Below are 72089 nucleotides of genomic sequence, written 5' to 3'. Positions count from 1 at the left end.
CGTGCTAATTCTACTGGGCTGCATGGGCATCCTTAAAACTACCGTTTGTCAGAGACTGAGCCATTTTAACTTTTCACAGGGTGACACAAAATTATTTGTTTACTAGTTCCAAACTCCCTCCAGTGTAGTTTTACCCACCAAGTCTAGAATTTTCCCGCCGTTTTTATGTAGTCTCCCCGTTTTCTCGTTCCTGTTCAGGTAGACCAGTGTTTCCCAACCCAGTCCTCGGGGACCCCTAACAGTCCACGTTTTTGCTCCCTCCCAGGTCCCAGCCAATCAGGAATATCGAATACCTGCTAGGAGCTGAGAGGAAGCAAAAACGCGGACTGTCTGGGGTCCCCGAGGACTGGGTTGGGAAACACTGAGGTAGAGGCTTTACGGTAATGACGGGATTGATAACATTCCTGTATCAAACGTACTGTAGCACTCTGTATTTAGTATAGAAAATCCCAGTTCACCCTCATCTTTCCGCAGCACCATTTCTCACACTCCTCTAGCAGCATTCAGAAGCTCTTCTGTGAACTTTGTACCAGTTGTGACGATTGAGTTGGACAGGGGGTGAAGCTGTGATTTAATTGGACAGTTGGTGCTTTGGACAGGTAGCAGGGGAGGTGCCACTGGGAGTGACCAGAGGACTGTTCAGAGGTGAGGAGTTCTGGCCTGTTCTCTCTCTGTTTACTTTCCCCAGCAGTCTAACATTCTGTCATTCAGGTTCCTTCCATATACAGTAGTTTTCCTATTTTGCATTATTGCAGACTTTTACATGCACCGATTAATTCTTGTGTGGCCTTATTTGCTGCAATGATTTTTTGTGTACATGAGATAGATGCTGCCTGGGGACAGTTTAGCAAAACAGAAACTTTGATATCTTTATATATTACATCTAGTTCTTGTACATTTTCTAATTTTAATTCTTTGGATATATATGTGTCTGATTTAGAAAGTACTCTTTATCAAATGGATATTTTTTCATTGTATTACTGTCACACCTGTCCCTGATTAGTAATTAGGTAATTGAACATGCTATTAGAGCCCAACCGTATCTAAGCAGAGCACTGGGCAGTTTTCATAACTTGGTTATTATCATTGCTCTTTGAGCAAAGGGCTCAGAGATTAGAGGTCAGAGGTTAGTTTTAGGAATGAGTTTGGGATTCCTGGTTCGGGATTTCCAGTCCTCTCCACTTGAGTCTGCCTTCTGGTTCACTTCATCCTGGAGCCGTCCATCCATCCAGTCAGTGCTCCAACTCCTCTTGGTTCCTAGTTTTCAGTAGCATTTGAACAGTTGGCTTAAGGGGGTAGGGGATAGAAAAGCTGCCATGATGGATGGATGGATGGATGGATGGATGGATGGCCCAGGTTGGGTGTTTTGTCACAGATCTCGCTCATGGAAGGCTAATAAATATCTTTTTAAATTATAATCTCTCAGTCAGAGTCATGACAAATGCCTCCTCATTGGCTCTAGTGAAGTAATCAAGCAAATGTCAACAGGTGTCGCTGGTCTCCCCTTTTCTAGTGTTTGAGTGCTTTGTGATTATGACCCTCACCTTGATTGTACTTGGCCCACAGCTGTCTCTCATCTTACCCTCGTTAGCTGTATTTCTGCCTGCCCTCGTTCCTCAGTTGGTCATTGTGTTTGTAGCTGTTGCTGCTGTTCTACTATGTTTTTTTCCTGTGTTGCCATTGCTTTACTTTGCTCTAGTCTTCATCTACGTTGTTTTTGACCCCTGGCGGTTCTTTTCGTTTCTTGTGTGGGGTGTTTTTTTCTCTCAGTTTAATAGAGTCATGTCCCAGTGCAGCAGAACATGGATCGCCTGTCCGTAACGCTAAACTTCACAGGTTTCAATAGTTCAGTTCAGCATGATGGCATACTGGGTGGCTCTGTTTTCTCACACTTCCAGACTCTCAGCTCTGTGTATAGAACTTACATAATCTCTCCTTACAGCACCGGTTTCCTTCCACTGACTGGCATGCCATCCAGGCTACACCTCTGCTTGACTCCCTGTGCTGGGTGGCATACCTGTCTCTGACCCCATATGCCTGACCAAGGTTAGTGACTGGAAGATGAATGAGTTTAATTAATACTTCATTGTGTTTGCTGAATCCTTCATCTGAGGATATTTGTTTGGGGCACATGAATAAGTAACCTTCAAGACTGAACTAACAACTGCACAAGTCTGGGTCCTTAAGTCATCAGACTCCTTTATTTTATTTCTTTGGGGATGAAGAACCATAGACTGAACTTAAGCGTTTCAAGGTCTTGTTGAATGCCGGGTATTTTTTTTGCACTGACTTTTTAAATTGTTCTATTCAAAGTGAGTAAATTGTCATTAGAATGCAATACAATGTGCTGTCTTCAGAAACCCTGACAGCAGAATGGGTGATTGCACACAGGAGGTCAGTGACTTGCAACAACGTGACACCATCATAAGATGCCATCTTTCCAAAAAAGTCAGTTCACCGAATTTCTGCCCTGCCAAAGCTGCTTAGGTGTGATGCAAACAAAATGAGTGGGAGGTGTAGATGGATGGGAGTAAGTTCATTTGAGAAAAGGCAGGTCGCAAACTCACAGAAAGGCAAATAAACACCCAGCTTCAATACCCTCCCAATCCAGTCCTCGGGCACCCACAGACAGTCCACATTTTGCTCCCTCCCAGATCCTCGTAGAAGCGAAAATGTAGACTGTCTGGCGGGGAGCTGGGATGGAGAAAAAAATGTAGATTATCTGTTGGTCCTGGAGAACTGCATCTCCTAAAATGATAGAGATCTACTGCCCCCAGGCACTTCCCACCCACTCAATAACACCAATGACTTGAAAACCAAGTCCCTACATTAAAAACCAATTAAAAACAAAGGCTTTTCTGCATTGTCACCTTTGATGGTCAGACCAGTTGTTCGGTTCTGTGAAGACATTTAAACCTTGGTCTATTGAAGTCCTACAACGTGACTCATAACTTGCCTGGGAAACCTTGAAATTGACCTGGAAGGCTCCGCACAAGAACTTCTAAAAGTTCTGCTCTGTGTATGTTGCAATACACAAAAACAAATTAACCAGCAACAATACATCTCTTTGTTGCTGATGAAACTTCGAGAAACTGGAGACTTGCAACTCCATATAAGATTCTCCTCTTATGTCTCTATGTCTGTTATCAAAATGAATTGATCGTTTTGTCACCAAGGCTTCAAATGAGCAATCTTGTGTGGAGCTTATCTGTGTTTCTGAAATGAAGGTGGCCAGCTGCAGCGGCAAAATTTTCCTCCATTATCTGTCTGTACAATATTCATGCAATTATGTCCCGGAATAAACTTCAAACACCATTATATTGACACTGGCAAGTCTGCATTCAAATAAAATGTTTTGCTTTTTAAAGAAAGCAATGATTTGAATCGCTCCACACATTAATCCTGCAAATGTCACAAAGTGCCAATAAGGCTAGGGTGTCATTTACAGGGTGGCCCTTCTGGTTCGGGGGCTATGGAGGGTTAGGTGTCCAGTGGAAAGCCTGTTTGAACTGTTTACTCGGGGAAGTGCAGCTCTGTTACACTCAAATTAGCAGGCGCAGTGTAACATCATGTACCACCTCATATCACTCATTTCATTTACCTAAGTAATAACTTGGTCAGTCATCCAATCCACTAAAATGCATGTATGTGTGTGGCTATATATATGTGTGTGTGTGTGTGTGTGTGTGTGTGTGTGTATATATATATATATATATATATATATATATAAATAACTCCGCTTTCCCCCACAGCCCAAAAACATGCTGAGGCTAATTGGAGTTGCTAAATTGCCCGTAGGTGTGCATGCCTGAGTGACTGGTGTGGGAGTGTGCCCTGCGATGGGCTGGCCCCCCATTCTGGGTTCTTCCCTGCCTTGTGCCCATTGCTTCCGGGATAGGCTCTGGACCCCCCACGACCCAGTAGGATAAGCGGTTTGGAAAATAGATGGATGGATATATATATATATATATACATATAAAAAATTTTTTAAAGTGGGGCGGCATGGTGGTGCAGTGGTTAGCACTGTTGCCTCACACCTCTGGGACCCGGGTTCGAGTCTCTGCCTGGGTCACATGTGTGCGGAGTTTGCATGTTCTCCCCATGTCGTCGTGGGGTTTCCTCCGGGTACTCTGGTTTCCCCCCACAGTCAAAAAACTAATTGGAGTTACTACATTGCCTGTGAGTGTGCCCTGCGATGGGCTGGCCCACCATCCTGGGTTGCTCACTGCCTCGTGCCCATTGCTTCCGGGATAGGCTCCAGACCCCTTGCAACCCAGTAGGATATGTGGTTTGGAAAATGGATGGATGGGTGATTGGATTATATATAAGACAAATCACAAGCCCTTTTTATATGGAGCTGATAATAAGTAAAGTAAGTTAATCATACGTAGAATACAAATGTATTTTTATCTGTTCACTTCAGCTTCAGTCTGTATGTACTTTTTGTGTGCTGAATAATTTGAGGCCAGTTTCAGCCCTAATTTATCACTGCTGACGTTTCATTTTGACATTTGATTTTGGGACTCAGAGCATTATGTAAAACTCTGCAACACTGCTGAGGAGGTGGTAAGACCAAGTAGACACTGGCCACTTGTGGGTTTACTGCCTCCAGAACTCTGCACAGCTCTTTTCTATTCTTAATTCATGCCTTTACCACAGTGAACACTCACATGTACATAAGACACCCTGAATGAAAATGGAAGTCATACTGAAATAGAATTGTATTAGAAACACACAGGGGCGGCATGGTGGTGCAGTGGTTAGCACTGTCGCCTCACACCTCTGGGACCCGGGTTCGAGTCTCCGCCTGGGTCACATGTGTGCGGAGTTTGCATGTTCTCCCCGTGTCGTCGTGGGGTTTCCTCCGGGTACTCCGGTTTCCCCCCACAGTCCAAAAACATGCTGAGGCTAATTGGAGTTGCTAAATTGCCCATAGGTGTGCATGTGTGAGTGAATGGTGTGTGAGTGTGCCCTGCGATGGGCTGGCCCCCCCATCCTGGGTTGTTCCCTGCCTCGTGCCCATTGATTCCGGGATAGGCTCCGGACCCCCCGCGACCCAATTGGATAAGCGGTTTGGGAAATGGATGGATGGATAGAAACACACAATCATTTTTTTCAATCATTCTTTCAAAAAAGAGTTGACTTGACTAAAAAGCTAAAGAGCTTGGTGAATTTAAGCGTGATACTGTCATAGGATGCCACCTTTGCCAAAAGTTAGTTTGAGAAATTTCTTCCCTGTTAGATGTTCCACGGTCAACTCTAAGTGGTATTATTGTAAAGTGGAAGAGTTTACAAACAACAGACACTCAGCCACGAAGTGGTGGACCACCTAAAGTAACAGAGCGGGGTCGCCGAGTGCAAAGGTGCATAGTGCATATAAGTCGCCAACACTCTGTTGACTCAATAACTGCAGAGTTCCAAACTTCCTCTGCCAAGAACTTGACTAGCCAGCACAGAACCCTGACCTCAACCACATCAAACACCTTTAAGAAGAACTAAAACTTTCATAGCCAACATCACTGCCTGAACTCAGAAATGCTCATCGGGATGAATGGGCAAAAATTCCCACAGACACAATCCAAAATATTGTGGAAAGCCTCCCCAGAAGAGTGCTGTTATAGCTGCAAAGGGGGGACCAACTGCATATTGATGCCAATGTATTTAGAATGAGATGTCGTAAAGGTTCCTGTAGGTGTAATGGCATGGTGTCCCAATACTTTTGTCCCTATAGTGTAACTCTGTTTAATTTAAGTGCTCTCAAATCTTGCAAAGTCAAAATTGTAGCCTCTGTGGATGACTGTATAATGGATTGACTTGGTCCTTCAAAATGCATGCAAGATGTGCTTTCTTATTGATCTGAGAGAATACTAATGTAGTTTGTGAGATGAACAAGTCACTGGTGAAGTACAAAGTGAACCTGGTATAATTTCTAAGGCATGATTTTTAATTCCAGAACTTTGAGAATTCATATTTATCATGAACTCAAGGTTGTATTATTTATTTTTCAAGAAAAAACCCAGATTATAGATCTCTGTAAAGTTTCTCATACTTTATCTTCAAACTGTAACTGTATAAATTGTTCAATTCATAAGATTTTCAATTGTATTATATGATCAGTGAATGAGAAGATACATTTTATTATTAAACACATGTTGGTTCTTCAGTGAGACAGCCCCATCGTTAGACGCTTGTGGCTTAGGGCTAAAGATTAAGGCATGGTCACATGGGCTGGGGTGGGGATGAATTAACTTAATCTGGAGCTTAATAAAAACTAGGTCAACTAAGCCAAAAAATAGAAAAACCTTTTTTATGTAGCATTGTGGAAGTAGATGTAGCTCTAAGGGTAGACAGACACCTGGTTTAATCACAGTGGCGTGGCAGATGTTCTCAACAGCAAGAGAGCTAACGAGGAGCCCTGTCTTCCTACTGTAGCTGATGACAGGCTGTAAAAGGTATAATGCTCTGATCATACAGTATCTTCAGTCCAACCTGAATATTGGCCTGAATACCTTTGGAAGTTGTTTTCCAGTTGTTTAGACTTTTCTGTCATTCTGTCAAAGAGTTTAGCAAGACTGACACTTCATAGCCCAAAGTTAGTCAGAATTCAAACCAGTATTCAATAACTAACCTCAGTTAATCTCATATTTAAAATGTTCATAGTTATATTTCATATATCAAAACTATATTTTACAGCAGAAATTGTAAAAAGAAATTACCTTTGGCCTTTTTTCCTACCAAAATGTCTGAATGTACTGCAACTGCTCAGAAAATCCAAGCAAATTCAATGTGAAATGTACGCAGCAATGCTGAAAGTGAAGAGAGGGCAAATCCTTTTTACTTTATAGTAGCCTTTGTTCATGATATCCTGAGACAGCTGGCATGAAGATGAACTGACACTTTCTCAACATGTTGCAGATGTGTATTTTTGGAACTAAGTCAGCCTTCTGAAAGATTCCCAAAGATTATTTCTTTAGAGTCAAAGCTGTAAGTGCTATCTTTGTGTTGGCAGGATCTCATTTTTTTACCTTGCAGAAGTAAAACAGAAAATTGCTGTAGCGATTATTCTCTTCAACCACAGCAGATTTGTTTACATTTAACGTCTTCATATCGGCTGGGTATAGTCAACATTATATATAGAAATCCATATTAATGAACTTCTTTGTCAATAATAAGCCTGTGTGTTTAATAAGAATAATTTGTAACACTTGATATACAAGTAAAGAACGAACGACTTCTAAACATCTATCAGCCTAATTTCTTCTTACAGACTAGAGGGAAATATGTAATTTGTGGTTTTACGTCTCTACAGCCCATGAACAAGAACTTCATGGTTAATGAAACAAGTGAAATTGGCGTGTGAGGGTGTTTATGTCCCGTTTCATGAGAAGAAGGATTGTGAGGATGACTGTTTATGAATAATGTGTTACTGAACAGTAACAAAGTACTTTAGTTGGAATTTCTTAAATGATTTAAAAATGTTTAAAAACATGATCTAATACATGAATTATCATTTGATAACATTTATAAATATTTTAATGTACCTGAACTAACAATCTTTTAAATGTTATGTAATATTTGTTAATGACTTATTAAGGAAAGTTATTATAAAGTGTTACTTAATAATTGTAATATCCTTTTCTGTTGCTGGGAGCTCTTAACAGCAGTGCAAACTCAACAGGCTGTATATATATATATATATATATATATATATATATATATATATATTAACCGTAGTGTAGCCTCTAGTAGACTGTGTTGGCAGAAAGTAATATAGGTATGTGACAATCACCAGACATGGTAAAGTCGTCTCCTACAGCTAGTTAATATAGCTGGCAATATATTGTCTGACAAAAGATTAATAAATGTGGGAGAGTAAAGTATTAAAAGTACCTCCTTAGATTGTATTATGACTGAAGGGACAGGGACACCTGTCAAGATAACAAGAATGCCTTTCTTTTCAGGGCCTTCCTTGCGACTTGCTGATTGGCAGTGCTGGGCAGAACCGAATGACATTAATAGCACCCAAACCTCTAGATAAGCCAGGAAGTTTTACCGTAGCGAACACAGGTCAAGCCACTTTACACGTTGCCAGAGTTTGAAGGCAGACCTGGTCAAAAGAAAGGAAGACTTGGGTCTGCAGGGTTCTCTGGTAGAGTTGTGTTAATTATGGATCGCTGTTCTGTCACTCTCTGCTCTTCAGAGTAGCTTCAGTGACATACAACAGGACAAGGCATGAATGAGACGATGAGTCTAGCTGTAGAACATAAGAGGTAATTAACATGGAACAGAATTACACTTATATTCTATCATGATTGTTGCTCACATTGAAGAATCTACATCAAATAGTAATAAGATCAAATGTAATACAGAGAGTGCACATGAGTGCATGAGCTCGAATTGGGCCTGGAATATGTTGAGGCAGTAGTGAAACCATCTGTGAAGGGCCACAGTCTATGAAAAGGCTAAATCTGGATGCTCCTAACAAGTTTAGAAGCATAAAGGCAACCAGCCACAAAGGAGAGATGGATGCCAGCAGTTCAAGGTCAAAAATGTATTGTCATATGCACAGTAAAAACGCAACATTCAGACGACGCAATGAAATTCTTACTTTGCCGTCTCCTTGTACACAACCATGATAAGTCAAAGTAAAAGTGCTCTGTGCATTGCTACAAATGTGGTACCAATCAATGAACATTTTGAGTAAGGGGGGTGCGGTGTTGGATGCATTGTTTATGAGTCTGATTGCCTGTGGGTACAAGATATTTGTGAATTTTGTTGCCCTTGATTTCACACTCCTGTGTCGTCTCCCTGACGGCAGAAGCGTGAGGAGCCTTGTTGAGGGTCTGTGCTGTCCTTAATACTGCTGTGGGCCTTCCCGATGACCCTGGTGGTGTTAATGTCCTGGAGGGATGGCAAAGATGTTCCAGAGATGAACCGGCTTTTATCACACGCTGGAGAGCCTTCCTGTCCTGTCCCGAGCAGAGTAGTTTTCATGCCACACTGTGATGGATCTGGTGATGACATTTTCAACTGTGCATCTGTAAAAGTTGCTGAGGATTTTGGTTGACATACCAAATTTCCTCAGCCTTCTCAAGAGGAATAGCCTCTGCTGTGATTTCTTCAGGAGTTGGCGGGTGTGATGAGACCAGGTGAGATCCTCACTGATTTATGTCCCCATTAATTTAAATGTTTTCACCCTTGCCACCTCCTTCTCACTGATGTATATTGGGGTGTGCTGCTCCTTCCTCCTCCTCCTAAGATCAATAATCATCACTTTGGTCTTGTCTGTATTTAAGGAGAGATACTTTTCCTGACACCAGGCCACGAGTCTACTATGCTACTGTTAGTGAATACCTGGGTTTATGTTGCTCTTTAAGACCTGATTATATTAATCCCTTGATGACCTGAGGGTAAAGTTGTAGGATATTCTAGACCTGGCCAGCATGGTCTAGACCTAGTGTTGCATCCCTGCTATGCAGACAAATTTATATAAATATACTGTATGGTGGCATACCTGTGTCAGGCAGGCAGGTTGGGTAAATTGGGCTGTTCAGGTGTAATTAGCTACAATGATGAAAGGGGAGGCAGAACAGAATGAAGGAAGAAAAGCAGGAATTTGAGAGAGTTAGAGAGAGTATGTGAAGCTCTGGAGCTGGGAGTGAGAGAGGTTATCAAAGGGCTATTGCCTCAATGACTCTTAGGGAAGCACTTTGTCGTGAGTGTGAATATTCTAGTGTAGCGCGAGGAGGGATATTTGCATATATGAGCACTTACCCTGGGGGTGAAGTATTGAAGTTGGGGGTAGCCCAGGTTTGGAAGGGAAGGAGGAGCAGAATTAATCAAAGCATGCCCGTTGTTCTATCTGTATGTTTTATGAAATAGCTGAATAAAACCTGCTTATACCTGTCCTGTGTGTCGGCAAGTTGAGGGGGCTTGTTGCAGTTCATGATACCTGGAGCTGTGTGCAGAATAAGGTCTCACCTTTCTGCTACTTAGTCAAGGTCTCGTCTATAATAGTGTATAGTCTGAAAACCTGTTCATGCTCCTGGTATTCTATTATAGATTGACTAGACCCGCTATGGCAGAGAACGCATGAAATCTTTCAGTGCCGATAAGCCCAGCACATGGGTCAAGCTGTGTTGGCATGGAAACTGCACACAGCTGCCTCATATCCAAAGGGGATAATGCCACAGATATAGAAGATTGTTCCTTTGATTCACGGAATCTGTTCAAAAAAAGGAAAAGGTGACTGTCTGGACCTAATCAGTAGCTACAACTGTCTGGAAGGTTTCGTAATGATTGTTAGAATGCTCCTGAATTTCCGCAGCTCTTAGACATTTCTTGTATTAGTAGACTATTGTCAGTAATGTTTGCAACTTGGGGGGGCGCGGTGGTGCAGTGGTTAGTGCTGCTGGTCCTGGGTTAGGTCCTGGGTCCTTTCTGTGTGAAGTTTGCACGCTCTCCCCCGATTCATGTGGTTTTTTGCCGGGGGCTCCGGTTTCCTCCCACGGTCCAAAGGCATGCAGGATAGGTTGATTGATGAGTCTAAATTGGCCCTGCAGTTGTGTGTGTGTTTGTGTGTGTGGGTGTGTGCACCCTGTGGGGTGTTGCTGACTGCCCAGAGTTGGTTCCTGCCTGTGCCCATTGTTCCCAGGATAGGCTCCAGTCCTCCCCGCAACCCCACTTGGAACTAAGTGGTTTCAGAAAATGTATGAATGGGTGTTTATAACTATCTGCTTACGTCACTAGTCCCCTCTCAGATTTTTCTTAAACTAAAGTTCCTGAACAGGTAATGTGGAAGGAGACAATCAGCTTGTATTTGAAATTATGAAAAAACTAAAAATGCAAAAACTCTTGTATTTTGCTTGGTTACTTATGGTTACGGTTAGGGCAGGGTGGGGGTTAAGGTTGTCATAGTTACCGTTAGCATTTTTCCAATAGCAGTGTATTAGTAGACCCCATAAGGATAGGTATACCCTACATGTGTGTGTGTGTGTGTGTGTGTGTGTGTGTGTGTGTGTGTGTGTGTGTGTGTGTGTGTGTGTGTGTGTGTGTGCATGTGAGACTGTATGTGCTGTTATGTACTTTGCAATAGACTAGCATCCTGCTGAGGTAATACTCAAGCCTTGTGACCTCTGCTGCTTTGGATATGCCCTAGGTAACCCTGACCATGATAAGTGTTTAGAAGATGGATAGATGGATGGATGAATGAATGAATGAATGAATGGATGGATGGATGGATGAATGGATGGATGGATGGATGGATGGATATTTTAATGTTCTCATGCTGAATCATTTTGTAATTCTTTTTCCAGCATCTGGAATTAAGACTGAACTTAATTTACTTTTGAAATGCTGGATTTAAAAGTTAATGTTTTATTGGAAGATCATGTCTTGTGTAAGGCTTTTAATAATCCAGTCTTTCAATGGCCATTTGCAAGCTTAATTTGAATATGTCAATTGCAGATACGTATTATCATTAAACATACTAATAGACTTTCTCTTAAGGCTAAAACAGTCAGGATTATAGACCTGTGAAGTGTAAAAGTAATCTTGGGGAATGAGGCATTTATTCGTGTTTTTTGCATTCTTCATTTTTGTAGCAAAATGCTGTATTGATTAGAAGTGTATTTTAGTTTAACTGCATCTGTGGTTTCAGATGAAGTGCTTTGTTTGTCACATGTGTTTTTGTTTGTGCTGGATTGGCTGCAGCATCAATACTTGTGAATGATTTGTTGCATCCTGTGCCTAATAATCTAAATCATAAATTAACCCTGGTTTAACCTTGCCTGCTGTCATCCCTGAGTGGATGGACTCTGGGGCTGATCCTGTGAAATGAGAAAGATGTAACCAGTAGAATGCTTCCTAAATTCAAGCTGAGGAACCGCTAGTGCATTGTGACACTGTAATGCTTTCAAACCCTGGTTTAAAAGGACATATTCACAAAGGATGAGTTTGGGGTGGCCTGTGTTAGGTCACTAGGTCAGAGATGGACAGAGAAAGGAAGTGTGATACTGCTGGATGGATTGACTTGGAATATTGTAGGATTGTAGGATTTTGGATTCATTTCGTTGCACATTATGAATCTGTGTATCGTGTTGTTTTGTTTATAGTTTCCATTCAGTGACATCACAGTTATTTAAACTAATGTTAATATACTGTCCGGCCAAAAAAAAAAAAGACACTATTTGAATTTAAATCAGAAAATACTTAAGAGCCAATGACTGGATCATTCTTACAGCTGAGCAACATTATACAGCAATAAAGTGAAGTCAGCTGAGTACCTGAATCTCCTGAATGGCCAGGTTACACCTCCATCCATCATCAGTGGATTATTCTCTTCCCTGTTGGCATGGGCATATTCCAGGATAATGATGTCTAGGTTCATCTTGTTTAAACTGTGAAAGAGTGGTTCAGGAGCATGAGGAATCATTTTCACACATGATTTGGTCTTAACCTTAACCCCATTGAAAATATTTGGGATGTTCTGAAGAAGACTTTACGGAGTGATCCAACTATCATCAGTACAAGATCTTGGTGGGAAAGGAATGCAAATCTGGATGAAAACAAATGTTTAGATGTTGCATAAGCTTGTGGAGACAGTGCCATGGTAAATGTGTCACGCCCAGCTCGTACGATCCTCGTGTGTGCCACGCCCAGCTCGTACGATCCTCGTGTGTGCCACGCCCAGCTCGTACGATCCTCGTGTGTGCCACGCCCCCCTGATTATCCACGTGTGCTTCCCTGATTGTACCCAGCTGTACCCTGTTGTTTGGTCTATTTCAGTCCGTGTCTTACCTCAGTTCCTTGTCTGTCATTGAAGTTAGTTGGCGTTCGATGTTCCCTGTGTCTGATCCCTCTAATAAACCCCTAGTTTGCCCCGCATTCTGCCTGCTTCTTGTCCGCTCGCCTGCCCAGCGATCACCCGCTTCAACGTCGATCGTGACAGAATGTATGCCATAATAAAGCTAAAGGTGGTCCAACTAAAAATTCAAATGGTGATGTTTGGCCAGGCAGTGTATTGCACTACTTTTCTAATAATGCTAAACCTTTATCAGCCATTGCACAAGTACAGGTACATAGGGATCTGCCTATTCTATCTTGTTCTTCAGGCTTGGAGGCCACAGCAGGGTCGGCTAACATGTGGGTCCCTGGAGCTGGGGGTCATGGGCCTTGCTCAGGAGCCCACAGACATGTGACTGTTCTCTTGAGGCTGGGGCTTGACCCGGTGACCTGATAACAGGCACTGCCTGAGCCACTCAGCCCTCCTTTCGTTATGAAACAGGAGCGAGCTAGCTAGTTAGCAACCAGATACTCAGTGCTATTTCAATGTTTTTAAAATAAATAAACAGACATAATTTGATTTCTGCTGCTCTGGGGGTGGGGGAGGGGGGTTCAGCAGATTGTGTAAGATTGTAAATTAGAAATATGGGATTTCACATGCAGCTGGTTCTGCACACGTTTCGGTTTAGTGGTCGGGTTGTCAGCATACCGATGAGAAAATGTCCACGATGGGCACACCTTTTACTACAGAAGCAGCTTTGAACTGTAAACTATGGTCAGATCTGAGTGAAGCGTAAGTGTGACAGGGTGCAGAAATGTTTCGCTCCACTTAAGCCGGAGCTTTGCGCAATGTTGTAGGTGAATAGCACAGGATATTCTCATTCATACTGAGAGCATTTGACAGAAAAGCTTTAGAGGTAGAAGGGGGGGGGATGCAATCTCTGCTTGGAGATAAGATAACCCATTACCCAAACTCTGATAACATCTGGACTTTGTTAGGTGGGCTTTTTATATCTAGACTTCTCCGTTATCCGTCTCAGCTTCTGGTCTGAATGTCAACAGTCAAGGCTTATTTCACATACTCACAAACAAACTGTCAAACTGCTCGCCTTCAGAATTCTCCAAGGGAGCAGAATTCTGTCAGTCAGAGGAATAACATTGTAGCTCCTATGTTGAGACGTGTTTGTAAGTATTAGCCGGTGCTATTAAAAGAGAGGTGAACGTACTATATTTTCGAATCCCTAGTTAGTGAAAGGTGAAATGGTGAGACCTTCTTACAGAAATATGAAAGTGTTCAAGTGCCCGGGCTATTGTGGGAGCGCTCATTTATATGTGTAGCATCTTAAAGCCACTTGCTGTAAGTCATAATACTCATTAACTAAAGCACCACTTCAACGGATCTCAACAGACGTGCACTTGCAATTCTGCAGAAGCTATAAAGTCAGATCCAAATACTCCAGTCCACAAAACACATTACTTGTTTGGTCAATGGTATATTTACAACGTCTTTCGCATTCGATTTTTGTACGTGATAAATGTTTAAGAACAACGTGAGAAAATGCTGTGATAACGCTTTATTTGTGAGGGCACAAGTAATTTAGTAACTCGGTTACTGCTCAAGTACAAGTCATGAACAAATATACTGACTGCATGAGCTAACACTTTATTTGGAGGGCCACAAATGAGTATTATATCATTACTTATGTATTAATTAACCACAAACTAAGTCTGGGTTACATACTGATCTCATGTTTGTTCATTAATGAATTGTGACATATTGTCTCTAGCAACGACTATATTTGTTACAATATCTATTAATTCTGTAAACATTTGTGAACTACTGAAGGAACTATTGAAGGAAGAAGTAATCAATATCACAAGTAAAATAATGATCTAATTGAATGATCTAATTTGTACTTCAGTAGTAACTGGGTTACCACTAAGTAAAGTATTACCGAATTATTTTCCAGAAGTAATCTAGGTGTCATCACACTCCATAATATATTTGTGTCTGTACAGCACTGAAGAAAGTACTGTGAAATATTGTGAAAAAGTCAATAATGTTTAAATAACCTTCATGTAAAACTCTCAACACCACTCCTATAGTCACCAAAGTCTCCAGTGTCTTCAGGAACCATTCAGTATACCTGCGTATTTCTTGACTTGACTGCCAGCATGCATTGTTTGGCTAATCGATGTCCTTTTAAGTTATTTAACAGATTGAATTCATAAATTAAATGGTGTAATTTAACGAATATGTGGAATGGCTGAGGTGCCTCTGAAGAAAGGTTTGGGAACTGAAGCGGTGTTCATTTAGCCATCCAACAAAATAATGTTAAATTGTGGTGCTTTTTTTTGTTTCGCTGAGCAAATATATACTTACTGCAGACAAATAACTTCAAGCACAGCGTTGTGTATGTATATAGAACTTGTGGTAGCTGCCCTGACACCATGGGTCAGTAATAAGAAGACAGACGTGTAACTGGGTTTATGGGTCATGAGAACATTGTTTTAGCAGCCAGGTAGCAGAACATTACAATGAGCTGTTTATGAAATCACGAACACGTTTCTCTGCGCGATTCATAAAAGGTTTTACTAATCTTTGCTTTGTGAAAGATGAAAAGACTTTTTAGATATATGTTTAATGTAAGAGTCAACTTCTAGGTCAACTGCAACACCAAGTCACCCACATTAACAAAGAGCCAGTCCTGATCCATTGTAACGCCTGAGGGTGGGTGAAGAGCTAAAGAGCTTCTGCCATCACGTCTGATATATCAGTGTGAAGTAGGAGGTGGTGTCCTTCATGCAGGATTCACACTTAGAGTATAAATGTTTCATGGACTTTGACAGATACATGTATTTGTATTCCATAAGCATAGCGATTGTAATTGACACAATGTTTGCGAATAATGGCTTCAATGCTAAGCAAGTGCTGGGATAAAATCAGAGGGCCCATCTAAGCTCTCTGAAGCCCAGATACTGTATCTGGATGAATAACCACTTGCTCAAATGAAACGGTAAGTATGGTGTACAGTATAAGACCAAGACCAACATTTTACCTACCAAAAATAGCCATGTCCAGGACTATATGGTGATAAAAACAGTCAGAGGGGTTAGCTGCAGTTTTACACAACCATATACAAACTGCAGTTTCTCGAACCGTTTAGTGTGTTCGGTTAACGGTAACAGAGCATGTAGGTCAAAAAGGTGAACATTTGGACAAGCCAGAACCGGGCGTCACGGCGGTAAGCGTGCCGCGCAGACTGCGGTTTCGAGCCGACCTTGGGGCGAAACCACCGGCACCACAATCGAACCGCTACTCCACAGCCGCCGTCAGCTCAGTAGTGTAACGACAGCCAGACCCAAGCATCATGACGGCAAGCATAGACAACGCTGCTTTGTTTATGCAAAAGCACTATTTTCTGGTGGTCCTTAAAATCACCGCCAACACATAGACCCCTATAACAGGGAGCCACAGGGAAGTCTCACGCTGGATGGTAAGGCACACACGCATGGCGGATATTTACAAAGTGGCTAGAGACACAAGAGGGTCGAACAGGGTTCACATACAGTACGACATTAGCAGGGGAAAGCACTACAATCAGGAGTCTTTATAACAAAAAGACAGACAGGGGCTATTTACAGTTTTCTGGCAGGGAATAACAGGAGATGTTTATGAGTTTCCCTGTACGGGAGCCAGCTCACTGACACTACAATACCTTAGATCTTGAATAAGATATGAAACAAATTCATACAGCTATGAGTCTACTAGATATTCATTCTGTCATTATATAGTAAAATAATGTAGCGCTGACGGCTATTGTAAATAGCCCTTGTTGTACTGTTGGTGTTCATTGTTGCATTTCCCTATTGTCGCGCATGTGTTTGCCTGCATCTTGTGTGTACCCTGTCCGATCCCACCCTGTGTGCACCTTACAGTTCGGCATCTGATAGCCCTGTGTTCCGGCTGTGTGTGTTTGCTTTGTGCTCGTTGGGTGCCTGTTATAGAGCTGTTAAGGACTGCTATTAAAGAGCGTGTTTTCCCCGGCAAGCAAGTGTCCATGTCCGTCTCCGTTCTCGCGATGCCTCTCTCTGCCAGGTGCTACAATTATGTCTCTTGTGCATTGCCTAAAGGTTACCCATCGATTGTGTATGTGAATGCGTGTGTTTGCCGAGTCATGAACTGCAATGTGCCTGATGCTACCGGAGATGGGCACCAGCCCCCGTGTGCGCAAACCTTTAGAAGGTTACCACAGAATGGGTATCGATATTTTCAATTATCTGCAAATGTTACTAACCATAGACGATCTAGATGAAAGAAAATCAGATTTGTCTAAACCGCCTGATGAATGCAATCCTGGCCGAGAGGCAGAGTTCTGTATGTGTTCCTTTATGATCACCAGTGTACCTGCAATATTACTTTTATATTTCTGATACATAAAGTCAGCAGTAGTAATGGCGCGAATGCAACAATAAATTTTGCACCGAAGGAGAGCAAAGGGTGGAACGGAATACATTTTAAAGCCAATTTTGATCAAATTATTGGGTAATTTTCGCTGTAAATCTGTATTATCTTTCACTCGCATGGCTCTAGTGAGTATCAGCAGAAATAAAATGCTGAGCTAAGTCTTAACTCCGAAACTGTAACTTGCTCACTAGAATTTGCTATTAGATATATGGGTTGAATTGAAAACAGCCATGATTGTGTTAAAACTGTATATTACGCCAAATCGGTCCAGTTAGATATGCAGCTAAATTAATACGTAACTATTGTAAGCTGCTTTGGATAATCAGTTTGAATAAATATTACTGTAAATGGGGTTTCAGTTATGAAACTACTCCCAGAGTCAGTTGAGAAAATTCTAGTATAAAGGAAGAGTAAATCTCAAGCATGGTGTGGTGACCATCAACTGGAAGACAGTTTGATGTTGTTTTGGTTCCCTTCCTGACCTTGTATCATGAAAATGATTTTCAGGTCTCGCTGAGATTTTCAGTGGTTTCCCCAGCTGAGAGTATATGAGACTATATGCTGTCATATGAGCTCATATAACTGCCCCGTTCCACTGTTTGCTTCTTTCATGTAATCTCTGAGGCTTAGCAATAAGCTGCATGATTTGTTTTCCCACCTAAGATTTACACTCCCGTTTAAAGATGGCCGTACGATGTTGATGGCCGCTTCTCTGTGAGTGAGGGCTGAGGGATGGAGTGCTTTACACTGCATGTATTCTACAGGTGGGCTTTAAATCCTGCTATTATGCTTAATGTCTGATTTGTTATAAAAGTTAAAAATTTCAGAAAGCAGTTACAGCTATAAAAATGTGATAAAGGTCTGGTTGATATAATTCTTTGTAGTTGTGGTCTAAACTGACATTTTAATATTCCATCCATCCATTTTCCAAACCACCTACCCTACTGGGTCGCAGGGGCTCCGGAGCCTATCCCGGAAGCAATGGGCACGAGGCAGGGAACAACTGAGGATGAGGGGCCAGCCCATCGCAAGGCACACTCACACAGCATACACTCACAGGCAATTTAGCAATTCCAATTAGCCTCAGCATGTCTTTGGACTGTTGGGGGAAACCGGAGTACCTGGAGGAAACCCCACGACGACATGGGGAGAATATGCAAACTCCACACACATGTGACCCAGGCAGAGACTCGAACCTGGGTCCCAGAGGTGTGAGGCAACAGTGCTAACCACTGCACCACCATGCCACCCCACATTTTAATATTGACAAACCGAAAGTTCAGAGTAGGTTTTGAACTCTAAAAAATTCTACACAATCTTCCTTAACGTATGGAAATGCCTGCAAAGTACAAAAATATCATCGTAAAGGCATTTTGCAGTGGGTTTCAATTTAAAAAGCAGCTGCCTGTTTTTCCGCAGATTTGAAATATATACTGCAGTCAGGAAGAGGACTACGCACTGCTCACGTTTTCCTGAAACACCAAAAACGGAACTTGTGACAAAATTACTACAGCACTTCTGAATTCCAACAAGTTGTTTGAAAATGTGACACTACTGGACAAAAGTCTTAGGCAGCTCAAGAAAATGTTTAAAGCTTTGTACCTATGTAGTAAATGTACATGCACTCAGAGCAAAAAGCATATCTCAGCATTAGAATTTATGCAAATTATCAGTAACAATATAAACTAACAAGAATTCTGTTCTCTAAAAAGTGGCTGATATCTTGTTGGACAGCTTGAAGAACGCCACTTTGGTTCCCCGAACTCTCCTCAAGGGCGCCTTAGCATTTCCATGCACTCATTTCACAAGCAGCTCGCTTAATTAGTTAATTAAATTAGCTTAAAAAGTCAATGAGGTATTGATTAGCTGTTTGAGGTGGGGTAGTGGTCGAGTCAAGAAAAACACAGGTGTACTGCATGGTTACTGCAAATACCGGACTGACTTTAGGAGAGGTTTTGGTAACACTGTACTTGTAAAGTAACTTAGTTACTACTCAAGTACAAATCATGAACAAATGAGCAAACATGAGTACAAACATGGGAACACTTAGTCTCTGGTTAATTAATACATTAAGTAATAGTGCATTTGTTTCCAGCCCTGGAAGAGGAGGTCACGGTGCCCGCAGTGCCCGCAGTGCCCGCAGTGCTGTCGTCGCACTTGGCGTCTAGCCCATTTGTCGTTGCTATATTCCAGAACCCGGACGGAACGTTTCTGGGAGAATGTCCTTTGGACTGATGAGACAAAACTGGAGCTCTTTGGCCAGTCACACCAGCTCTATGTTTACAGAAGGAAAAATGAAGCTTTAACAGGAAAGAATATCATACCTACTGTGAAACATGGAGGAGGTTCGGTTGTGTTTTGGGGCTGCTTTGCTGCATCTGGCTCGGGGAACATTGAATCTGTGCAGGACGCAATGAAGTCGCAAGACTACCAAGGCCCAGTGTCAGAAAGCTCAGCCTCAGTCTCAGGTCATGGGTCCTCAAGCAGGAGAATGACCCAAAAAATACAGTGAAAGGAATCAATAATGGCTGAAACAAAAATCATTGGGCTATTCTTAAGTGGCCCTCCATGAGCCCATATCTTAATCCTATTGAACATCTATGGAAGGATCTGAAAATTGCAGTGTGGGGATGCTTCCCTTCAAACCTGCTTCAGCAGTTTGCTCGGGTAAAGCAGGTCAGATTACCTGTTGGCAATTGCAGACGTCTCATTGTGGAGTACAGAGATCGCTTGTTGGCAGTGATTGTTGTGGTTTTTCCTTCCCTGCCAATCAGGAGTCAGGAGCTGCTTGTGTAGATCGTTATATTCAGTCTATATTGCAACAATGAAGTCACAACCAAGGCCGGACACTTAAAGTGTGTCCAATACTGTTTTACACCAATCTTTATACATTTTCTTATTGTGTAACAATATCCCGTCACTTCAGCATTATCATTCCCTCAACCATCGTTGTTTTCTCCCTTGATCCACACCCCTAGATGATAAGTTTGACAATTATCTCTTTTACTGTTTGGTGCCTCGGCTGAACATAATGTTAGTGTGACCACTTCTACTCGGTTTTTTTTCAATACCCAGCTATGAACTTTTGGTGAACTCAGGCGAATCCCTTCCTTAGAAACCTTAGCAGCGTCTGCTTGTTGCACATTGTCTGCCTAGAGGGTTAATAATATATTTGTCCTTCAACATAGTGGTAAGCTGCAGCACTAATAATGTACATATTCATACATCAAAAGCTAACAAAATAGCTAACAGATACAGAAACTTCTAAGCCGACACAAGGTGCTAATTCATACTTGTTTTTCGTCACATTGTGCACAGCAGTAATTGGTCTCCATTCTCTAAAGGTTACAAGGTCACTCTACATGGTTTACATCAGCTTCTTAATAGATTCCTAATGATTACATTCTCTTATGAAATGCTAAATAATATCCCATATGATCGCTGCAAGCGTGGTGCCACAAAATAAAATCTTTTTTGTCCGTGTCATATTCATGTTTTTAATTATATAAAATATTTAACTAAATCAAAAGCAAAGTCTGATTTCTGTTAAATATGGAATAAATGGTAAGGGCTGCCATTAAACTTTTGTCAGTTTCAAGTTATTTCAGAGAGAGTTTTTTTTTGTTTTTTTATGTATATCTTAGCACTTCTAGTTTTATTTTTTTAATAAACTGTTAATAAACATTATTCATGAATAATGAATGGGTGCATGATTGAATACAGGCCAAAGCTGCTTATTTAAATTTTGTTTTCTTTTACACACATCATAGCATAGGTATGTCTGAGTATGCTTGAGGTACAGAAGTCCCTTACATCATCCTATGAACACTCCAAAGAGACATTTATATTGCAACACACAATTCTGAGCCATTTTTAATGTCACATTTACTTTAAGATTTTACATTTAAATGGGCTATTGTTAAGGAATTGTTAAGGAATCTCCACAATACATTCCACACTTTCCAGTTCATATTTTATACATTACTTTATGGAACATGGCGTTAGGTTCCTTGATGAAAAGGCTTTTGTAGTCTTTGAACATGAGCTAACAGAGAATGGTTTCTCCCTCATTAATAAGCTAACTAGGAACTAGCGTACAGTCCACCCTTCAAGGGAATTTTTCTTGTTATTATAAATGTCTGACTGTGTCTGTGACCTTGCGTCTAATTCTATATAACACTTTCATATTGTTTCACCTTTGACACTGATCAATCAACTTCATGCTTTAAAAGTTATGGTAAAAAAAGTAATAAAATACCTCATTTATTAAAGTGAGCGATTTGATCAATGTTAACATTCATGGCGTAGCGAAGTGTCTTTTTCCGCTGGTTCATTCCAGTGTCAAAAAGGAAATAATAAAAAAAAACCCTATTAATACATGTTACAGATCTTATAAAGATAAAGGTATTACTAAAACAATTCAAGAATAAATAACTTTTTTTCATATATTCTACACCAGAGGTCACTAACAGGAGGACCGCGGTCCGGGCCCAGATCCAGAAGCTGTCCCACACGGACCAGGACCAATAACCAAAACCAGAAAGTTATTATTTAAAACGTGACCGGGTGCTTCTATTTTAACCAGCATAGTGTTTATAGTCTTTTCGGTAGTGGTTTAGTAGTAGAACTGCCGTTTTCCGCACCAATGAAAGTCAAACACCTTTAACCGCCAAGCAAGACGTAGGTCAGCATATAAAGCCCTTTGTTTGCGCTAATGTGCCATTAGTGTTAATAGCAGCAGCGAAGCTCACACCCGCAACCTAAACTGTCCTGATATCATACAGCAGAAAAGCTTTCAAACACAGTAGGTATTATATAACATGTTGGATAAATTGATGTGGTTTTTTGATGATTTTATGTTCGTTGAAGTTTCTGCTTTTTACCGACTGTATGAAGTAATGTTTTTGTTATATAAATCAACTCAGATTACAAAAAATGCACGTTTTCAGGGTTGCCAAATCTCAAGCATCTGGCATGACACTCACGCTTTCAGACTCACGTAGGAAATCCTATTGCTAATCTGTATTATTCCATTATAAACACTAAAATTAGCTACGTCAAAGGTGTATTTACACGGTTAAATACAAAAGCAGACTATTTACAGGGTAAGAACTGTTACATATGTGTGCAGACATCTCGAATTGAAAATCTCACTCCAGCCAGCTGGCCGACATTCTATGTCATGTGACAGTAAATACTGTCAAAAAGGTTTCGAATTGTACTGAATTAATTTGATTTGACACTCAGGTATTGATTACATGCAATGTTGATACAAGTAATAGCCTACTTATATATATATATATATATATATATATATATATATATATATATATATATATATATATATATATATATACGTATACATATCACACTAAATAGTTAGAGATTGTGATCTTCCGGACCTTTGCCTCAAGAAATTTTCTCTAACTGGACCTCTTTCAATTTTAGTTGAATACCCCTGTTCTACATCTATATGTTACGGCAGAGCATCTCAAAGGAGAGGCGATCTATGAAGTGGCTCTCAGCGAACGGGTTTATTTAACATGACTAAACAATAAGGGAGAACCAGAGAAAAACAAATCAGTAAAACAAGAACTAAGTAAACTAACCACAAAGAAAAGGAAGACTATGACTAAGACAGGAGGACAGAGGAAGGAGCATAACACTGAATGATGTGGTAACTAACACATAGTAACAACCACAAAGTAACAACTAAACACAATCAGCAACAATACCAATCGGAAACAATAACAACAAGGCAAGTTGGGACGAAAGCTACTTCTTTAGCCCATTAAGCAGTTAAGCTACCAGGTGGCCAGGGGAACAGAGAAACACTAGGTGCTAACAAACCCTGGAATTAACAGGAGACAGGATGACCAGTGACACCCACTGGCCAAACGGGGAAATTACACATGGACCTGTGCAGGACAGGAACCGATCCTGACCCTTATTAGCCATTTTACCCGAGTTGTTAGTTTGTGCAACTGCTACATTAGTTATGTAGAGGTATTACTTACTCACAGAGGTATACAATTAAATTAATCCGTGCTTTTTGGAGCATAGCTAATTTTCTGCTTCATCATTTTGTTCTCTAGCTCTTAAAATCCAAATATGTTTATCACTGAATGACATTGTCAAATTCTAATCTTTCAAATACAAAATGTTCTAATCATTAAAGAAATGCAAATACAAAACACATTCCACCAGGAAAATTTTCCATTTTTTAAGATAAATAAAGTCAAATTAACGTCTATATTTCACATCAAAAACCAGCTACTGCATTGATATTTCTTTTCTTAGCAGGTGGTCCAATCAAAGTTCTGCTTTTGAACTCGGTATCAACAATCATTAAAAGCTTCATATGAGACACTCAGATCTTTTCCCTAATAGAAAAATAATGACTTTAACCTCCTTGTATTTTCTTCTTAATGTGGTTTGACATTTGTTCGTGCATGAAAACCTGTGGCAGTCTGATGAAGTAGCACTGATTGCTGCTTTTGTCCACGATCTGGGTGCAATAACTCATTATTCCCGTCATTTCAGAATTCTGTAGCGTATTTATATAATTTGCATTGAGACTGGCAGGGTCCTCTGTGGAAGTATCTCTGTTCTCAGGGTTGTCACTCTTAATTTGTGGTCGGAGAGTCCTTTAAGAACCTCTGGCTTCCTTCCAGAAAATGAAGAGGAAAATCATCTATTGACACCATGCTGTCAGTCAATTAAAATCTGATTCCAATATTTTCAAATCAAACAGAGGAAATGACAAAATTCATTGCCTTCACAATATCATGCTTAACTCAGTATTCCTCGCCAGAGGCATGCGAGAATTCCTTCGTTCACACATTAGCGTCTCCCATCACATCCCATAAACATCATTTTAAGGAATAATTGGAATAATGACCGCGGGGATCTTCATTTACATTATCAGGTTGACTCGAAATAATGGTGTTGCAAAGCACTTGCAAAGTCCTATAAATATCAAACAAAAAGTTTCATGCAAAGCATTTGATAAATGCGGAAACATTTTTAAAAGTATGTTTTAAAAGTATTTGCCCTCTCCGTTTCTATCCTTTGATTGCTGGGTTAGGTTTGCCCCCCATGTCTCTCCCCCAATATCCTGAATCAGATAAGTGGGTGGAAGATGGATAGAAACATATGAAAAAATGAATGTAGATTAAGCATTGGCTTTATATGTCATTTTACAGTTTCTGTCCCAATGCACAGAGAAGTCATTCTGCAGTGGTGTGGAATTAATCTCTGCAGTATGCATATTTATTTATTTTCAATGCGGCAGAATATATCTACTGACCTAGCTGTCTTTTGGAGATGCGCGCCTTCATGCATCCCCTGCCAAGAGGAGCTGCAGTGATGCTGATGGTGTTCGCCCTCTTTGTAGTTGTTTTTTTATATTTTAGTTTAACGCTTGAAAAGGTGACTCCTTTCTGCTTGTTTATTCCATTTGTCTTTGGCTCGCATGACGCACATGTAACTGATGTCAGAACTTGCAATGGAGATGTTTTTAAACAGCAGTGGAATCGTCACGAATTCCTAAAGGATCTGAAATTATTGAGTTACAATACAAGAGTCAAATCTGACTCATCAACTTGTTTCTCCTTGAGGACACAAGTTATGCCATCGCTCGTCAAAATGTAGCCCAAGTGTGATCATCGGCAGTTCAGCTTGCAAATAAGAGCTGCAGGATAATGTTTTCTGTATGAAATAATTACTGAGGGGTTCGATTCACACCATGTTCATCAGCATGACAGAATAATACTATGTAAGCGGCACCTTCAGTAGATTTGCTACAAATTAACAATAAATGAAGTCAATAAATCAAATAAATAAATCAAAGCACTGTGAAGCTTATTGAATTCCAATGACCAATGAACATAAATATGTTACCCTAGCAGACTAACCAATGAAAATATCTACATATTACAGTATGTCACATCATCATGAGATAAGCATGAAATGCTTGATTTAGGTAAATATATGGATGTAACACTCAAAAATGCTCTCTAACTCAAAAAGAATGCAAGCTTCTCCATTTGATCGCAAATGCAATTTTTTATGTGGAATTTCCTACTTGAGCATATTTAGCTGATAAGCCGTTTACAGAGTTACAATAATTTTGTGATAGTTATCAAAGTAGATGAATCATAAGTCACTTTTTAAGATGTACAACTAACGGCTATTTGTTACCAGTTGAGCTACAATAAGCTCACATAAATTATGGCGCATTTATTCTAAATGTTCTTTGCTAATAGAGCAAAATATATTTTTCAGTAATTTATCATAATCATATTTGTTTTTTTTAACTAATATACAGAAGTTGGGGTTAAAAATTGTCATATATTTTACTTTAAGGGATTTGGGGCAGATTATTAGTAAACAGATAAAACTACAGTGCTTGTATACAAGCTGGAATTGCAATGAAAAATTCAAATATATTTCTTCTAGTCGTGTACAAACAGGATCACCCCATGATAAAGCGAATGTGCCAATTTACATATATTTTCTCTCTGTTATCATTTCATTGCATTGATATGACAAAGAGTTTAATCAACTAACAGCTGCAAAGTAATTATCTCGAATTCTACGTCAAGGGCTTTCTGACTGCAGATTGTTTTTGAGAAAGTGACATGCATTAGAAATTAAATAAATGGGACATTCTTTTGGAGGGCAGGAAAGAGGTTTTTATTTTATTCTGAAATGATGTTCAGGCAAATGTATGTACTTCCGTAATTAACTACCATATATATTATTTATACAAATACATTTAAGTCATTATGACAACCTGCGTCTCCTCATTCCCCTGAATCTCAAGAACCTTGATATCACCCTTGATAACAACCTCAATCTTTCTCAACGTAAGCCACAGTACTGTGCAAAAGTCTTAGGCAGTCACCGAAACTGATACGGAAATGATCTTCTTGTTTGTGTAGAACTATAATATTATGTCTGTCAAAGTGTGTCAGCTTAGCTATTTTAAAACCTCTCCTAAAATCACCGCAGTGTTTGCAGCAATCATTTAATACGCGCGTGGACTCGATCGCTACCCCACCTTGTTTGGCTAATCAATGCCCCATTGAGTTATTTAACAAATCAAGTTAATTATTTAATTGAGCTGGCCGGAGAAATTTAACAAATACATATCTAGCTAGCAAACAAAATATTAGTATCGTTTTGGAGAACAGTTGAAATTCTTTCTTTCTTATTTTTGTGTTACTGTTAATGGTAATTTATGCTTGTTTTCTGAGCAAATATGCAATTACTACTATGATAAATAGCCTTAAACATTTACTTTGACTACCTAAGTCTCACACAGTACTGTATGAGGTTATATCATGTACCATCAGGATGTACCCATATTTCCGTACACTGTCTCAGCTTGTCTTTTGATGTTCGGTTCTGGCTGAGCTGTCTACCCCCATGAAATGTCACTCCACTGGCTACCTGTTTAGGTCTGTATCAAATTCCAAGCCTTGGTACTGGAAAACAGAGCTGCTGAGTCAATGGCATCATCTTGCCAGAAGAGTTTAATCAAGTCCTGCACCTTGTTACAATCACATGATCTGTAATATTCAGGAAATCAGGGTGCCGTCTGTTGGTGGCCAGAAATCTCTCCTCTGTTTCTTCCCACCCTGACCTCTCAATGGGGAACAGAGCTAACCTCTTACTCTGATGGAAGGATTGCTTTCACTCTTCAAAATAAGACTTAAAATCAACATATTTGATTGGCAGTCTGTTTCAGAAGAGCTGACAGTATCTGCGTTGTGTTTTGATATCTTACCTAATTTACCATCAATGGGTATAAATATTGCTAAACCAATACGTGCTAATCATTTTAGATTTTATTGAAAAGCATCTCAAAAGGCATTCTAATAATGCCCTTTACTCATAATAGCTATATTTAATGTGATCTGTTGCTTGCCCGCATAACTTCTATAGTAATCTATAAAACTGTATAATTAAATCTCACATACCACTCATGTCATTTTCTTATTTTAATAGCATCAGAGTATTATTTCTTTTTTATGTGAATTATTGTTTTTCACAAAAAAACAACAGTTTGCAGTTATTGCATTCAGTTATGTCTGGAATGCATTTGGCTCTGACACACCTGGATTCCAAAGATTAGTTCAGTTTCTGGACTCTAGATCAACATTTAATAGCATCAGCACTCAAATGGTTGCAGCCACGCTGCGAAACCTTCAAAACTGCTCTGTAACTGGGTACTACAGTTTTTAACTGGAGCCCAGGCAGTTATCATGCCCTATCATACCCAACACTGGCGCCCCCTAGGGGTGAGTGCTGAGTCCCCTACTGTACAGGCTACTAACCCAGGACGGCTCAGCTAAATACCAGAACAATAGTATTGTGAAGTTTTCTGATGATACCACAGTCGTGGAACTCACAATTTAACAGTCACTTATCTAAGATCTTATCCTATCTTATCTAAGATCTTATCTTATCTAAGATCTTATCCTATCTCATCTAAGATCTTATCTTATCTAATATCTTATCTTATCTAAGATCGTATCTAAGATCTTATCTAAGATCTTACCTAAGATCTTATCTTATCTAAGATCTTATCTATGATCTTATCTAAGAGCTTATCTTATCTTGCCTTATCTTATCTTGCAGTGTCAGGTGAGGCAAAGCCTTGTAGGGAGCAGATCAGTCAAGTATAATTTTGGCGTCTATAGTTGTTTGCAATTATGTAGATAAGCCTGTGTGCTTCAGCATGTCATCTGTGTATATCAGCTTCTAATTTAATTCCGAAACCTGTGACAATTAAGAAATGTTTGAAAGTATGGGATAAAGTATCGATGCAAAGTTTTCGCTGAAATATTTGTGGATGACCTCATGTGGATGGTCTGGTGGAGTTTTGGCTTGTAAACATGAAAATAATGTCTTTAGGTACAGCTGTGTAAGTCAAACGTACAATAACTATGGCTTTTTGCCTCCTCAGCCTTATTGTGCATTAAGCCTTACTTAGTTAGAATTAAACATTATAACAGAACATTGACACCTCAGTCTTCTGCTAATTGCTGCTTCAGCCCGCCTCCCAGCTTCTGGCCACGCCCCTTCTGCCCTCTGACCTCTGACCTCTGATCCTGGCCCTGTATTCTGGTTGAGGATAAAGCCTGCTGAACACATCCAGCTCGAGCTCTGCTCATTGTTGGCTTGTTGTTGGTTTGATTGCGTTTTGATTGCTTGTGTATGACAGATTTTTGGTTTCCTAGTTTATGACTTTCACTTTGCCCTTTCTGTACCTTTGCTGTTGGTTTGATTGTCTTCTGGTTTTGATCTCTCGCTTTCCTCCTGACTACTTTCTGTGCCTCGCCCCTTTGGATACTGTGTTTCAGTTTTTGTGTCTCCTGTATGTTCGTGTCTGTTAGGTGCGTAGGGAGTGACTACTGTTTTGTTTATGTGTTCGTGTGGTTCACAGTTGTTTTGGTGTGGGAGTCAGATCTAGTTTTGTCATTTTGTTTTCCTGTTTTCATTTCATTTAGAATTAGATTAGTTTGGGACGTGTTCATTAGTGCTGTTTTGTTTATTGTTTTGGCTGTGTCACTCCCGTAGTCTGTTGCCCTACTGTTTGTAAAAGTGTTTGTGAATAAATATAAAAAAATACAAAAAAAGATCCCTTTGTGTCCCGTGTTCCCTTTTCCCATCCCCTGGTTGTCTCGTTTTCCCCTCTCCTTTCCCTTTCCCTTTACCTTTCTGTCAGTCCTCAACCCTAGACTGAGGATCGTAACACATGGTATAACGGAATAAAAATATAGGAATTACAAAAGGCCCGTCTTTTCAAAGAGGAGTATTTTTTTATTGTGGTGGCATGACCTTGTTAATCAGGTCACCCAAACTGTGCAGCGTTTCATTTGGACTCATTTACCCCCCAGCCTAAGACCGATGCTGGAGAGCATATTGTGTTTGCATCAGCAGTGGAGGTGCTGTTCTAAGAAGTGCTGCTAGATGCAAAACAGCAGCTTATGCTTCCTGCAATAAATAGGACGTCAAGTGCTGGACATGTATCCAAATCCGAAAGACACGTGCGGCTGAATCGGGGCAGGAGAATGACTCTCGGCAGCTCTCTTCTAATCAGCTTTTAAGCGTCAGCAGGGGAGCAAAAGCATCCACACTGTCTCAAGATTTTTCAACACAGCAGGAAACTGTCGTCGCCAAAGAGTCCTTGGAGAAGTAATTTGTTTCACAGATTTGTTATGTATAGTGATTCTGGAGTTGCACACATAGCTTCTGGGATGTGCTCCAGACCCCGCTGAATAGGACGAGTGGGTATAGAAAATGGTTTGGTAGGTGGATGGCTGGATGGTTCTGGGGTGTGCGTGTGTGTGTGTGTGTGTGTGTGTGTGTGTGTGTGTGTGTGTGTGTGTGTGTGTGTGTGTGTGCGCGCGTGTGCGCGCGCGCGCGCGCGCGCGTGTGTGTGCGTGTGCGCGCGTGTGTGTGCGTGTGCGCGTGTGTGTGTGCGTGTGCGCGTGCATGCGCAATTTTGTCAGGCATTCACTTACACTTCTAGTTTTCTTAGCATGCTAACATAATTTGTAGTCCTATCTATCTATCTATCTATCTATCTATCTATCTATCTATCTAGCTGTCTATCTGTCTGTCTGTCTGTCTGGTTTCTTAATTTTTTTTAGAATCATCATGAATACCGCTGATTACTTACACCTGTAATCATGTGCGATCTAGTACTTCAATAACTGCTCTGAAAAAATCTAGTCTATGATTAAAACACAATGCATTACTGTAGATGAAGAAGTCTGCACATTACTTTGAAAGAACGTGACATATTTCTTTCTGCTATATTTTTTCTCAGTGTTTTAGTGCTGCGGCACTTTTTCAGTGTCAGTACACCCAACAAACATTTACTTTGAAAATAAAGACGCCATTGTTTGCAAATCCTCAAGTTATTATCAATTGAGATATCAATACTGGAAAACCTTTGCATCATCTATAATTATGATGTACAATACAGCATTGTGCCATCCGGTACCTCAGAGAGATATGTAACAAACAACGTTTCTCTACAAAGAGTATTGATGTTATTTTGTGTTATTTTGTGTGCCCATCAGGAAAATAAGAGTTTGTGTAATTTCAGTCAGCTAGGGACAATGGATACCGGGTAATGGAAGCTAGGAAACAGGCTGGATTAAGGTAGGTCAGAGAACATTTATTATCCAATTTAAAATTACAATATCCTCTTAAAAATACCATCCAGGCACATTGTCAAGACCCTAAATCTGCTGCTGTCTCCTAATAGTGAGAACAGAGTCAATTTACATTTCTTGCTGGCCTTCCTCAATAGCCATTATCATAAAGCAGCTTACTGATCTTTAAAATAAAAACTGTAAAATTTAAGTGTTCTATAAATCACTGCCAGCATTCAATTCAATCAATTCTATATGATATATAGAAACTCTTTAAATACGTCCTGCAGTGATCTTGTAAAGTGTAGTAAATCCTGTGTTTAAAAGTAATTACAACAAAGTTGTACTGTGAAAAGTACGTTTTTGGACTCATCTCTGAGATAATAATACACTTCGTAATAATAATTATACAGTAGTAATAACAGTAACTACATATGGTACTGTCCTGTATCTCGGGCTGACAAACCACGCAATGTTTTCACAAGCATCGCAAAGCAGAGCCAGCATTTCTTATTGTGAGGTTTTATTCCTGTCCATTCATATGTACTAGATTTCCATATAGTATGGATTTTCTTAAACCAGCGACTGCCTGCATTGTATCTTCCAGAGCTGACACACCCCTTTCCGGGGCCCTAAGCAGAATTTGATTAAGCTAGTTGTCATTTGTCGTCTTCCTTCCCATTCTGAATGGCTGATCAGATGGGGGGCCCCCTGGTGGCCGTTGGGCCCTAAGCGGCCGGTCTTCGATTTACGCTGTAGGTCGACTCTGCTGAGCCTTTGGAACTTATCATTCAGTTCTTACATACATCTCTTGCCTGATTCATTGGTTTTTGCTATTCATCTTGGATTTTGTTTCCCTTCATAACCAGCCTACAGCACGCTAAGCTCCCTGAATGAGCTCAGTGTTGCACTCGATGGCTTCAGTAGTTGGATTTTGAATAGTTGGATGGTTTTTTTCCTTCCCTTTTCAGGTTATTGTGGATCCTCATGTCATTAAGTGGCCCTCTAACGTCTACCCTTTACTTGTGCTCCTGTGTTCCTGGGTTGCTGGCTTAATGCAGCACTGTACTGGAGAAGCAGGATGGGAAATGAAAGCACGGGTGGATTAATGACAGTGTTGTTCAACGGTTAGTATGAAAAATGTAAAAATGTGAAATAAAAAATGTGGGCAGTTTCACAATCTCCAGACAAAATGGTTTGTTTTAATGATCCGTCTTCCTTTCTTTAACCAGAAAGTGAAAACGGATCTATATTTTCAGACTGGCAAAATCAAAGCAATAGTTTTTAAATAAATTTTTCAACCATACCAGAATTTGCCTAAATATACAGTACATTAATCTGACTTTCTAAAGTAATTAATAGACTAAAACATGTGCAAGTCCAGTTAAACTACTTTACTCTGAGGGGGAAATTAATATTGACTCACTGACCATAAACATAACAAATTATCAATACAAGAGAAACCAAAGTGAAGATGAAATTCTATGGAAGTGCTAACTGACCCAGAGAAGGCAGCATCAAAACAGACGGATTAAAACCAGCATTAACATCCATTCATCCATTCATCTAGTAATTGCTTATCCTGGTCAGGGTCACGCAAGCAAAACAGTGAGCCATCAAATAAATAGTAAACTAACAGGATTGAGGTGCTGTTGTGAAAGAGGTAATTAAAAAAATATGTTTATGGAAAATGCTTACATTTATATACTCATAAAGTATTGTTTTTTTTTTCATTTCCCTCCATTTTTAATAATTTCCTATCCAGTGAGGGCCACTGTAATTTGTTCCACTTCCAAGGAAGAACAGGTCATACAGCTAAATGCAGAATGTCCAGAAGAGGCTCAATCAAACAGGTGATGGGGAAGATGGTGGCGCAGGAAGTTCGGCAACCAGAGGGTTGCAGGTTCAAGTCCTTTTTCCTCCTGACCCCATCAAAGTGTCCTTGAGCAAGACACCAAACGCCAAATTGCTCCTGGTGTGCAGGTTGGTGCCTTGCACAGCAGCCTCTGACACCGGTGTGTGGATGGGTGAATGTGAGGCATGAAATGTAAAGCGCTTTGAGTACTCGTAAGAGTAGAAAAGCGCTATATAAATGTAGTCCGTTTACCATTTACACTGATAGAATGCATAAATCCAGGGATGCATTCAGGCCTACAAACCAGGCGTGAGGTAATTACAATATTCCTTGAACCTCCGCTATACCTTACGTTTATTTGTCTTTAATAAATGCCTTCCACCTATTTTCAAAGCCTCTCCTCTGCAAAGGTCATAAGGGTTTAACTTTAGAGCCATTACACCAGAATCCAGGGAAAATTTCAAAGAATCCATGAGCACCTTGCCAGCGAGTGGCAGCTGTTGGGTTTAATATCCTTACAAAATGGCTAAAGACTGTGGTATCAGCACCGGCTTAGTTGACAAGCCACACCATCAGCAGGTGGAGCCGTGCAACATGGAGGCTACATTTTACTATAGAGATCTTGGACAGTACAAACACCTGCATATATCCAAAGAAACTAGCAATTTATATTGCCTTTCAATAAGTTTACATTTAGAACATTAAACTGTAGGATGTTTACACCGTACATAGCATCAGTTAGTTTGCATATTCTTACTGTAAGTGTGTAAATGGGCACAAGTTCTACCTTTTGTAACCTGAATAATCAATCTTCGTCTTTGAAGGACGCTTATGGATTTTCATTCTCATCGATATTACTGCCATGTGAGAGGAATCCTGTGCTCTAATCCAGTGTTTCCCTTCATGGATTTTGTGGATTCTGAGGCTGCACATGCAGTCTTGCTGGGGAGAAAGGTATCCTTCTATTATTGGAACACCCACTGCACCACTGTGCATGACTTTACAACCACTATAGGGTAGATTGCTTTGGAAAAGTAATCTGATACAGATTCCAAATTATGAGACTAAAAATGTAATCAGGGTTGTAATCGTTCGGATTACTTGAAATGTGTAATCTAATCTGATTACAATTGGATTACCTCTACACTGACCTGAGCTAACTGATGTTATTTTTTTCACATCAGGGCTGGGCGACATGATCTATATATCAATTTATCCTCAAATAAAATGTAAATAATAAAATGAGAGACTTCGATACAAGGTCAATAAGGAACATTGCTTGATCACGTCACAGAAATTAATGTAATTCCAGACATATGGTAATCTTTCAAGGACGGACTACCTACGCTCAACATATACACAGCAAGGTCAACTGAGTTAGCAGAGCACAGCAAAGTAGTGTGAACTATATATCCCTATAACTATATATTCTGTACACGATCAAAGTGATTAGGTTAGCAGCGATTGTCGTGTTTGTACAGTTACATGCTAAAGGGTCACTGAATTAATAGATTTATTAACATTTCAACCAAGGAGACCTCAATAGATAGTTGACATGAGTGTTTATTTGATGAAACAATTTATATGAGTATGTGAGCAGTGATTTGACGAAGCCCGTCTCTTGGTCGTCGGCTCCATCGACTCTGAAGCTGACAGATCTGGCTGGGCGACCAGGCAGGAGGCGAAGGAGCCGATCCTGGACCGGGACGGGGAGCCGAAGGTGGTGGAGAGGAGGAGGTGGGAGGACTGTATAGCTGTAACAACAGAAGTGGGTTAGTCTTACTCTTTATATAAAGCCTGGGCCGATGTGATTGGACACGCTTGCATTCATTAGGTCTCCTTGTTTGAACTTCCGTATTCACTTTCATTTGTATAAGCCTAAATAAAAACTGTAATCTGATTACGAGTAATTTTACATGTAAAGTACCCAAATGGGGCGGCTTGGTGGTGCAGTACTCACCACATTTGCCTCACACCTCTGGGACCAGGGTGCAAGTCTCCGCCATGGCTGTGTGGGTGGAATTTCCGTGGGTCTCCCTGGGTCATTCAGGGGTTTCCTGCAGGTGCTCCTGTTTCCCCCATAGTCTCAAAATCATAAATAGGACAAATAGCTACAGAAAATGGCTGGGTTTGCCCAAATTACAAGTACTTCAGTTTTGTAATCCGTTACTACACAACTCTGTATATAACTCTGTATAGTTGGTGATGAGCAAACAGGATATGGCTGAAAACCAAATTTCAATATATAATCAAGCTAATTGGTTTTGCTATATGAAAAAGGGACTATCGTGGCAAAATTGTTTATATAGTAAGAACAATAACATAACTACCTGTTTTTGTGCCTGATGCCCCAAGGTGAACCAGCATACGAAGAAGCCAACCATTCAAGTGTGGTGAAGGGCCCTTTCTCTCTCCCCACTTTAGGACAGAACATCAGAAATTGGATGCTTTTATGCTGGTGTGAGCATTTTAACCTTTGTCCTATGATAGCTTTCTGTTCCTATCCCTTATGTTAGACGGGTCGGTGCCGACCCATGTATTAAATCAGCCATAAAATACCATCAGAACAATAATTTATCATCCAATTTGTTTCTTACCTCTTGGTTACCTTGTTAAGCTTCCTTATCCATGAAAAGACTGGTTTTAATATTTTGGTGTGACTTTCTGGACTTTCCTTTTGACAGCATACTGTACCTCTCGTGTTCAATAAAAAAATAATGGTAAAATATACCTCAAGAGAATTATATAAATAAACAGAATTGGTCTTATCTTGCTTTTATGTGGTGCTTTTATGCATTTTAAACTTAAAAACACCAGAGCTGTTACAATCTTTACCAGAGCATTTATAATTTAGTGATTTTTATTTTATTTTTTTATTTTATTTTTTTATTTTTATTTCTGACAAAGTCAGAAAGCCTTGATGCAGTACACAAATTTATGTGGTGCTTTTATGCATTTTAAACTTACAAACGGGTCGGCGCCGACCCGAACACCTTAGGAAGGCCAGCAGTATGAGAGTTTATGGCTGTAGGACAGTGGGATAGAACTTTCATAGGTGGCACCATTTGAGATGAAGCAGCTGTAACTTCAGCTGGACTTGGGCGGCTGCTGCCTTTAAATCATTCTGATGTGTCTTAGCTGTTTTTTGTCAGCCCATTACTCCTGAAATAACCTCATATGTACAGTGCGTCAGTCATTTTATTCCCAGTTACCCAAGAGTAATGTCAGTGTCTTACTCTGGTTGATTTTCCAGTGTAAAAAAACTATCCATTTGTTGTTTTCTCTGATCTTATTTGTCATTTTCCGTGGTTGTTGTTTCATTCCTTGTCAATTTTATCTTTCTAATTTTTGTGACTTTTGTTAACATCTGCATTTTATGACCATTTTGCAAGTGTCTGTTTTTTTTCAGTTTTACAGAAACTGTTGCAATTTTCAAATGATTTCAAAATCTGAACTGTTTTCATCATCTGCACCATGTGTGGCTGTTTAACTTTATCATTTCACTGGCTTCCTGGAAGTAAAAGCCAATTAGCCTTCCATTGACTGCCACTGATTAACACACCATTAGCTGCTATAAGTAACATATAGTGCCATTAATCCTGACTTTACCTTACTCACACAATTTTTGAAATTACATTTGGTACAGGGCAACGTCCCCATATCCCATTGTAGGTATCAGATAGAGATCCCAGTGTATCAGTGTTTCTCAAACTGGTCCTCGTGAACGTCCAGAAGGTCCACATTTTTGCTCCATCCCAGCTCCCTGCCAGATACTCCAAAAATTTTTCCAGCTGGGAGGAAGCAAAAAAACGTGGACTTTCTGGGGGTCCACGAGGACCGGTTTGAGAAACACTGCAATGTACAGTATAGACCTCTGCTGCCCCTTTAATGCAACCATTCACTGAACTGCAGAGCTATTTTATTTTCACTTGGGGTATTATTCTGGACATCACTGTTGGGCCCTTGAGCAAGGTCCTTAGCCACGACTGCTCCCGGGACTGTCTGACCCTGCTTCCCGAAATGTATGTTGCTTTGCATAAAAGCATCTGCTAAGTACAGGCAGCCCCTAGGTTATGAATGAGATCCATTCCCCAAGTCTGTCCTTAAGTTGAATTTGTAGGTAAGTTGGAAAAATAATGATACAGATCATCAATGTAATAATGCAGTAATAATAATAATAATAATAAATTTTATTTATAGAGCACTTTTCAAGGTACTCAAAGGTGCTTTACATAGAAATTGGAGATACATCCATCCATCCATCCATCCATCCATTTTCCAAACTGCTTATCGTACTGGGTCGCGGGGGGTCCGGAGCCTATCCCGGAAGCAATGGGCACGAGGCAGGGACTCAAACCCGGGTCCCAGAGGTGTGAGGCAACAGTGCTAATTAAAAACACTTACATAAGATCAAAAGTTTAAAACAAAACGTATTTAAAACTTACACAGGAAGACAGCACAAATAAGAACAAATGAATGAAGGAGATGAACACATGCATGTGGGTCAGAGAGCAGCGCTTAGAGGTTATAAGCAGATTTGAAGAGATGGATTTTGAGGAGAGACTTGAGAGTTGCCAGGTCTGTACAGTAATAAACACCTACATGTGGTACCGAACTGTTCTTGAAGTCGAAAGCAGTACGTGTATTTGTTATTACAAACGTTTGTAATTAACTTGAATTTTTCATATAATAGACTTTATGACAGTCCGTCGTAAGTTGGGTGCTCTTAAACCATGCACTGCCTGTAAATGCAACTTGATAATTGTGGCTTGTAGGAATTCACATATTTCAAATGTCCTCTGATAGGCTGTCATTTTAGACCAGTATGCTCGTTTTAGGGCTCATCATCTGTTTTAAGACCACATCTTTTCCACATCTCAGCATCACCAAGGGGCGAAGGGCCTGGGTCCCCGTTGTGCGACACGCGGCTTCACACTGGGTCTATGTCGTCACTGTCATCAGTCGAAACACTTGGTCCGATTCATCACTATGATTGTTTGTCGATGTCTTCCTGCATTCGCAGCTGGAAAATCTAGGTGAGTATACACTGCATATTAGCTACACACTACATCAATTAAGAAACCATTCACTGTCTTGGGACTGGGGGCTAAAATGCTATAGTGAGTATAATCAGCTATCGATAATTCTCAGCTGCTCCACACCTGCTGAAGCTGCGATGCGGGATTTGTTCGGAATTGGACTTTGTTTTATCGTATAGCTCTGTTTCCATGACACCGAAGTGCTGCATTCCACATAGCCTCAGGGTCGCTGTACAATAATTATTAGAACATTGCAGCTGGAGGCTCTTTCTTTCCAGGCTGCACAAACACTTTCATCAACGTCTCAGCAAATTGCAGAGGTTTAGACTTCTGTTATGCTGGATTTCACTGCGTTTATTACAGACACATTGTTACAGCCACAAAAAGAAATCACAGTTCGCAGTGTGAACTTTATTTTTATACTTTACGTTGTGAGGCTTGACTGGACAATAAAGATTTATTCTATTAAATTATTCTGTTCCGAACAAATGAAGGAGTTTGCACGGTTCTTGTATGTGTGAATTTAAACTGCCTTTTTTCTGTTAAAAGTTAATGTATTTTAAGCCTTCTAATACATTAAAGACATGCTGCATATATAATATTTTAAGTATGCGTGCGTGTTGTTAGCAGTTATATCATTAATATAACACTATATGTTATTCACCAACAAACGGTAAAGGATGAGTCCAGTCATTAACCACCATGTACAACATAGAGTAATGGGTCATTCAGTCAGACTGGGATGGAGGACTACAGATTACCCTGTGGTAGGGCAAAGTTGTAAGCGCCCCCTAGAGCTGGGGCATATGCCCTCTGTCAATTGTGGGTACAGTGCTGCAAAACACCACATATAGATAAAGCTTAGGATAAAATTAAATGTTAATCCCCCCTCGTCATGTTTAGGTGCTCGATCCTTCTTTTCTTTTATGTCATTGAGATGGAATGAACATCCTAATGTAAGACTCCAAACAGACGGTTTTAATCAAACCAAACCATTGCAGGCATTACACTGCAACTGAAAGCAAACAAAAACGATTATACACACACACACATACACACACACATTTGTTCTCAGCGCTTAACATAATTAAATGATTAATAGAACCTTTTAACATTGGATGGCTGTAATTACCCTGGAATGGCTTGGCGCAGAAGAAATGGATCAATAACAGGCCAAGAACGCTCTTTCCTAACTAATGCAAGGAAACACAGAAGAGCTGCCAACGCTGTTGACACAAGCTGAGGTAGGTATACTCGAGTAAAGTTTCTTTGCTGATTGCAGAAGTCTGCAGCTCGTATTTATGATACCGTATTGGCCAGAATATAAGATGACCCCAATTTTATGACCACGCCCCCCTCCCCACCCCTATTGTTTGGCAACTATTTTACCAAATCTTACCTGCATAAAGAAAAATAATTTTATTTAACAAGAATATATAATAAATTAACCAGCAAGCACTGGCAATCGGATTACAAGTGCATTAAACAGCAAATGTATTATTGGGGGGGGGGGGGGGGGGGGGGGGGGGTATGCAATGAATATTACAAACTCCGCAACCCTTGAGGGTGCAGACTGCATGATGCATATGAAGAGGGTAAAAAAACCTCTTTTGAGAGCTCTATCGAAAAGGATGTTACTGTCTTTATTAACAGCCACTGTCTGTTTAATACTAACAGTAGCTCAGCCTGGGAAGCCGACATATTGCACGACACTCAGGGATCGATGCTAAACACACACATTGGCAGGGCTGCCTACAGACGCATCTGGCGTGGCGCTCACGCTTTCAGACTCTCACGCTTTCAGACTCTCGCGCTTTCAGACTCTCGCGCTCACGTGAGAAATATTACGCCAAATTACTGTAAGAATGGTCATTATCAAATATTGTAAAATTATAAAATATATGTCTGCGGCATCATCTATAACCTTTCATGTCGAGACCCTTCGTATAAGACAACACCACTTTTGCAGACATATTATGAGAAAAAAAATATCATATTCCGGCCAACATTTTTTTCACAAATTGTCCTTTTTTGGTGATTTTAAAGGAACGAGATTAAATGAAGAAACAAGACAAATAAGAGCAGGACCTGTGAGACCAGGACCTGTGAGAGCGCCATACTGCAGTCAAAGGTGTAAGAATGGTTCTTTACATATACAGGTGTCAGCTACGCTTGTGAAGGGCGCCGGATTTTGAATGTAGGATGCAATTTGATGACTTAATGTCTTTAATGTCTTGTAATTTGTATTTGTGATGCAAAACGTCATGTTCCTCGGCTGGGAGTTACTCACACTAATTCATAATAATAGATGCCGCCCTTTGATTGAACCCTCAGATAATGATGATGTGTGCATTTTTATATCCAGTCTTCAAACTAAACAGTGCATTGTCTTCAAATTGCATGCGAAGTCATGCAAATGTAATAATTATCGGCCTCCATTTACCTTTGAAAACAAGTGCAGTTCATTGTTTACAGCACCAACCTTGTTCTTTGGAGCCTTTTAAAGTCTTTCATTTAAGCCATAGCAGAATTGATTTTTCATTCATTACATTAGTCTTTTAATGTCATTACCTGCAGTTATAATCCACCAAGTGGAGTTGCGGAGGTAAGCAAATGGCTGTTATGGAATATGGAAGATCGTGTTAACTGGAAGGATGAGGGAAGCACATTCGCCCCAGGACCTGCTGCATAGTAGACCTGGAAGGTCAGGGCATGTTTGAGTGCGTCGTATGATTAAATGGGGGGGGTGTGGCTTAGCAGGCTAGGTCTCTATGCCTGTGATCGGGAAAATCATGGGTTCGGATCCTTGCTCAGAAGAATGGTCACCTCCCCCCCCCCCCCCAACATCACCTGACAAATAGCTGGTCTCGCACTCAGACCCCAAACTTTGCTCTGACCTGTATGTGCGTATGTCTTAGGAGAGCAAGATGGCAAACGTGTAAAGAAGCATTGCAATGCTCTATTCATAGTCATACAAATAAATCATTTCATTTAAACCCTTATTTTTGGCAAAATAGTCATTGGCAGCTTGGCCAGAGGTAGATAAACCCTGCCCCTCAAAAATGCATGAGATAGGTCTTATTAGATACATAAAAACTTGATTACTGCATTTACTGTTCAAACGATTAATTCAATAAAGCAACTAAGGCCTCAATAGTTACTTCATGGTTGTCGATTGAATTCCCAGTTCGAGTTTGCGTGTTGATTTTGTATGTTTCTCCTCTGTTTATATGGATTTCCTCCAGGTCCAGTTATGTAGACCTGAGTTTGAAGGTGCTTATTAATGACTTTATGGTTAATAACTTGCACCAGGAGGAAGTAAGTTGGTCTATGACTGTGACATGGTTGCAGGGATTGTGCAACCTCAATAATTTCAGATGCACATTTGGTGATTGTGTTCTGGATCCATCTTTGCAGTTATCTGAACTGGGGTCTCTAAACTGTCTGTAAACACCCTTTACTGTCATTGGGTGCCTCCTATAATGGACTGGCCTCCTGTGATAGTCTCCAGTGTAAATGTGGCCATGCATTATATAAGCAGTTATGAGAAATGGGTGGACAGAGGGGATGCACATTTCATCTCAGGTATTAGATGGAATTGAACTGTTTGCTGCTAATATTGGGGAAAATGTTTTATAGCTGTGACTTTGTGCAGAAATACTTTTGCACATACTCACTGAATGCTAACGCATAAAGTAGTACTGAACTCAGACCTTTTGGTTATAGGTTATAGGTTTTATGGTGATGCATAAAAACCTTAGTTTGCGTAATACATTCTTTACAAGTTTCTTTACATCTTAGTTTGTGGTTTAATCTATAAATACCAGATCTATCTATCTATGTAATTTCTTACGAAAACAAGGCATGGAACAGTTCCCTCAGTAAACAATTTATCACAATCGTTGATGATAGGTAAAATTCGCCGGGTACATTAGTTGAGAAGGGGTATTTGGAATCTGAGACAAGGGGCACTTTCAATGATTAGGGCAAAAGGTGCATGTGATTGCAAGTGGAAAGAAGCTGTTGCTGGTGGTGCAGGTGGAGATGCTTCTGAGGGCGGAGATGCAAAGAGGTCAGAATTGTGTGCCTGACGTTCCACCACGACGCTCTCAGGCCTGCATGATGGTGGGTGGTGTAAAGGAAATTCGGATCTCAGGAAATTCACCTCCGACTAAAAAGGCACATGATTGCAAGGAAAGTATGTGTGGATTTAAAATATGCAAATATGGTAATTTGCATACTAATTCTGGGGCACTGCAGCGGACAGCCAAGAGCCGAGATGTCCACACAAAACATGCATGCGTGATGAACTAAAATAAAAAATCAGCCCAGGGCTGAAATGCTTCTTCCCAGTTTTTGAGCTAATTAATTACTAATCAAGTAGGAGTGGAGCACAACACAAAAGCTCTAACAGAAATTACAGGAAAATCGTAATAGATATACTTCTATTAGCAGCTAGCGATGTCCCGTTACCTTTACTGGGACAGCATACTTAATGTATTTAATAGTCATGCAATCTCTTGACAAAGCACACAGTCATTAAAGGTAACGGTCAAGCTGTGAGGACGTTTTAGCAAAGCAAACGTAATTTTTCATATCTCACTGCTAAAATGAAATGTAAAGGCACAATCCCTGGTAAGCAGCTGCTGTTCTGGCTGGCTAGATGTCTGCTGTCATTTGCATCTGTTATCTGTATATCCTGCAAGGACACAGTTAGACCAGCACTGGGGAATATGCACTGCATCTAGTATTTATACCAATACCTGTTTAGATGGATGTGATGTTTCAATACAGTATTAAGATCTGTTTTTTGTATTCAAAAATTCCTTTGTTTAGGAAATTGTCAAGAATACATCATTTTTACATTGTTCAAATGACAGAGTACTGTATATATATGGTTTTATATATATATATATATATATAACTGTTGTCTTCCAAACATAAAATTTTGTATAAAAAAAAAAACCTTCTGTTTATGCACCACTGAAAAATGATTTTATCCTGTCTCTGCCGTAGTTTCTTTACTCCCTATTTGAAGTATAAACCTTGATCCTGTACTAGAAAAGAGCTTCCGGAAGATGATGAATGAATGGCATATAAAGCATGAAAAGTCTATTGTTGAATGGAAAGGTGGAGCATTGAATTTCAAATGCTTCCAGCCTTATTCTGAAAACTTTATTTTTCTTTTCAGAGTTCTTTTCATTCTTGTTATGTCATGTACTTAGTAAGAGTTGCCACAATGTATATGAACTTTCAGCATAAACTTGCATTACAAAGGGGTCACCTTGGGTTATGTGTTACTGGGTTATTTATTTAGAAGACTCAGTATTTATCTGTTTATGCACATTTGAATACTTACACTGTTTGTACTTAGGGAACTAATTGCCCGCAAATTGAGATGGGTGGCTGGTTTGTTCAGCATAATTAAATTTGGGAGACTCGTGTGCTCAGGATTTGTTCTGTAATTTGTGCTGGGTTATATCTCAGAGTGCTACAGTCCACCGAAAACTGTCGCATTAGCATGAAACTAGATTCAATTGTGCAACCTGTAACCTGGAAACCGAAATGTTCTGTTGTCTCTGAAATGATTTTGACCCAACGGTGTCATTTCAGTCACCGTTCGTCACACGATTGCTTGTACGGGGAGAGTTGAAGACCAGGCACCTAAGAGGACAGAGCTGCCCTTTTCATTTCACACCACTACATCATTAATTATATTTTTAATCTCATTGCTCATCCTTCACCGCAACAACTCCCAAACGGAGGCGCGACATAATGGATGTGAAAACAGAATGAAGAGTGCAGAACAGGCAACATTAATTAACTTCCTGTAAAACAAACTTTAGCAGCGCTTGCCTGAGTCATACTTGACATGTTCCCTCTCAGTCCAGTGGGGGGGGGGGGGGGGGGGCTAACTCTACAAAGCAGAAGTGAGCCAAATTTAGTTAAACTGTAAGAGAAGTTTTACCAAATAGCTGATATCCTCAACATCCAACAGTCACCAAGGCAGCAGTCACCAAGGCAGCAGTCACCAAGGTAGCAGTCACCAAGGCAGCAGTCACCAAAGTAGCAGTCACCAAGGCAGCAGTCACCAAGGCAGCAGTCACCAAGGACTTCCTGTCATGGAAATAAGGGGGGGGGGGGCATGCTGCTACTGCTGCACTCACACTTGTGCCTCCTCCAGTACAATCTGACACCCGCTCCTCAAATCTACATCAGTCTGATCAGTCCTTTCTGGCAAAGGGTGAGTAATGAAGGGTTTTGCTCTAAGTGGTAACAGAAATGATAGATCCATTCAAAAATGCTCCCATTTAAATTGCTTCTAAATGAGTTATTACTAAACTGACCTCTTAAGCAACTCAAACGAATTACCTTGCATTCCCTTTCTGCTGCACTTCTGCCTCACTGCGACCCTGTGCTCGAAATGCAGATGTGGATGGATGGATGGATGGATGATGGATGGATGGATGGATGGATGGATGATGGATGGATGGATGGATGGATTCACATCTATCTTCCCCCAAAGGAAATGTATTTATTTTAACGTTAAAACAGCCTTAAAATTTATTTATTTTTAATGTATTAATGGCTACAGGTACAGTATAGCTGTAAAAATGGCATTTGACAGTTGACTAATATACCTATCAGAATCAGCTGATATCCAACTGTTTTTATAACCTCCAGATTTTAAACTTAATGAAGCAAGTTAAGTGTCTATTTATGTAGTATAAGTTGAGTTATGTGTGCATTCCAACATGGGCACTAAGGGGACTATGTCGACACCCCCAGTCTGACGGAGCAGCTTTATTTAAACGCGTAAACGACAGATGATGACTGCTCCAGGCGTCTCCTCCCCCCGCTACGATTTCCGGAGAGTCTGTGTTGTCGTTTGGTATTTGTCCACAAAGCCACCTTGTGACAAACGTGATTGCTGGGTCTGGAGATACTTACATGTCCAACTTCATTTTGAACCTTTTCTGCATGAGGTGCTTCTGGCTACTGAACGCATAAGTGTATTAGGAATATGTTGCATTTACTAGGTTATTTATTCATAAATTTCTCCAATATCAAAATATACTGCACTACTACAGCACGTTTGCACTGTATTTAAAAAATATATGTCTCATTCATTGAAGCGGTTTACATTTAAGAACCACAAACAAAAATATAGCAAACCACATTGTATATTACAGAAATACCCCAAGCAGAGGCAGATATCTAGCTATAAACGATCAGCTATATTTGTATTTAAAAAAAAGAACTTTAGTAGCAGCGGACGTACAATATTCAATAGCCTTCTAGCATGTATACCCCGTAATAAACGCACAGCATTATTAAAACAGTTTTGGCTTTCACTTTTATTACAGTCAAAGTGTACACTTCAGTCAAATGGTAATGGTCGCTTAGCAACATGTCCTTGCCTATGACCACTAATATATTCCGAAGGCGTTCTCCCAGTAATGAAGGCAAACTTCACAGCTCCAGTTGTATAACTATCATATTTATTGTTCTTCCCAAGAGAAAACCAATAAAAGCCATTAAATGTACAGAGATCACACCCAGAAGGGGTGCATTATACACAGTAATTTAGTGAAATGTCAGTTCTACGGCAGGATTCACTGGTGTTTAAATTGAATGCTCCTTTTTAGAACATCTCCAATATTAATACCTCTTATGAAGATATTTTTATAGACAGTTAAACCCTGAACTATGCACATTTGTTCACCATAACAAAATCTTATTTTAAAAATATTATTTTATGCAAAATAAAGAACAAGGAACTATTGTCGTGTGATCATGTTATATTCTGTGACCCGAAGTAGAATTGGCTAGGAAATGAAAAATAATGGGTGGATGATGACTGTGGTTATATTACAAAATGGCATTAAAAAGGTGTCAGAGAGGGGAGATGGTTTGTCCATTTGAAAAAAATGTGTTATATCAGAAGTCCTTCTGCTCATAATGAATGAACTGGTTAAGAATGAATATCATGCACGAGTCTGAAAGCCCAACTGGACAGTCACTGTCTGCTTCTGGTGGACGAGTGGATCCTTCAGACTGTTTCTCCTGCTAGAAAAAGCTGATCTGTGACAGTCACACACCTAAATCATACATTGCACTAAATATTTAAAAACATCTTGAAATGTTTTTAGTATTTTTTTTATCATTTCAAGATATCTATAAATCAATTATTCATTTTCAAATCCTTAAATTATGTATCTAAATATTTAAATATAGGAATATCTTTAAATATCCCTTTCAATGGAGTATCTATAATGAATTACAAAATCAAATATGAATTATGAATATAAATCCTTTTTGAGGATCTGAAAACAAAGTACATTAATCTTGAAATGTATTTAGAGATTTCTGCAAACAACTTTTGGAAATTACTTAAAATATTAGTTATGAAGAACATTGAGCATACATACATACAATACACAATAGCTTAACTTGGATGTTGTAAATCATTTGAAACATTTCGTTTGGAAATTGATTATTTTTGTTTCACTGCAACAAAACTTTATTGAGCATTCAAAATGCACCGTGACGACCATGGAAGAGCTACCCTAAGTACTGTATCACAATTTTACAGAAAGTAACCTTTGTGCATTCTGTCAGAGCTATGCCACTTAGAATTAATTGAAATTCAGCCTCCTACTGGAAAGCCTTAAGCCTTAATGTCCGTACAGCTGTTTGCTGTTATGCTCTGTAGCTTTATAAGTAAGAGCACAAATCTATTATGAGAAAATGTTTCCTCCTATTCAACTTCCTGATCAATAAGCTCGGCCATAATCTCTCTCACCTTCATCATTTTGTAGTCTAGACACTGTCCTTAATTTAAACGTGTCATTTGCACATTCCTCAAAAATGATCTCCAGACATTAGAGATATTTATGCTTTTTCACAATCATGTGGAAAGACGCACCACTCATTATAACGGTACTCTTGTACTGAGATTATTCCTAAAATTGTTTTTGAAATAAAAAAGCAACAAGAAGCTCAGAAAGATATCTTCTGGTTTTTCAAGATGTTGCAGCCACAAGTATACACATTTTCTCTGTACCCTCAGACCGACACAGCCCCACTGTGCGTAATGTTTTCCTTTCACTGAAGGACAGTTCTTTATACCACACTAGGACGTAAAAAAACAAGTGTTTTCCTAGATTAGTAATATTCCGGCTTTTGTGGCCTGGCTGCTGTTTGCCAAACATGACTCTGATACCACATGAAATGACGGACAGCTATAGTCCTGAGAAGCTTTGCTGGGGAGTTATGGAAAGGGGCCATTTTTCTATTTTAGGCCTGTTTGTTTGTCCTAATTATGCTGCAAACATGCAGGGATGTCTCTTGGAAATCTGGGGCATGAATTTGGATGAAAACACGTCAGCACTAACATTACTCTGCCGGGCCAGACGGGGACGTGTCGTTCAGGAGATGCCGGGAGAGCAGGACGTCAGACAGGTAGTCACTCCCGTACAGATTTACCCTACATGCAGGGCTGCTGAGGCAGGAAAGGCATCCAGCACCAGCCCACGGAATCTCATAGTTCCGCTGTCGGCCAGGCCAAGAGAACGGCAGGAACTACGTGGCAAGAAATAATATAGCCCCAGACCAGAGCTCCGCCTGGCCACCTGAGGCCTGTGTTGCCCAAATCAAAAATATCAAATTCCATTTCAAGTGTGTTCACCTGCTAAGAAAGAAAGTAATTATCTGAGAAATAACACTCTTAGGCCAGAATATCAAAGGCACTGTCTAGGTTAACCCGAGATCTGCGACTGCCTGGCAAAGAGCACTTACCGGAGTGCTGATTAATCATTTCCATCCCTTATACCCGTATATATGAGGTCAGCTGGACAGTGTCTAAACCTGTATGTTAAAGAAACATATAGGCAGCTCTGCAAGAGACAAGGAACTCAGTTTATGTATCATGATTTTTTTTTCGACACTGGTAGTACAAGCCAGGAGGCATTTGTCATACTATGACATTTAAAATTCAGTGGCGAAGAAGATCATTTACGAAGGGAGAGGGAACGGAAAACTTTACGGCTTCTGCTATTTTACTTTTTAATTTCCCTTGATGGTTTTTTTTTTTCTCCAGAATACTGGAACAAGAAAGGGTTTCGTTATGATTAATGCTGATTTCGGACGGGATCTGACAGAATCACCCGCTGGCTGTAGCCACAGTGTCTGTGATGTGGAGGCAAACATAGCAGGGCAGCTGCTGACTGGCGGTGCTCTCACGGGAGTCGGTGTGTCTGAGGGACCAGCCTTTTGGACCGGGCTGCCTCTCTCTACCCAGTGACAGATTCTCTTCTGTCGTTCTGGCTTGATCCCCACCTTAGGTGACAGTCAGCAATCCTGGATGAATTGCCTGTAAGCTTCTGGCTGCCCACATGCTTATTCACTAGGATAACTCAATTATCAAGACTAGTCTTGGTTATATTAATCTGTATGCACTACTTGATATACTGTAGGTCCTCACTGACACCGATATTGCACACTAAATATTATTTAATTCTTACTCAGAACAGACACCCGATACTTTGTGTGGCCCATCGTAACTGAAATGCACTTGATTTATATTTCATTCATTTAGCAGATTCTTTTATGCAATATGAACCGCAGTTTTGAGAAAGCAGGGTCAGTCGGCCCTGTAGCAGTAGGGGGTAAGGACTTCGCTCAGGGGCCCTGTAGCAGTAGTGGGTAAAGACCTCACTCAGGGGCCCTGTAGCAGTAGGGGGTAAGGACCTCGCTCAGGGGCCCTGTAGCAGTAGTGAGTAAGGACCTCGCTCAGGGGCCCTGTAGCAGTAGGGGGTATGGACCTCGCTCAGAGGTCCTGTAGCAGTAGTGGGTAAGGACCTCACTCAGGGGCCCTGTAGCAGTAGGGGGTATGGACCTCGCTCAGGGGCCCTGTAGCAGTAGGGGGTAAGGACCTCACTCAGGGGCCCTGTAGCAGTAGTGGGTAAGGACCTCACTCAGGGGCCCTGTAGCAGTAGGGGGTATGGACCTCGCTCAGGGGCCCTGTAGCAGTAGGGGGTAAGGACCTCATTCAGGGGCCCTGTAGCAGTAGGGGGTATGGACCTCGCTCAGGGGCCCTGTAGCAGTAGTGGGTAAGGACCTTGCTCAGGACCTCGCTCAGGGGCCCTGTAGCAGTAGTGGGTAAGGACCTCACTCAGGGGCCCTGTAGCAGTAGGGAGTAAGGACCTCGCTCAGAGGCCCTGTAGCAGTAGTGGGTAAGGGCCTCACTCAGGGGCCCTGTAGCAGTAGTGGGTAAGGACCTCGCTCAGGGGCCCTGTAGCAGTAGTGGGTAAGGACCTCGCTCAGGGGCCCTGTAGCAGTAATGAGTAAGGACCTCGCTCAGGGGCCCTGTAGCAGTAGTGGGTAAGGACCTCGCTCAGGGGCCCTGTAGCAGTAGTAGGTAAGGATCTCGCTCAGGGGCCCTATAATGAAATCATCCTGCCAAACTTAGAATTTCAACCGATGACCATCCAATCACAGGCAAACCCCCCTCCCAACCGACATACATGTTAGAATATGAACCTAAATCAGATGCAACAGATGCTCTGCAGGACTCACAGGTCAGTCAGAGTTCACGCTCTCACACGTACACACAGTTTAATTGGGTTTTAAAAATGGTTTTTGGAGATGAGAATGAGAAAACATGGAGGAAGTGTGACCCTTGATGTCCATTCTTTGCCTTATACGTCATGTAGGTTAAATGCATCTTTTGATTTAAAAAAAATAGCATTGATTTTTAAAAAATGTTCAGTTTTTCATCTTTCACCAACATGGAATTGATATGCACCATGTGTAACAAAGACAACAGGACACTGACATCCGGATGGCTACCGTGCGTCACATGCATCTGGGCTATTTTAAGGTCCCGAACAAATATCTTGGCCAAAGGCACATTTTAACAAAGCAGAGCATTGTCCAACCTTGATCCTGAACAAACTAATTTATAATTTATTTGGCAACTTTTGTTGAAGTTTCAGTAATGGCGAAATAACAAAAATGTATTTTATTAGCATAAAAACATGAGGATCAGGGTTGAGAAAATAATGATCAGGAATATTAACAAAGCTAAGGTAGGCTCATTATTTTATGTTCATTTCCCACAATGGTATATAACAACATTACTCACCAACTTCATCATTTACAAGATAATGGGTTTAGAAAGAAGAGTGACCAATCCTTTTCTTAAAAGTTTAACAGATACACACGTTTATTGAGGACCACTTTGGTCAACAGCTCCACCTACTGCCAAGATTTCATAGAGCAATGAAATTCATTCCACTAATTTTTCCTGTTTACCAACTGGCAAGGTTAATTTAAGCAACAGTGGGAGTTGCAGTATTTTATTTCTTAAAATATTGAAGAAAAGCAGGATTAAAACTTTAAAAATCTTACTAGGGAATTTTTCTGATCTGATTTCAGTAATACTGGATCTTTTTTTTTTACCCCAAGAGGATTGTGTGGATAGGCACTAGATTAGATATAGAAAAAAATAATGCAGAATTTGACACAGTTGAGTATAGCACAGAGAAGCTATAATTTTAAAGCATTTTAATCCAGATTACCATTACCATGTCCAGTGTACACATGCCTTACTTCAGGTTGTTTTCTGCAGGACAGCATTATCAGTATTTTGACATTTTCTGTGCTGTAAAAGCCATCCAATCTCCACCAAATGTAAAACAGCACTGAAAGTTACCAGACAAAACACCTATTTCCCCATAATAGCTTTTCATTTTGCATATTACATAGAAAGACCTTAATAATCGAGCGTTTATTGGTTTCCATAGCATATTATAGCATTTTTCAGAATACCTATAAAAATATTTAAGTACGCACCATTGATCGCTCCTACAACTCAAAGAACGAAGCAACAATGCCCTAACCTTTTTTTCTTTTTTAAATAGTTTGACATTTGCTAATTTCATTAGTTACAATTGTGGTAACACTCACAGAAAAGAACTGAGGTAATAACAGAGCATTTGTACAACAATCAAGGCTGTAACCAAAGGCCTTTGATTTTTATGTACAGTATGTACAGGTCTGTAGCCTTTTTCAGTACCCAGAGCCCTTACACGGGCCCATTTCTCTGCACAGGCAGTTTATGGTTTCAGTCAGGCTCCGCTCGCGCGCTTACTGAGCTTTCTGATGCAGCGGCATCTTCCTACGGTCCTTCATAGCGTTCCTCTTCCTCTTCTTGCTCAGGAAGTTCTCCAGCTTCCCGCTCCTCTTCAGGTCGCTATACTTCTCGGCCAGCTCCAGTTTGCGCTTGTCAGCTGAGAGAAAAAGTGGGGGAATTGCAGAATGTGGAGTTAACAGCATGCAGTTCCACCGGGAACATGTCTCCGCTTTTCACCGTATGCTGACAGTGAGCTAAGATAAGACCCACAATTTTATTACTTTTAACTAGAACCGGGAGACTGGAAGACATGCCCAAAATGCGCACTCGATAACAGTCCTAGTTCTAAAGAGGAAGCTGAGTCTGGCTAATACAATGTTCTATCAGAAACTATGGAAACACAAATATGGGGAACACCTGACTGATTAGGTTACCTGATATTTAAATGATTGACTGCCAGGTCACATTCACCATGACACCAGGTAGCATACTTTTGGTACATTCCCTATTCCATTGACAGTACGGTATTGGAAATTTTTCAAATATCGCAATGCGATTTTGTTGTAATAAATACTGAGGTACTAATAAAGTAGAAAAGGAGTTCAACAAATTTCTTATGGACCCACTGAGTAATTTAATCACCAAGGATGAAAATAATTATCTTTATCTCTGAGAGTGCATGAAGCGTTGATGCAAAAGCAGCGGAGGTAAACTTTAAACTAATTTTTAAACATGTACTAGATAATCTTTAAAAGGAATAATACAAAAATTGCAAAAGTTGCTACTTTTTTTCCTATGACAGAGTAAAAATGTTTTAGTGAAACTTAAGATCAGGCTTTTCATACCTTCAATTCTGTACGGAAATAATAGCCCAGGGTAATCTAGTAGACTAGTGATTTAAGAATTGCATGTGCATAACATGCGATGTTGGTATATGTCACACATCCTCCAGCCCTTTAATATACTACAGCCATTTTTCTAATTCAATACAAAATACCCTGCCACACATTGTGATTCAGTGCCAGAAAAAGTATTTACGCTAGTGGAAATCTTGAAGTACTCTAAGTACTTGTTGAAGTACCAAAAGTATGGTAACCTGGTGCAGTGGAAAAGCTCCTTAAAGAATACATATCCATGGATGATTAATAGTCCTAAGGATGTATGAAAGCCTCTCAAATCTGCACTTCTAATTTTTATGCTCTGCTAAATTTTTTCTAATCAATGTTTTCCCATGGTGCAAAATACAGTCCTCAAACTAATCCAACAACCAAACGCCTGGTACATTGCACTAAGCACAACAAACACAGAGCCACGTTCACTCAGTTCTACCTGTAGTCTTCCCACAACGTGAACTCGTTTCTCATTGCCACTGACAAGAAGGGACAGCAGGGATCAGACCCTCCCACTAGAGCACCCTGATGCTCCCCAAATTAAAGTACCAAAGTCTCAGTGCAACCTGCAGATTCTACACTATTCCAATATTCTTCTCATATTATAGCCGTTTTAAGATCATAAATAGCTGCAATAGTTATATATCACATATTACCTTTGGGCTCCCTGATCCCAATCGACATTCAGCGAGAATAAGCCAAGCAGTATATTTTAAGCTTATACACACTATTCAACTATATAGACTTTTTACAGGAGGAAAAACAAAAATTTATATATATCCTTGAAGCTCCTGATTGAGAAATGCAGGGTACAAGTATCAGCTGAACCAATACTACCCACAGAGTCACCCTCCGGAAAGTCCAATCATTAATCTAAAGCAGGGTTCCCCAATTCCGGTCCTGGAGGACCAGTCTGCACTATGGTTTGCAGATCTCCCTGCTCAAACACACCTACCACACCTAGTAATTAGCTGGTGTGCTAAATAAGCTGCATTTGTTGGATGTGAGAAGCACAGCTATGCAGAGACGCCTTCAGAGATACCCCACAATAGGCTGACGTTTTTCAGCTACCGGAAATTGATTATGCTGACACGTACATTTCTTGAGGAAGAAGGGCCGGTGGCCTTCCTTCACTAGCTCCCGCTGCTGCCTCTTGTGCTCCAGCTCTTTCTCCCGTTGTAGTTCCCTCTGCTTCTGGGCTCTCTCCTGGTCCACCTGGAGATACATTTCTTAGATTCCCAGTTCTCATAGTTCCTTGGCTCTGTGGTCATGAAAACCTTTGAGTGTGGGTCTGAAATGCGAGGAGCTGCAGAAGTAGCTTACCATTCTCTTCAACAAGTGATCAAGCTGTTCCTTCTTCTTCATGGACTTGACTTGCTTAATCTTCTTCTGAACTAACTAGAAGAGGCAAGAGACATTTCTCAGGGGAGTCATAATTGAATTCGTCAAGGGCTAAAAAAATCAGAAGCATCAGATATGCATTTTTCACACAGGTGCTAGCACCTCCTTCTCCTTCTGCTTCAGGGTTTTAATGAAGCTGTAAGTCTTCTCGAAAATCTCCGGCTTGTACTCTCCAGAAAGGTCATCAAACCGAGGATCTCTCGGCATCTGGAACAAAACGTAGAATCTACTCAGACACCAACCCACAATAAATCATATATTTCAAACTATATAACAAACATCAATGTGAAACTCTTGTTATTCAGATGGCAGACAGACAGTACATGGGGTTTGGAGGATATAAAGAGATGATTTGATTAGCGCCCTTGGGATACTGTGGGCAGGTGAACCAGACACCATTAAGAATTACAGCTTCGCCCTCTATAAACTTGGCAAACTGCAAACACACAAGAGCCACATTGTTGCTGCTGGTCAGTCTTTCCTAACACACACACAACGAATTTGCATTACAATCTTAATTGCATACAGGTGAATATAGGAACCTGGATACATTCACACCCTCCTTGTGTTTCACAATCATAAAGTTATATACAAAGTCAAAAGGATTGGATTCTTTCATTAACCTACTATCCTGTTTCTAACTCACCTTTTTCTTAACAGGCAACACATGTCTCAGAAAAGGAACGGGCTTCTTGGCTGAGACTTCCATGGGTCTAAATCAGAGAGGGGGGAAAATTATTCCAGCAACGCACATAAAGAATCCTTTTTGGATACATAGCTCATTCACATGACGTATATCATATGTGAGCCTGACACATCTTTGATCTTTTTCCATTACCGCTATCCCATAATTTTAGATGTGAAATGGTGGTTTTCAAGGTATATACACTAAGTGAATACAGAAACGTGACAATTAAGATGAGGTCATTCTCACAAGTCTACTTAGCATGGTGTGCTGAGTAGCTTCTGCAAACAAATATTGAAAACAGCACCACCCAGTGGATAAATAGATATGCTGCGCAAGACAGTGCTTTGCTCCTCCATAATTCCCCATAGCACTGGATGAGATGGGACATACCTGTTCTTATTGAGACGCTTTTTCCCCTTCTCTGTGCCCAGCATCTTTTTAGCCCCATAAGCCACTTCATTGAAAACCTTTGTACCCACTTTATTCTGCAGCTTCATGATCTCCTCAAAAGACATCGCTGACAATTCTATGAGTGGGAATCCAATGTAAACATTACACAAAAGTCACCATGCAAATGCATGTTTAAGGTGACAGGTATAAGATTACAAATTACCGACGTTATTATGGCAGTTCAAGCCCATTTGAATTATTATTTCTTATTACAAGAGCAGTATAACCGCCTTGGAGCGGAACACTGATGTAGTCCAGTGGATCTTAATCCTGTTCCTGGTGCCCCCCTCTCACCAGAATGTTTTCATGCCAACCCTACCTTAATCAGGCTTATATATGGTCCGTAACAGGCTAATAATGAATGTGGCCGGTTGAAAGCACTACATTCTGGTAGAGGGCTACAGGAACAGGATTGAGAACCACTGGTACAATTACAAGGAGGGTAACCTTTTTTAAACTGGCTTACTAAGAACCAGCTACCTACAAATATAATACTAAAAATAATACGCAACCTTATAAAACGAATGCAATAACTATGTAACGTTTAAACAAAAGGTATAAAGTTGTTGGTTACAAAAGTACATAAAGGTCTGCGATCACCTTTTTTGATGCCTTCTTCGGTTTCCCTTGATCCAGCCGCACCGTCACACTCTTCACTGGTGCTATCGCCATCCTCACTCATTTCTGCCGGATCTACCTCTTGGTCCTCACTCGTGTCCCCATCCTCACTGCAACCTTCAGATGCACTAGGCTCGTCTCCTGCCTTCCCTTCCGTCTCCTGGCGTCCTTCTGGGTCCCGACTTTCGATCAAAGCGAAGTTCCTCTCCAGCTCCCCCTCCGAGTCGCTGTCGCCGGTCGCTCCCAGCCCCTTAACGCCAGCGCCCGCTTCTCGCTTAACTTTGCCCTTTTTAGGGGCTGCTTTCATTTTAGGGGGCATTGCTATCATTGAACACACGCAAAAGAACATAAATTATATTTCCTACTTATCCAGAAATTCATTACACTTTCAATACGAAATGCTCTGACCAAGGTACCAAACTAAGTTAACGTCGAACAAAAATGAATAACGATAAAAATTAAAGTTATGCTCAGTCGCTTGTCACGAAGTCTACAAATAAGCATCAATGTACATATTTAATCTGAGCATTTAGGTGATTTTAAATACTTTAAAGATATCGAGCAGGACAGCTGTGTCTGGGCGAAAGGGAAAGCTTCTTTGCCCGCCTGGTTCTAAATAAAACCCCCGGCTTCAGAAAGGCCTACGGTACTTTATCCTCAAACCGTTTACGCTGGTTTAGATCTTTTCACTACGGCATATACAGTCTTTTACAAAAATCACAGTTAAATGAATTATACATAATTTGAATAAAATTGCCTAACAAAATACTTACATACAAGCCGGTTAATTTAGCTCAGTGAGTAACCACGTGAAAGAATGTCGGTGAGGCACCTGGAGAGCGTAGATCGGGAGTTTCTGCTGCGGCTGATAGTGACCAATAGAGGGCGCGACTATAAAGGACAAGGTGGAAAAACTACAGAGATTCAGACATTACAGTACTCCTTAGGCTAAACATATAATTTTCTCGTTAATATTGTTTTTGTAACATTACTGCCTTAAATACACTTTATTTTCTTAAGCCTGTTAAATACAGTTCATATATTTTGATACTAAAGTTTCCCAGCCCGTTATTAAAAAGTTACACATGACATCTTATTTATCATTTTCTGTGCTATATTTAAACAGTGAAATGTGCATCACCACAGTTAAGTACTTATTTTTATGTTCCCCCCACTTATTACCCTCCCTTTGTGTTATACTTATTAATTTTTAGATAGAATTTAGTGATTGTCACTGTTGACACACCACAGTGCACAACAATGAAATGTGTTCTATGCATTTAACCCACATGTGACATAGCAGGGGGCAGCTAATTCAGCGCCCAGGGAGCAGTATCTTGCTTAGGGTACCTTGCTGATCAGGGATTCAAACCTGCAATTTTTCAATTACAAGTGCACTTCCCTAAACATTAAGCCACCACTGGCGTGGTTGGTCAGGTGTGAGGCTCTGTAGCGATTGTTGAAGGTCACGCATGACGCTGACTGCATGTCCCGCTTCTGGTTTACCTGTTCTTTTAGTGTGGATTCTGTGTCGGAGGCAACTACCTTGTGGATTGCTGTCAGTAATAGCTGGTACTAGCAGGATATTCATAGGTTTGCCTCTTCCCTGAGTTAAAATGCCCCGAATCAGGCCTGCTAGACTGGGTTGGCGTTTGACTGGGGAATTACAACTACAACTGCTGCTGCTTTGCCCGCTGTGTACCACTGTGTACCGCTTTGCCTATACCATGGCTGTTTGCCTTCTACCTCTGCTAGCAAGTGGACAGTACTGACTCTGAAGCCTCAGCTCTGAATTATCCTTGGCTCCTCTGGATGATGTGCGGATTGTAATTGATGGGTTTTTGTTATTTGTATTTTTGGTTATTCTATATTTTTCTTTCTGGTCATTGTTAATAACATTGTCAGTTAAATCTCATGCTGATCTTGCCTTACGTTGTGATTTCCAGGCAGCAAGAAGCTTGCAGCACTGAATGGCTCTAAGATGATCTAAAAGGTCTTCTTCAATTACAAACAGAAGGTCTATTTAATTTTCTACTCCTTGACTAATTAGTTACATAATAATCTGCTTTACAGTTTCAGTTGGGAGATTTGGTATGAGCTTTAAAAGCCGCCCTTCACTTAGGTCGGAAATCTACAAGGAGGTGTGATGAAGAATTTTTTGTGACAGGTCAAACACTCTGTATTCAGGAAGAGGACTATAGTCTACCAAGTCTTCTTGCTTAGCACATGCTCAGTGTGGACTACGTGGCACAGAACTCAGACAGTGAACACCCTGATTAATAAAACACACAGAATTATAGTTTTCGGTGATGAAGTAAACATCCAGATTTTTCTGAACAAGCACAAGCTTGATTCTGCCAAATATAGCACTTTAAACCTCTTTGGGAATAATTACGTACATGTGCTTTTCGTAATTTACGCCCTTGAGAGCGGCATCATGTGCCACGACAGTATTCTCAGGTTGGAAGTTGAAAGTGACAATTGACCACTTTTGTCTTTTCACAATAATAATCGTGGAAAAACTCTGTTGCCTTTAAAATTGAAATAAATGGTAGGAAACTGCTCAACTAGGCTTGTAAGAGATGGTGACGCTCTGCTAGTCTTCCACACAAATTCCTGAAATTCTGCAGCCTCCTTAACTGTGGCTTAAAATGAATGCTTGCTCTCAAAACCAAGGTGAACAATCAGCCCGGGGGTAGTTACATAAATAATGGTGCTGGGCCTTTGGGGGAAATCCGGGGGGGGGGGGGGGGACAGTCATGGATAAGTACCTGCAAGACTGCTATTGATCAGTAGAAATTTATGCAGCACAGAAAGTTTCATCCATCTGTCTGAGCTGTAAGATAAGCTGCCAGACCTCATTATCAGCAGATGAATCAATCTTGTCGCGAATTAGCAAGGGCAATAGCCTCAAAAAGCACCATTTCAGTGCAGCTTTCCACTACCTGCAACTACTTCTGAAGGTTTGTCATTCCTGTCATTTCCAAGATACTGAAATTGATTAATTCATTCATTCAAATCTGGATAAGTGTAATGTATCGCTTCACCCACAAGATGACTCATCAACACTAGATCTGTCGTGTCTGTATGCTCGGGCACGGAGCAGGGAAGCAGGACGGAAATGGTAGTATGGTAATTGTGGGATTTATTATGGAGAAACACACGAGGCAACGCTACAGACGGACGTTAGACTTCAATGATCAGACTGGGGAAAACATACTTAACGCAGACTTAAATACATTGAACTAATGACAGCAACAGGAAACAGCTGGTAAGCACAGGGAATCCACACGAGGTTAACGAGGGGGGCGCGGCACATGGAACGAGCAGCCAATCGGAGCAGGACAAGATCAATAGACACTGCTCCTTCAAACAGGTCATGACCAAAGCCAGTTGGTGAACCAGACTGACAAACATGGAAATATGTACATTTGTTAAAACCTGAGGCACATCTGATCCCACGTTTTGTTTGTCCAGGCTGTGTATTTTGTAAATGCACTTTGCATGACACTCTTGTTCTTAATGGAGCCTTTGACAGTGATGAACACAAAAAACATGTCTCTGTCAATGTCACAAAACTGACAAAAATATGAGCTCTTCCTGAAATTTTCAAGAAACTAATCTATGTTGTATCAGGCAAGATTGTCGCCTGCAATGGCATGCACACTGGCTCCGAACACATGGCCCCTCCATCAATTCCATTGCCCTCTAGGTATTTGACATTTGTAATTAGTGCATCAATCACTAAATGGTAACCAAAGTGTGTACAGTCTTTTTCTTTACAAAGTAAGATTAGCTGCATATTATCAACACTTGATCGATTATGTGGAAGGACCCCAGCTGGACTGAGATAAACACACAGCACATTGTGGGCTGACATCTTCAAAAACATCTTGGTAAAGAATCAGAGCTAAAGAATTAGCATCAGTTTGCAGCAGTGAATTTTCTTTGCTGATCCTGCTATCCCATACATCCTGTAAAAGATAATTAAATGTGATACGGATATGGGATTTGCCATACTGTTCACTGAAGGTTTGACACTGAAAAAAAAGATTTTAAAGTTTCCTTTATATGAACACAGTATATAAAGCACTCCTCCCCAGTTTCATTTTGGCAGTGGTTCAACATATCTAAAGTTTTCCTTGAAATATGTCTTCTGTCTCTGGACAGTTTTTAATGTGTAATTAGTAGAAGTTCTGAAGAGATCTTCACTTTGCAATGCAGCTTTATCAGTAACATACTCAGAAATTCTAATTATAGATGAACTTTTCTTTGACTTTGCAAAACAAATGAGACTGATTTAGATCATGTGCATTAGAAAATCTCTCTATTGCTGTCTGCGTGGTTGATGCTGGTAGAAGCAGTTTTGCTTGCAATTTTAAGAAAAAAACAAGCTAAATCTTTTAGGAGTGCAGACTGATTTAATGTGCCTGGGAAAGTGTTTCATAGGAAACACTGCAGATGCAGCTGCTGTTCCTGAAGAACACCTTCCAATTCCAACAAGGTCTTCCTGAGATCTACCTTTGCATTTTCCTGATAAATATGAACTTAGTGAAGACACCACTTTCAATCACATTGTCTGAATGGACATAATGCTGTCCATCCCTTTTTAATATGACTTTAAAAGAGCTGGATAGATGTTTGTGCTTCTTAGCATGAAGAATCAGAGCTCCCGAATAACACAATGGACAATGATGAAATGGTTAAAGGGGGATACAAACCCCAACCTCCCATAGTGTGTGTCCAGTGGAGAGGACTTATGTGCAAAATATGGATGTAGAGAGGAACATGGGTGGAGCCCATATTCAATACATACGCAAACAAGTACAGAGGATACCATTGTCAGGTATGCACTAAAATGAAAAACAAAATACACTGATTTTCTGTAATTATACACAGGATAATACCGGTTACTTATGAGTTGTTTCACATAACACCTGGAACAGATTGTTGCAAGAATATGGGGGTGTAGATATGATGCATGGATACATGTGCTTTTGGTAACTCCAGCATGAAGTGTGTGTGTGTGTGTGTGTGTGTTTGCCCGCCATGCATGTTAAGAGCAGGGAGATGGGCACAGTGGGGCAGTGCAATAATGTAGCAAGAGAATGAACTAAAATTGAAGCTGAAAAAATCTCAGGAATCACTGGTAAGTAACTTATAAGCTATTTTTTTGTTGAAATGAAGTTGGTCCTACATGTTTTAGAAAAGTTGGTGTTCAGAGGCCCACAAAGGCCAAACTGAATCAGGAGCACGAAGCTGAGAGTCCCCTACTCACTGCACCACACTGCGCCCCCCAGTGATTAAATACAACTGGATTCTGTTGTACGGTATTTTAATCATTTTCAGTGTATTGCATTCTATAGGATTCTAGAAGAAGATAACAAAACTAATGTATGTGAAACCTGCCCAGTTTATTTACATTAGAACATTTCTAATCAGTGTGAAAAGTATGTCAGGGAAAAACACCTGATAGACAACACAACCACAACCATTTTGAAACTGAATATAATCTATTTTAGTAAATTTATTTTATATAAATAGTACTTTAATCTGTGCACACGTTTTTTTACACATGATAAAGGTCTATGATGATGAAGGCAGGAAATGTTACTCAGTAAATTAACAGGTATCGACCCTGGCACTTTAATGCACAGGCTTACCCAAGCTGAAGCCCAGGGGCATCTGCTAAAAAGGATCTTCAACTAACCTTGTTTAATTAAACCCGTCTTGCGTGTATCCCTGATTAACACCGTGCGCCAGGCTCCAGCGCCCCCGTGCGACCCTAAGCAGTATAACCCGTCTGTATCTTTATTTTTGTGATTATTTAAAGATATCCGTTTAATCAAATACTAACAGCAAAAGGGATGTATTTAATATGTAATGCATGTGATATTAGAGCGTTTGCAAACACCTGTAAGTAGGAACTTACTGTTTACCTCGGCGTCTGTTATGCCACGTGACCTCCCGAAGCCTCCTGCGTTCTCTGCGTTTGCCGAAGAGCGACTCCACCGCTATAAGCAAGCAAGCGCTGCGCTTTCCGCCGGTATGTATGATTTTGCATGAAGTACCTTGGCAGATCCGTCTTGATGACACTTTTCTGTCATGCAGAATAAGTTATATTAAATAAATCGCAGCGTTTTACAATAACCGCGTAACTGTAAATAGTGATTACGGAGTATTTGTTTTCATGACTATAAATTATTTCAGTGTTACAACCCCAGGATTACTGCAGCATGCAATATACCTTAACAACCACTATCTGGGTTATTGGCCCTAAATATATTAATTTGTTTTTAAGCTGTTACTACAGTGCAGAGTTTTTGCTATTATTTTTTGTATTATTTATCGCTGAATGCTTCGCCTTGTGTCAATGAAGCTGACCTACTTTTCAGTATTGCTTCTAGTGAATGAGGCTGACGCAGGATATTTATTTAAACCCGCTGTCCTACAAAACATTTGGTGTTTTGATACGATTATTCTTAAACGGCGGTTTTTGATGTTGTAACTTAATTTGCTTTGAATAAGTTTTTATTTACACACATAATTACTTTTACCCCCCGCGACCCAGTAGGATAAGCGGTTTGGAAAATGGATGGATGGATGGATAATTAGTTTTAAATGGTGCATAAAAAATGCATGTTACGTACGTCCACTGTGATATCGTGACCACCGTTTAATTATAATATCAAAAAAGGGGCATATGTTCAGTTTGAAGTAGGAGTAGGAGTATGTAAGTGGTGTTTATTGATAAAATTGGGCAGAAATTAATCCGAGTCGATTGGTGTTTTTTTTGAGCTGCTGCATTGGATTTTGCCTGCTGTGTGTCTGATAGACGCCTTAAGTCGTTACATTTTGTTTATATTAAAATGGTCACTTTTGGGTTTCAAGGAAATGGCTGGTTTTCAGAATTTATCGAATGTCTTACATTTAATTATAAAAAACGTACAAGCTCATTATTATTCTATTATTAAATAAGACTGAAAAGCAAGTTATTAAAGGTCCTCTCTTTAAAACTGTCATTTACTCTACTCTGTCATTAAATATTATACAAACTTCGACGCTTAGGCAACATTTGTTGTGATGTGTGTACAGAGTGAAAGATGGACACATGCTGAATATGTGTGTGTCTGTCTGTCTTATTTCCAAAGTAGCTGTCCAGCAGTGCATATACTGATGAATTAACCTACACCTCAAATGCAGATGTCTGCCTGAAATATGAAGCTGTATGCATAGACATATATTATGCTACAAAGCGAACTTATTTTTTCAAAACTCATTATTAGGGCTGCACGATTTTGGGGGGAAAATCACATTGCAATATTTATTCTTTCCGCGATATATATTGCGATATTAGGATTTGAAAAAATCTAATTAGTTCAAGTCTTCCAATTAGCGGAAGTCGTCATTTAAAAGTGGACAGTCAGGCTGGACCACAAAACCGTTGTAGCTGCATAATATCGTAAATATTATAAAATAGGTCCTTGACGGTATTATATACCGCTTGTGAAGTGACCAGATCACCTTTTTAAAACCCTCTTTGCAGACTGTGTTAATCGGTGCCAAGTCTTTTGCAAGATGGAAAGTTATCATATCGGTGATTTCCATCCGTGTTTTGGAACCTTAATATGGCGTAACACTGGCAGCGGCATCTGAAATAGTTTTTTGCTTTGGACAGCAATCAAATTTTGCCGTGCACTCATCATACATGAATTTGTGGTGCCGATTTAAATGATCAAACAAATTAGTTGTGTTTCCCAGTGTTGTGGCAAGTACTGTAACGCACTGTCGACAAGCTACCTGTTTTTGGTTGACGTCATGCTTTCTGCAGCTGAAATAATTCCACGCAGCATTCCTTTTTGTAACAAAATCAACTTTGAATTTGTTATCAAATTTAAAAATTTGTAACAAATGTGACATTTGTTAGTTTAGCAAAAACATCAAAAGCGCCGCTTAATTTAATTTGCGTTACTTAACATCGCACGTCCTGCATGTATGTGGATATTGCACGTGCATACATATATATATACGAAACGATATATCGTGCAGCCCTAATTGTTAATGTTCATCATGAAATAATATTGTATTGAGCCCCCAACCCTGATCAATCGGATTATGTTCCAAATTTGTTAGGGCTCGCAGAATCGTTCTGATTTCCCCCCGCTTTCCGGCACAGCTGTTTATAAATGCATCAATACTCCTATACAACGTATCTGGGTAATAGAACTGAGTCGTGTAATCCTGAAAAGGCACGGTATTATTTTTAGAAATCCCATTGTGCAGTTTATTATTTCAGAGGCGTGAACCCTAACATTTACAGGCTTATTTTTAGTTTTAATAGAAGCGTCAGAGCTAATGAAAATAACGAGTGGTCTTCAGAATGAAGACTCTCACCGATTATTGTATGAAATCGGCAACTATCATGCTGTGATCAATCCACCAGGGGAAAAAAACGCTCTTTTTCTCACTTGTGAAAAATAAAATGTGTTTTGTGAAATTATACACTTGCCTTTACCTCGTAGTACCTGACTATGAGGGATATATGTTGAAGGGATAGATTTGCATATATAAATGTATTAATTGTATTGATTTTTATAGCCATTGCTATTGAAATCTTTTTTCGAAATTTTACATTTTACTGCAGACTTTCTCTTCAAAACCTCACCTACAATTCACTTTGAATAATGTAAGGCATACAGTCTAAACTTTTTTGATAAAAGAACATTACTAAGGTATTAAATAATATATCGATAGAAAAAATATACAGGCTTAATAAGTATCTTCAGCAAATGTTTGGGGTGTGGACTTAATTCCTGGTTTACTTAAGCGTTGTGATGAAGATCCATCCATCCATCTTCCAAACTGCTTATCCTACTGGGTCGTGGGGGGTCCAGAACCTATCCCGGAAGCAATGGGCACGAGGCAGGGAAGAACCCAGGATGGGGGGCCAGTCAGGGCACACTCACACACCATTCAGTCACACATGCACACCTACAGGCAATTTAGCAAGTCCAATCAACCTCAGCATGTTTTTGGACTGTGGGGGGAAACCGGAGTACCCGGAGGAAACCCCACGACGACATGGGGAGAACATGCAAACTCCACACACATGTGACCCAGGCGGAGACTCGAACCTGGGTCCCAGAGGTGTGAGGCAACAGTGCTAATCACTGCACCACCATGCCGCCCCGCGATGAAGATCGTTTTTTAAAGCCCCCCCTCACCTCGGCAGATTTATTGTATTTATCAAGCTGCTGCCCCACCTACCTCAGCTTCTGACTGACCTTCAGCTGGGAGACGTGATGCTTTGTTGGTGAATTTGTCTCCCCACCATAATCAGTCACTCGTATCTCCAATATGTCTGTATCACAAGAGGACCAAGAATGGTCAAGCTTTCAATTGTGCAGAAAGGGCCCGACACCAGTTACTTTACGATTCAGTTATTTCAATAGGATGCGTCAGTCAAACCAAGTTCCCTTTTACTGTACTACAGAATAAGTTAAATAATGAAGGAAAGTCATATAAACACAGTTTTAACTGTAAATGTTTGAAGTATCTTACATACTGAAAGTAATACCTCTACTAAATACTCGTATTAATATTAAATACGTACTAAAACTGAGAGAGTTAAACTAAGTATAGTTTTATGTTGAATATGGACACGTGTTGAAGCCTCTGTGATAATGGTTCCACTTCCTTCATATTTAATAACTGCTTTGATGGGGTTTTTGATGAGTCAGACTGTGTCCTTGGTAACAGAGTCTGCACAGGCTCTGCTCTGAACGGAGAGCCGCTTTGTGTCAGGACACATGCACAGTCCTGAACCCCTGGTTAACCAGAACCAAATATCGCATCACATAGAACCCATACAGATGTGGGAACACTACATCCTTGAATAAACAGGCTTATTCTCACACCCTACAGCCCTTGTGGTGTGAGGTGACTGCCCCTCCCCTCCACGTTCATCTTCTATTACAGTAAGTAACACCTAATAAGTTTTTCCCTTAAATGTATAAACACAGCAGAACTCGGCACCAAACACCAGGTAAATAACACAGTATTTTTTAATTCATAAGCTTTTATTTGATTTTATGTTTTAACATAACTGACTGACGTAAGGTTCCGTAAACCAACTTAAGCCAATCCTTAATTTTCCCATATATTTACTGTATTTTTACGGGAAAAAAACAAGGTAAAGTTTCAGTGTAAAACAAATCAAAGTATGATGAAATATTACTGTATTTCAAAAGAAGCCCTTAAACCTTCTTTGGTGCACATTAACAAAAAATGTGAGACAGAATAATCTATGGATTAAAATTACTTGACTAATAATAAAGGCAGACAGATATTTTACTAAATTAGTGTAAAGAGTTTGAGCTTTTTTATGTATAATGTGTCTTAAAGTAAGACATGGTTGGCAGGTTTACTTTTAGAAAGACCTGCATAATGAAACAAAAACCACAAGTAGCTGGAGGATCATAAATTGGAGGATTAGGGTTCCAATAAGTTCCGGACTGACATAAGTAATTGCAAAAATATAGTCAAGTGAAGAAGGAAGTACATCCCATGAAAAACATATTTGGACAAACAAAATCTTTTTCTTTGAAGAATTTTGATCAGTATAGCTAATTTATTCTAACAAGAACAATGATTTTGTTAATCAATAATTCAACAAAATTCAACAAAAATGTAAGTTTTCTGTAGGAAAAAAGTATCTCCTTACATTTAATACCTGGTGTTGCCTCCCTTTCCCAAACCGAACCTCTTTCTTATAAGTGTCAGTTTCTTTACATTGACCTGGAGAAATTCTTGGCCATTCCTCCATGCAGGATAGTTTAAAGTGGGGTTAGGGCTTAATGACGGGTGTCCTATATGGCCCTCTTCAACCCCCCTCCCCTCCCAAACGTATCAGTTGGATTCATTTAACATGGCCATTCCAAATTCGTCCATTTTATTGGCACTTCTTTGTAGATTTGCTTGTATGTTTGGGATCACTGTCATGTTAAAAGACCCACACTGTTTCAGAACTGTAGTCCCTCACGCTGGTGTTTAATGGCAAATGTCAATCTTCCGTTGACGATGTTTTCTGAGAGCAGGTGGCTTTCTTACTGACCTCCCATGTAGGTAACATTTCTGCAGTCTCTCTCTTATGGTTGAATCCCGGCACTTTCACATGGACTGTGGCAAGAGCTGCCTGTAGATCTCTTGGTTACACCCTTGGAGCCTTTGAGACTTCCTCAGACATCTTGCCCTCTGCTGTTGGGCTGAAATTGGTGAAATGGACTGGTGTGGGCAGATAGTTAGTGGTTTGAAACCCTCCCCATTTGTTGATTCTTTTGTGAAGAGTGGAATGAATGATTTCAGAAAGTTTGCAAATGGTTTTAAATCCCTTTCCAGACTTATAAGCATGAAACAAGACCAGTTATTTGTATAAGGTGTGACTTGCAAATTTCAGACCTAATCTTTTGATCTTTATTCGGTGCATCTGATTTTATTCATTTATTTTTTTTCCACGGAATAAGTTCATTTTTTTTGTTAATAATATTCCTCTGTTTCTGAAATGAATATCTGAGATTTGTCTGTCCAAATAAGTTTAAAATGACAAAATTTTTCATGAGATGTACTTACTTTTTCACGTGACAGTATTTAGCTTTGTGTAATGCAATTTAATAATAAAAATATTGCATTGGCAGTATGCAGTGTTTTGATATTTTGGTCTGTTCTCAACATATGGCAGCCAATTTTCCCAGTGAAATGTTATTTAGACAGTCTACAAGAATGGTTAGTAATAGTAATTAACTCTCTGGTTTTTCTGCTGCATTTTAGTTGCCCTTTAGCTGCAAAAAAATGGCACTAATCTCCATTGAAGACCTCGCCGAATTGGAAGACGAGCATCTGGATGATGTCACAGATAATTCTGAGCCAATGGAGGACAATGAGGAGGAGAGGCTGTATGCCCATTGGCAGGCTGTGGCCAGCACGCATCAGGTTTCCGTCCCCCGAGGTACAGGCCTCACCTTACATCATCCTATTCTTCTATACACACACATTATGTTAAGGAATAACGTTTGAACTTAATGCATTTTAATCAAAACTCTACTGCCATGGCTCCAGTGGTTCTGCTGTGGCCGCAGTGGTACTGTCATGGCCCTAGTGGAAATTATGCTTGTTGCCATTTATGTGTCGCTTGTAAGTCTGCAGAGCGACACTTGGGCCGCTCAGGAAAGAGTGCAGGTCAAAGTGCACAAGACATGTCTTTCTTGCTGATAGAATCAGTTAAAGTTTCAGTTAAAGCTGTTTCGAGATGGATGTTGCGATATCGCATATGCTTGTACGTCTAATCGTTTTGTTCCACTCAGCAACAGTAGGCATTATTAGAAACGCTCATGTGTTATCGACAATATATGGTCTGTATCATGTGACACCTCTACTGCTATGGAAATGGAAGTGCTTAATAAAAGGAACTGCGAGAGAAGCCCCCCCTCCGAAGTCGGCTGAGTCGGGTCAAGAGACAAGTCTCTGTGACCGGACCGGGCTTCCCTCCAGTGGTGCTGCCGTGGCCCCAGTGGTACTGCCGTGGCTCCAGTGGTACTTCTGCAACTCCACTGGTGCTGTTGTGGCTCCAGTGGTACTGCTGTGGCTCCACTGGTGCTGCTCTGGGTCCAGTGGTGCTGTTGTGGCTCCACTGGTGTTGTTGTGGCTCCACTGGTGCTGCTGTGGCCCCAGTGGTACTACCGTGACTCCAGTGGTACTTCTGCGACTCCACTGGAGCTGTTGTGGCTCCAGTGGAGCTGCTGTGGCTGCAGTGCCTGCTGATGAGCACCTCTCATCCCTCTGATGAGTGCACCCTAAAAGCCTTGCTCTCATGCTGGGTTAGTAATCATGTGAAAGCCTAACGAGCCTCTCTTTTGTCTAGCCCCAGATTCCCTGCCTTTTATGTGTGTTGGGTGCTATTCATTTAGCCGTCATTTAGCAATTTCGCTGAGAGTCTCTCTGGGGCATAATGATGCAAACGTGCCAGTCGGAGAGGGAGGGGGGGGGGGGCTTCTGCAGCACCCATAATAAGGCTTGAGCTTAGAGCTTGAAACAAACATGGACAATACCGGCTTTTATTTCAGTTTTGGATTTTTCTACTCACCTTTTGGTTTTCTTGCACATTTGGATTTAATTTTGACATATAAAGTACAAATCATGATGTTTAATGGGGCTCCCTACTAAAATGCCTTTAAAAAATAACAAGAAGCTTATGAGCCCTTGGCTCATGGATGCCTCTCCTTCCTCCCCTGCTGCTGTGCCACTGTTGATCTTGCCATCATGCATTAAGCACCCCGTGCCTGCACCGGTCTGCCCCTGCATCGAGACTGAAATTTCAACCCCTGTATTAGCTTAAATTATATAATCTTGTTTTGTTTGACTCTTCTGCCGGCCCCTGGAGGATGCCCCCCCCCCCTTTGGGTCTGGTTCCTCCCAAGGTTTCTTCCTCTTAGGAAGTTTTTCCTTGCCACCGTTGCCTTTGGCTTACTCACTGGGGGGTCTTTACATGGCAGAAATGTAAAGCGCATTGAGACAATGTAATGTTGTGATAATGCGCTATATAAATAAAATTGCATTGCATTGCATGAGCAGTATATTTAATGAGTTGCTTGAGATGGTTTTGCCAGTATCAGTATGGCAGTGGTGTGGCTCAGCAGGTAAGGATGCCGTGTTGTGATTGGAAAGTTGCTATTAATCCTGTAGTCGGCAAAGTGATTTTCATGTTGGACCCTTAAGCAAGGCCCTTAACTCCCAGTTACACTAAGGACTAGCTGGCCCAGTTTTCCTAATTATATATTGCTTTGGATACAAACAGTGGATTTATTTTTTATTTTTGGTATGCACCTACAAATGTTAAAAGCAACTTGTCGCTTAAAGAAAAATATCAGTTTTTAAGAGTTGTGAGCTCTGTATAGACACGAATAAACACATGAGTAAAACAGAGCAAGGAATACTTTGCAGAGTCTGATGGTGGAGTATTGTGGGTGTCTTTATGCATTGTGGTTTGTTAGAAATGATCGGACCAATTCAGGAGATGACAAGAAGGAACCAGGCAGGAAGCAACCATGAGGAAGTTCCATCTGTAACCCTGTCTAGGCGTGAAAAGGTATGCAGGTATCTATTGACAACACAGTGTTTGGCAGCGGGTTTCGATGAAATGGAGATGGTGCTCTGGGGTATGTTGTGTGTGTGTATGTAGGGGGGTATATATTTTACATTGTGGGTACCAAATGCGCCCAGTTTTTTCCCATAGATTTTATTGGACGGTCTCCACAAAGATATGAATATAAACCTGTGTGTGTGTGTTACCTCAGCTGGGGGAGAGTGTGTATGAAGAGAGGATCTACCCACCAGGAAAGTGGGCGTGCATCACTAGGGCGGAGAAGCTGTACGAGCAGAGCATCTCCATGGGCTTCATGAAACTCATGCGCTACATCTGCAAAGAGAATTCCACAGGTAGGAGGCCCCCCTGTACCCACAGATCGATCTGAGGCCAACCTGAGACATGCTAGCATTTCACAATAAGACCCTTCAAGGGACACTGGATTTGTGAACATTTCAGAAGTGGGTGCATGGAGTGGGTCACTGATGAGTCTGCGTTTCATCATTAAAATTATGTTGCTTTCCCTAGTAAGAAGAGGGATAGAGTGATTCTGACCTGCTTTCTGTCATGCAGGGTCTTACCTGGGTATGACTCTGCCTATTGTGACTGAAATCCAAATGCTAGAGGACAGGAATGGATTTCTCAAGGAAGTTGTGACTGCTTACTACCTGCCAGCAGCATTACAGGATGAGCCACCGGAACCTGCAGATCCTGACATTCATATAGTCCACAGAGACACTCTGCGAGTTTTCACCAGGTGGGGCTGGAGGAACATCAACGCCTTTGGGCGCTGTGATCCCTGACTGGACTGTCTGTGGCACTGTTCTGAAAATGGGTCTTTATCAGACTACAAAAGATGTTGGGTAAAGAGAAGACGACTGATATACATAATAAGAAATGGGTCATGTTCCATTGAAGCCAATTGAAATTACAGGGTATTGTATAGGATTGAACAATATCCCATGTGAAAATAATCCTAGGTGCTGAAATGGCAACACTGTTAGCATTAATGCAAAATGGCATATCAGTGCCCAATGGTGAGAAGTATCTGTATATTTCTACCCTGGCAGGGGTTTCCGTGGAACAACTACAGAGGAAACTATCATGAATCAGGTGAACCAACTGTGGGAGCTGCTGGAAGACACAGAAGGCCTGCGGAGGGACACCTACATGGTGGCCGTCTACGAGAACCCCGGGGTTTCCTGCCGCAGGAATGAGATCTGGTTCATTCGCCGGGAGCAATAGACACCTACACCAACGATAGCTAATTTCCCCTACCCATCATGCACCAGCACATTGCAAAACACACAGCAAGATTTATGTAGAGTCAAAAGAACCCCTTCAAAATGCCTGAATTTCTTATATGTTTGTGTTTGCTAGTGCTCAGATCGGCATTGTATTTGTGGTGTTCTGTGTGTAAGATATAGGACGATAAAGACAAGGGAGTTCCTATTCATTAGCTTCTGATTTTGACCGTTTCTTATAATACTCGCCCCACCTTTTAACGTTGCTTATATTTATACTCTTCAAAGCCCAGGATATACTGTATAATTTGGCAGGCTTAAGGGTGCTCCTCCTGGGGAAGTCATTTTATACAAACAACCATTCAAAGACAGGAAGCGGGACGAACGAACTTCATCACTGTGAATGAATTCCTGGACTATACTGTTGTATGTGTTCTACCTCAGCTCGACATTTCTATTTGCATAGAAAATGCCCCTTGTCTGGAATTCAGACATTTTAAAAATCACTTTAATATTTAGCGGCCTTGTCCAAAGTAGGAACTGGTTTATAAAAAGCAATGTTCGCATAGAAGTTTAATGGTTTAATGGTCAGGCATGGATGTGAGGTGCTGTACATCAACATTCTTGTTTCATAGTATGTTCCTTATCTGCTGGTGTAGTACCTTCTGATTGGAAGCATGCTGATATAACGCCCATATTCAAAAAAGGGGATAGAAGTAATCCAGCAAACTATAGTTTAACTTGCATAACTAGAAAAGTAATGGAAGCTATAATCCAAGGCAAAATGGTAGATTACCTAAATTCAAGTAACATTCTGAGGGATAGCCAACATGGATTTAGGAGAGGTAGATCCTGTTTAACTAATTTACTTGAGTTCTTTGAGGAAACAAGATCTCAAAATGGCATACGATGAGATCTACTTAGATTTCCCGAAGGCCTTTGATGTTGTCTCCCACAAAAGGGTCCTGCTTAGACTCAAAGCAACAGGTATTTTAGGAACTGTAGCAGCTTGGATCAAAAACCGGTTAACAGATAGGAAGCAGCGGGTAGTTATTAGAGGCGCAGTGGGCCTGCGTTCATAGTGGGGTTCTGCAGGGTTCAGTTTTAGGACCACTGTTATTCCTAATTTGCATTAATGATATTGGCAACAATATATACAATAAACTGGTTATTTGCAGACGACACCAAGGTGGGTGGTGTAGCAGATACCGATCTAGCAGCACAGAGGCTACAACGGCATCTGGATTTAATTAGCGATTGGGTTGATACCAGACAGATGAGATTTAACATAGATAAATGTAAGGTAATCCATGCAGGGAGAAGAAATATAAAGTTCAGATATTTTACAGGTTCCACTGAAATAAAGGCAGCTGATTATGAGAAAGACCTCGGTGTGTATGTTGATGCTTCCATGTCCCGCTCTTGCCAGTGTGGGGAAGCAATAAAAAAGGCCAATAGGATGCTGGGTTACATCTCTAGGTGTGTGGAGTTTAAGTCAAGGGAGGTGATGCTATGATTATACTTTAAATCAGAGCTAGATAAGATTTTTACTCTGAGCTACAGTCAGGTCCATAAATATTGGGACATCGACACAATTCTAATCTTTTTGGCTCTATACACCACCTCAATGGATTTGAAATGGAATGAACAAGATGTGCTTTAACTGCAGACTTTCACCTTTAATTTGAGGGTATTTACATACAAATCAGGTGAACGGTGTAGGAATTACAGCAGTTTGTATATCTGCCACCCACTTTTTAAGGGACCAAAAGTAATGGGACAATTGGCTGCTCAGCTGTTCCATGGCCAAGTGTGTGTCATTCCCTCATTATCTAATTTACAAGGAGCAGATAAAAGGTCTAGAGTTCATTTCAAGTGTGCTATTTGCATTTGCATTTGCATTTTGTATGCAAGTACCCTCAAATTAAAGCTGAAAGTCTGCAGTTAAAGCACATCTTGTTCGTTTAATTTCAAATCCATTGTGGTGGTGTATAGAGCCAAAAAGATTAGAATTGTGTCAATGTCCCAATATTTATGGACCTGACTGTATTAGTTAAGTTCTCCCCAAATGAGTTTGATGGGCCGAATGGCCTCCTCATGTTTATAAATTTCTAATGTTCTTATAAGAACAACATAAGTATGGCACGTTTCATCATATTTAAATTGTATAATAAATTATTTTGTTTTTTATTTGTAAACGCAT

General features: G+C 40.5%; 2 protein-coding genes across 2 annotated transcripts; one reads left to right on the top strand and one right to left on the bottom strand.

The window, feature by feature from the left end:
* Window positions 1-49875: 49875 nt before the first annotated feature.
* On the bottom strand, window positions 49876-55427 carry rrp36 (ribosomal RNA processing 36). Its single transcript, XM_048987461.1, has 8 exons — window positions 55279-55427; window positions 54488-54826; window positions 53828-53963; window positions 53396-53462; window positions 52852-52956; window positions 52672-52746; window positions 52446-52563; window positions 49876-50615 (listed from the first exon to the last, which is right to left on the bottom strand). Exons 2-8 carry the CDS (start codon window positions 54822-54824, stop codon window positions 50473-50475), a joined length of 981 nt encoding a protein of 326 aa, XP_048843418.1. The 5' UTR covers window positions 54825-54826; window positions 55279-55427; the 3' UTR covers window positions 49876-50472.
* Window positions 55428-60377: 4950 nt separating this feature from the next.
* On the top strand, window positions 60378-69973 carry soul4 (heme-binding protein soul4). The gene is made up of 6 exons (XM_048987464.1): window positions 60378-60551; window positions 66343-66509; window positions 68551-68645; window positions 68854-68995; window positions 69216-69399; window positions 69713-69973. Exons 2-6 carry the CDS (start codon window positions 66353-66355, stop codon window positions 69885-69887), a joined length of 753 nt encoding a protein of 250 aa, XP_048843421.1. The 5' UTR covers window positions 60378-60551; window positions 66343-66352; the 3' UTR covers window positions 69888-69973.
* Window positions 69974-72089: the final 2116 nt, after the last annotated feature.

This window comes from Brienomyrus brachyistius, chromosome 20, assembly GCF_023856365.1.
Source record: "Brienomyrus brachyistius isolate T26 chromosome 20, BBRACH_0.4, whole genome shotgun sequence".
Lineage (NCBI taxonomy): Eukaryota > Metazoa > Chordata > Actinopteri > Osteoglossiformes > Mormyridae > Brienomyrus > Brienomyrus brachyistius.
Note: the sequence above shows the minus strand (reverse complement) of the source record. Positions and strands in the feature narration are given on the sequence as shown.

Excerpts from the sequence above, each read along its gene's own strand:
- rrp36 (XM_048987461.1), bottom strand. The coding sequence starts at position 54,824 with ATGCCCCCTAAAATGAAAGCAGCCCCTAAAAAGGGCAAAGTTAAGCGA. Across the intron at positions 53,463-53,827 it reads AAGCGTCTCAATAAGAACAG|ACCCATGGAAGTCTCAGCCA; the intron begins GTATGTCCCATC and ends TCTCTGATTTAG. Across the intron at positions 50,616-52,445 it reads GCCCTTCTTCCTCAAGAAAT|CTGACAAGCGCAAACTGGAG; the intron begins GTACGTGTCAGC and ends TTTTTCTCTCAG.
- soul4 (XM_048987464.1), top strand. The coding sequence starts at position 66,353 with ATGGCACTAATCTCCATTGAAGACCTCGCCGAATTGGAAGACGAGCAT. Across the intron at positions 68,996-69,215 it reads CTGCAAAGAGAATTCCACAG|GGTCTTACCTGGGTATGACT; the intron begins GTAGGAGGCCCC and ends TCTGTCATGCAG. Across the intron at positions 69,400-69,712 it reads ACTCTGCGAGTTTTCACCAG|GGGTTTCCGTGGAACAACTA; the intron begins GTGGGGCTGGAG and ends CTACCCTGGCAG.